The 72,089-nt window shown below is 45.2% G+C and overlaps 1 long non-coding RNA gene across 1 annotated transcript; it reads right to left on the bottom strand.

The window, feature by feature from the left end:
* Positions 1-50,864: 50,864 nt before the first annotated feature.
* Positions 50,865-71,771, bottom strand: LOC311593422. Its single transcript, XR_014777707.1, has 4 exons — positions 71,531-71,771; positions 61,552-61,690; positions 57,460-57,713; positions 50,865-51,601 (listed from the first exon to the last, which is right to left on the bottom strand). It is a non-coding gene; the product is annotated as an uncharacterized lncRNA (long non-coding RNA).
* Between the last annotated feature and the right edge of the window lie 318 nt (positions 71,772-72,089).

Here is a 72,089-nt window from a genome sequence, read left to right as displayed (position 1 = left end):
TAGGACTCCCTTTGCTGGGTGATTTAATGTATAAAGTTTAAGCTGCCTGAGGACAGGGTTTTGTGGTGGTCAGAGCTGCAGCTACAGTGACTCCCAAAGCCCCTGGAGCCCAGGAAACCAGACAATATCAGGATGGATGGATGGATGGATGGATGGATGGATGAACAAATGAATAAGTTGGCAACCTTCCTTGCATGCCCAAAGGGGTTCGTTGCAATAACAACTATAGTTCTAAATCACAGATCCATAAGCTATAGCCATTTGCCCACATATAAGCTGCTGCCTATTAGTAGATGTGAAAAATCATACGAAATTCAAATTCCAGAGTCTATACCTGAAGTTATAGGGACACAAAACCAGCACGGGGTTGTGTGTCTTCTGTGGCCACTTTACACCACAGTATCAGGGCTCTTGACAGACAATGTCCAGCCCGGGATATTAATAATATTTCCCTCTGGTCCTTTCCAGCAAACGTTTGTCAAGCCATGCTCTAAATAATGCTAACAGGGAGGCAGAGACGGAATTCACGTAGATACAAGTTTGGATGAGGATGAGGAAAAGAGAAGCAAGTGGACGAGAAGGGAGATGTTCTCACGTGCCTCTACCGGATCCAACCTAAAGTAGATGGCAGAATTGTTACTCCGGAACGTTCCATCCTAAACTCTGCTTCTTCTGGGCAGCTGCTGCCTGTGGAACAATCTCGCTCTCCTTCAGGACTCTTCCCACTGCGGCATAGCCTCATCCCTGCACGTCTGTGTACAGGGAACAACATTTATTGTTTATCTTACTCCTTTAAGATCCTGATACGTGACAGCAGGAATGAACAGACTTTTTCTCTGTGTTTTTCTTACCCCCCACCCACCCACCCACACTACCCAGCATAGAGCCCGGCACTTAAGAGGACCTCAGTAAATATTTGTTATGACTGACTTAGACAATCAGCCCACAAGACAAGCAGCCGAACTCAGTTAAAGGCCCCAGTGGTGGTGAAAAGGTTGACGGGTGAAGAAAAGATGGAGCCGAGGAGGAAATGAGAGGAAAGGATTAACCAAAACTAAGAATATATGGGCAAGCCATAAGGATACCTGATACATGAGAAGGTGATTTTAAACAATTTAGAGAGGGGCTCCGCGGTGAGCACTTGCTGCTCTTATAGAGGGGCCTCAGTTTGGTTCCTCGCACTCACATCAAGCGTCTCAGAACTACTGGCAATTCCAGTTCCATGGAAGCCAACACTCCACGAGGCCATGTGTGCGTGTGCGCGCAAGCACGCGCACGCGCGCGCACGCGCGCGCACACACACACACACACACACACACACATTTTTAAAGAATGCATTTGAACTGAGGTACTCTATGTAGATGAATCAAACCTCTCCCAGAAGTCATAGGTTATTTAATGAAAATCCTAGAGGCGGAAGTGAGCTAGCTACCTCTCCCACCCCCCCCCCAGCCCCCTACCCCACCCCACCCCGTGACTAATTGACTAATTGTCGTTGACAGCTTGCAGCACCTGGAGAGAGGTACCTCAGCTGAGAATTGTTTCCTGTCAGATTGGCCTCTGGGCGTGGCTGTGGGGCATGGATTGATTGGTCGCTAATTGATGTAGGAGGGTCCAGCTCACTGTGGCCTGTATCAGCCCTAGGCAGATGAGCCTGGGCTGTTTAAGAATGGTAACTGAACACCAGGCGGGGAGCAAGCCAATAGGCAATGTCCTTCCATGGCCTCTGCTTTAGGTCCTGCCTCCAGGTTCCTGCCATAACCTGCTCTGGCTTCCCTTCATGATAAATGATAGCCTATAAGCCAGGGGTTCTCAGCTGACCCTTTTAGAGGGGTCACCCAGGACCATCAGAAAACACATATATTTGCATTGCAATTCAAAACAGTAGAAAAATTATAGCTATGAAGCAGCAACAACAATATTTTTATGCTTGGGGATCACCACAACACAAAGAACTGTATTAAAAGGGCAGAGCATTAGAAATGTTGAGAACCTTTGTATAAGCGGAAATTAAACCCTTCCTCCCTGAATTGCTTTTGTTCACGATGTTTATCACAGCACCCTGTTGTTTAGAGAGGCCTCTGAGCTCCCCAGGTTGTGGTGAATGCTCTTGGTTGTCCACCAGAATTACAGAATATGGCTCTATTCACCCCATTGTTTGGTTGCAGGATATAAAAATATCAAGCTGGCATGGAACTTCTTACCTGCTGCCTAGCCCTCATAGTGTAAGAAGGTGATGTGCATGCTATGTAAAAAAAAAAAAACGTTATCAGCAAGCTAGCTTATCTATGGTCACTGTGTGCTACCCTACTGACTCAAGAGGCAAGGTGTGCCTACTCTGCAATTGTGGCAAGTCTGTTAAGTACTTTGTCATTGGATTTGAAGCCATAGGAGATGCCTGTGGCTGGTTACTGTAAACCCAGTCAAAACTCTGTGGCCGGAGAGGCCATAGGCCTCAGTGTTGCTTTGCTACATGACTGAGCCTCCCAATACTCTGCCATGGAGTGGGGACGGGCTCACAAAACCAGAGGACTTACAGATTAATGGTAGTTTGGGGGTGGGGGGGGGCTCACAGCCCTTCCCCAGGTATCTACAGGCAGGCTATGATTGCTCATGAAGAGAGACACCTTTTCTTCACTGGTGTAACCACTCGTAAAATGTTCATATATAATTCCTCAACCATACTGTTGTAAGCAACTCTAATGGGACACACACACACACACACACACACACACACACACACGTACATTTAGGGGACTAACTGATATGAAGAAGGGCATTAGAAGGAATGAGAAGGATACAAGAGATGGTAATGGAGGATGAATATGTGCAAAAGTGCATTACATACATACATGGAATTGCCATAATGAAACCCATTGTGTATAATTCATATATGCCAATCAAAAAATTTTAAGACCCAATAGTGTGAGTGGGTTTGCTGTGGGGTAAATGATTGGCCACAGACTGGCTCTTAGCACAGAACTCTATCTTCTTGCCCAATGCCTCTCCTGGGAAGCAGAACTCCCTCTTGCTCCCAGAAGCCCTCTGTTGCTGCAGTCCTAGGACACTCACTGTTCTAGATTCTTCTGTCTCTACCACTGGCTTTTCCACCACTGTTCTATACTCAAGGCAAAACCAGTCATGGAATATTGGTGGGAAAGAGTGGACAAGAGGCAACCGAAAGGAGAATTGCATCTGAAAAGTGCACTGCCCCTGAGATCTAATAAGCAAAAACCAACTTCTTTCAACAGCTGTGGCTCTCCCTCGCTGCGGCCAACCTGGGATTGAAGGGTGTGCTCTCAGTGGTGGACAACATTTACCATAAGAGGCACTGCCTTCCATTCCCAGCAAAGGGGGCAGTGAAGGAGAGAGAGAGAGAGAGAGAGAGAGAGAGAGAGAGAGAGAGAGAGAGAGAAACTGAGATGGCCAGCATCTCACTTTCAGGGCTGCTTGGATAAAAAAGGCCAGGTGATTTTGTAAAAGGGAAGAAAAGCACCAACACAAGATAAGAAAATTGAGCAAGAAGATGGGTGTTGGTGGGAAGTGATTCATTTCAAAAGTGTGCCCAACGCTTCAGTGATGGCAGCCTGGGGGCTCTGCCCGGCTCCTCAATCTCTCATTTGTCTTTGATGAAGGCATCATCAACTTGCTTTGCATCTCTCTGTACCTTCCCCACATTTGTGTTTCCAATGGCAGATGCCAGTACCTCCTGAGAGAGCTCAAGGCTGGAGGTTAGACAGAGATTCGGGTCCCAGAGGAACCTGGGAAAGACTGGCTGATGGCAGCTACACAGAAGAAGCAGGCAGGGGAGAGGTGGTTCCATGGTAAGAGTACTTGCTGTTCTTTCAGACCTGGGTTTGATTCTTAGCACCCACATGGTGGTTCACAACCATCTATAACTCCAGTTCTGGGTGTCCAATGCCTTATGCTAGCCTCTGCAAGTACCAGGCATGCATGCAGGCAAAACATCCATACGCATAAAGTTAAAAAAAAAAAAAGCAAGCAGATCAGTCTCCCTAATCTACAACAGAAGACAATTCAATTAGATGAATGACTCTGACCTCTAGGTGTGATTGGCCTAAAACAGGGATAAAACAGGGCTTGCCTAAAAACTTCCCACCTGCACTTCTGGCTTACTAAGTACCCTGTACCTTTCTGGGCTGAGCAGCCATTTTGGGGATGACCAAAGCATAAAGAAGAAATGCTAAGCAACTTACTCTATTTTTTCCCCTCAAATGAAAATTGGTTAATTGAGGAAAGCTCCATGTGGAAAGAAAAAGATATTTTTACAATGTAAATGCATTGCTTCTAAAATGCATTTTTTCCCCCTGAGACAGGGTTTTTATGTGTAGCCTTGGCTGTCCTGGAGTCCCTTTATAGACCAGGCTGGACTCAAACTCACAGCGATCCACCTGCCTCTGCCTCCTGAGTGCTGGGATTAAAGGTGTGTGCCGCCACACCTGGTGGGTCAAAAATGCACTTTTAAAGATAGTTTAATAATGTGCATCATAAGCCAGGCATGATGGTGCACACCGGCAATCCCAACACTCAGGATGAATAAACAAAGGGAAGTTCAAGGTCATGTCTACCCAAGTATCATGTTTAAAGCTAGCCTGAGATAGATGAGACCCTATCTCAGAAGAGGAGAAGGAGGAAGAAGAGGAGGAGGAGGAGGAGGGGTCATCATACAACTTTAAAAGAATAGTTAATCTTCCTGATAACCAGAGTAGCACAAACTAATACGAGAGGCTGCCTGTGTGTCCTTCCAACTGACAAAATTATAAAATCTGATGATAATGAACATCAGTCAGAAATTGTTGAAGAAGACACTCTAACTCTCTGATGGTTCCAACGAGTAGGTTCCTATAACGACTTAGAAAGTGATGTGTTACTACCTAGCAACAAGAAAGATGAGTACGCCCATGACCCAGAGGATCTGCCACCCTGGGAAACTGCATCACAGGCTCATGGTGTGACAGTACAGAGGTAGTTGTCACCTCACAGCTCAGAAAGTGAACAACTAGAAACCATTTAAACAAGAGAACGGACACGGTGGCTCTATTTTCACTCATTCCTTATTTAATAAGTTTCCATGAGACTGTATTTATGAGAAAACAGGAAATAGGATTCCTAGTCCAGCCTTGAAAGAGTTTGAATCTTAAGTCTGAAAAGGTGCCCAGGGAACACAGCCCTCTCATGAGCACTCAGTGCCAGATGCCAGAGCCTGTGGTCTTTGAGTCACACACTATGTAATCACCCATCCTGCCCTCAGATTGCCGCCTGGATTATGAAACTCAGCAAGTCTCAGATGCTCCCTGGTTACTCACCACTTACTAGGTAAAGAGCCTGAGCTGCAAGCTCAGGCATCAGGCCCAGAGGGAGAGAGCAGAAGCCCATTAGCCATGCTGATGTAGGAAGTGATAGCCAAGAATAACTTGTGATGATGTCCTTGGGATGCTCACCATGGAGAGAATGGGTAGGAAGTAGGTCTAAGACCAAAGAAGTCCAAATCACACATGCTCGATCTTCCTGGACGCATGCCTGCTCCTAGACCTTTGATAATGGGGTTTGGCTTAAACCTAAGGATGGTATCAGTTGTTTTTCCTGTTAGTATGATAAAAACTCTATCGAAAGCAACACAGTTCAAAGGGAAGTCTATGGGCTAGATTGCAGAGGTCTTGGTCACTATCTCCACGATGACCAAGATTCCTGAGAAAAATGATAGCAAATCAAGGTTTTATCTTAACCTTCAGTCTATACTATTTTTCTGTGTCTGCAGAGGAAAAGGAGTATTTGTATGGAAAATTACCCAAGTTTTGCATGAGCCTTACCTGGGCAAATATAGCAGCTAAATAATTAATAATATTCTGGGGTTTGTAGCTAAGATTGCTACCATGAATGTATTGACTTAACTCATGACATTAGAACCCCATTATCTCTCGTCAGTTGGGAAATGGTATAATAATAGCACACACGTCACCAGAGGAACTGAAGGAGCTAGTAGTGCTAGTCAGTGGAAAACTCTAGATAAAGCAGTGCTAGAGGCTTCTGTATAGGGAGATACTATAGGGGCCTTTTTTAAATCATTAACTGCTCATTTGCTAGGCAGGATACCCTTGCAGCAAAGTGAGAAATGGAAAGAAAAATGAAGCCAGCCTCGGTTTGATCATCACGCTTTCTGTGAGGATACGGTGTCCTGTAGAAGTGACATGCTGTATGGAGGTACCAGCTGGAGGAAGCAAGAAGGCAGGGATGTCTTCACTTTCTCTACCCTGAGCATGCCTCAGCAGCCATTACTTCCCTCCCGTAGTAGCTCTAGGTCCCTCCATAACTGCCCATCAGGAACTCATGTAACATTTCCTACTATCTTTTTCTTACCAGCCTGCAAACTTGGTTGACTCTACTGTTGTTAACCTTTGAGATATCTCATCTCCAATTTGGCTTTTGGAGCTTCCTTCAGTGTCGGTGTGACTCCTTTCTGCATTAAGTTCCTATGCTGAAAACACTTGAATTCTCTCTTTTCTGCTTTCTTGGCTGGGTTCCAAATGATACAAGGAGGTGCCTGGCCCTTTCGTTCTAGTCCATTCAATAACTATCCATCTCTGTAGGCCTTCCTTATCATCAAGAAGTGTATCCTTTTTGCAGACTGATTATTTTTTGAAAGTATGGTAGCCTTGAGACATAGACAAAGCAAGGCACTTTACAGGAAGAAGAAGGAGGAAGAGGAGGAGGAGGAAGAGGAGGAGGAGGAGGAGGAGGAGGAGGAGAAGAAGAAGAAGAAGAAGAAGAAGAAGAAGAAGAAGAAGAAGAAGAAGAAGAAGAAGAAGGGATCTAAAGATTCAAAATAACATTCCACAGTTGCATGGCTATGGACCAGAAGCCAATGCCAGGTGTCTTGTGGCTGGCGTGAATTTCCCTATGGCACCCTGGCTTTTCTCTCTCCCCCCAGGCCTTACCACCAGAAGATATTCTTTCTGGGTCACAGTAAAAGTTCATTTGGGTCTCATTTGCCCTTGATGAAAAGGTGCTATAACTATGCAAATTGTACATCCAAAGGAGGTTGAGGGAGTATGAGTTTCTATTTTGGTCTTTATAAGAACATTTTTTGCATTTGAGTCAACCAGACACTGTGAGCATTCTACAAATCCTAGAACAGAGTTCTCTAAGTTGGAACTACCTGAGGGGGCAGGAGAGGGGTGCATCATGCACCTTTATCCATTTGGGCTTCTGTAAGGAGACACTATAGATGGAGCTTATGAAAAATAGAAATTTATTTCTTATGAATCTGGAAGCCATGAACTGAGATACAGTGCTAGCAATTTCATGTCTGGAGATATCTGTCCCATGTTTTTATTCATAGATGGCCACCAGCTTTTCACTGCATCTCTACACAGTGGAAGGGGTGAGGGAGCTCCGAGGGGGGGTTCTTATATGAGGACACTAGTTACACTCATAAAGATGTCACCATCATGACTTAATTGCCTCTGAAAGGTCCCATCTTTTAACACCATCATCAAATTGAGAGCTGGGACTACAATATATAAATTTGTGAACTGAAAACACAAATGTTCAGCCTACAGCAAGGATATTCTTGGGGGGAAACCCCCACAAATATCTGAGCTCTACCACCATCTTCTGAATTTGAAAATCTTGGAAATAAGACTTGGAAAATGCATTTTTAATTTACAGCCTGGGTAGCTCTTCTAAGAACAGATTTTGAAGTCTCTTTTTCCATATGAAAAGAGTTATCCACGTTCACAGAATAGAAGAACAAAGAAAGGGAGTATCGATGGTTTGGTGCCTATTATGTAGAGTATGGCTTCTTAAACATTTTCCCATCATGGCTCAATTTTATAATTGGTATATAGGTATATAATATAATATATATCACAAGAGTTACTGATAAGAAATCACAAAGATGAATGCATCTATATACTAATAAAATAGCCATGCTTATTTTTATAAAAATTAAACTGCAGCTGAATATTTGATACTGCAGGATGTCAAGTATCTTTAACATTTTTCTGAGTTGATCAATATTTATATTTTATAATCATTAGTGTCAAGACTGCTGCTTCACATAAATACATACTACAAAATGACAGAAGCATCTTCCGGGCCATACCAGAAACTTGTGGAAATTCTACCTTAATCCTGTGCCAAAATTCACTCACTGGCTCTTTTCAATGAAATGAAAGAAAGCCCCTCAAACAGAAATGTTTAAGATCAATATGCTCATACAATACGATCCAAAGAGAGGTTAATTTGCTATGTACACAAGGAGGAATGACTAGGAAGAAATTTAAAGTCTTTCTTTTACATAACTAAAATTATTATACTTCTATAAAAAATCTTCTATGTACACTAAGAACACTAAAATTCATAGCAGATAATGACCTCAAGTCTGAACTAAGGTGTGTCAGGCAGCATTAGTTGGTGTGGCACGCACAAGAGGGGGAGGGGGACCTGGGGGAATGAGAAATGAGTATAAAGTGGTGCATTGTATAAAATTCCCATTTAATTCATAAAAATATGCTGGGCGAAATGCTCAACTTGTGTTTGCAACCGAAGCTGAAGTCACCAGATGTCACGGGGTGAGCGTTGCAAGGAACACCTCACATTTTAGGAACACCTCACGACACATTGAATGCTGAATTAAATTTTGGTCACTGTGTATTCAACGAACCTTCTACTGTTGCCAAGTTTTCATGAACTTCATATTCAATTACACAACTTTATATGGTGCCATGACCCACAGATTAAGGATCTGTGGTAAAAAGCCACAGACCATCTGGTGTCCACACCCAGTAAGAAGTAATACTGACTGGCTAGCATCCTGTGATGTGCCTGCCTTTGCCCTGCCAGCCCGTGGCTGCACGTGCTCTTCAGGGCCACACGGAGGAGTGCTTAGTAATTACAAGTAGACAAAGGACAAGTCTCGGACTAATAAAATGACTATCACTGAATTATTCCGCTGCGATCCAGCTTCTCCAATGTCCCACATTCTACTTTGCCCCAAAGTTGGTGTCTTCATCACCAAGTGATCACAGGGACATGAGCTGGCTCTGTGGAGTCCCAGTCAGGCTCCCCAGAGGGTCTCCATTTTCTTCCTGCTTGTTCTTAAATAAGCATCCTTAAAACTTCAGAGGTGGTCAGGAAATAGTACCCCAGTCCCCTCCCCCAAACCGCAGGTGACAGAATGATATTCTGGCACACACTTAATTATCATGGTCTTTCCTGGGTGCTCTCAGAAGCTCTTCAGCCCCTGCACTTGGTCCAGAACCTTCTGCTATTGCCCCTGAGAAACAGAAGAGAGTAAAAAAAACAAAAAACAAAAACAAAACAACCTAAGGCAGCAGATGCCTGCAATTACTTCTTTAGAGAGGCCACGAGGGAAACAATCCATCTGCTGGGCTTATCAGAAATGTTTAAAAACTGAATAACACGGATGGGCGGGTGTACAAGCACACGGTGCTTGACATCTGTGTGGTCTTGCGTCACTCGAGAGCTGCCTTCTCTGTTTGTATTATGCATTGCTTCACACATCTGGTCACCATTCTGCTGACGCTGCTGTTCGGATCCACCAAACTAACAAAACACCAGAAGCAGGCTGGCTGAGACTGGAGCCAGGTGGGGACTCTGAAGCGCAGCTGACAGGACACAGGGGTTAGAGGAGGGCTGCGGATCAGAGGAAAGTGCCTACGTTCACAGTTTCACGGGTCTCTTTTCTTCCCCAAAGTTGTTGCCCACCCTAACCTGCCTCTCCTAATTTTATATATACATTCCAATAGGCATTTGCCACATAGACAGGGGCAGCCTGGGTAGCTGGCGGGGCATGAAAGCTGAGGTCAAAACACACCTCCATCCCTTTATGTGTTGCCTTCTGAAAGTTAAAATACCTCTCTGAGCCTGGGTTCTCTCACCAGCAACAGGAAGACAGCAACAGTCTAGTCTGAAAGAAAAGATAATTTCATGTTGGGGTACGCTGTGTGAAGGTGTGGCTCTGTAGATTCAACTGTTGACTGCTAAGCCAGCAGAGAGCTAAGTACTACCCGGATCTTTGTGTTATTATTCCTATGGCCCCATCACCGTCCTTATATTTTGTAAATAGTTGTCCTTCCTCACTTGCCTATTGGTTGTAATAAAGAGCTGATGACCAATAGCTGGACAGGAAGTAGGGGGTGGGACTTCTAGGTGGGCAGAATCGGGGGATTCACCAGTGGACATGGAAGGACAGAGCAAAGCAGAGAGGTAGAACTAGCCACCACGTGGCTGGACATAACACCAGGGCTCGTCAGATTAAAATAAAAAGCTAGCTGGAGACTTTGCAGCAAAAGTCCTGAGCTCTGAACTATAGTAAAAAGACTGCGTTGTTATTTCACCGCTGGCGGGCCTGAGAGAGTCCCACTATAATTTTATATAAAGCAACTATCGCGCGATCTTGCATGACTGTTGCGTTCTAGGAACTGATGAAAGCACAGGAGACTTTCTGGTGAAAAGAATTCAGGACAGCTGCCCTCTGAGAGGAGGTTATAAGCTAGCTGTAAAGACAGACCATAGCCAAGTAGAAGCAGCTGACAATATACTGCCATTTAGGGTCAAGTGCTACAAAGTAAGATAAAGCAGGAGGTGGCAGAGAGGAAAGGGACCACTGTTGTTATACAACAGTCAGAGAATTGAGGAAGAGATGGGAGATGAAAGCAGCTTGGCAACTGTGTTGGGAAGGATGCTCTGGACAAAGGGACAGGGAGTGCACAGGCCCAGACGCTAGCCATGTTCTATTTTAGGGAACAGTGTGGCGGTCTGGAGGCGTTGGACTCAGGAAGCAAAAGGTGAGACCAGGTGTGGTGATGCACGCCTTTAATCCCAGCAGAGGCAGACTGATCTCTGTGACCCTTGGAAGCCATCCTGGTCTACTTGGTGAGTTCAAGGCCAACCAGAGCTACATAGTGAACCACTGTCCAAGAAAGAAGGAGGAGGAGGAGGAAAAGAAGGAGAGAAAGAAAGAAAGATAGACAGAAACAAAGAAAGAAGGAAGGAAGGAAGATAGAACTAAAATTCACCATTTGTATTTTCAAATGCCATGTAGAACTTTGGCAAATACAGAGATGGGCCAGACAGAGAATTTATCTTTTTGGTGAACCTTGAACTGCAGGTCTAACAAAGAAAAAAAAAGTATCTAAATAAGAAAATAACAAACATCATAAAAGAAATGTCAGTAAGTATTATAAAAGTCATACTGCCCATATAGCCGTTTATGAGACAGAGTATTACAAAGTTCAAGAAGGTGGTGAGTCTGAGAGAAAACAGCTGTAAATTAAATGGGGACAGACAGAAGTTCCCAAACCAGATGGCGGGTACAGCTCCTGGCAGAGCACGAACCCAGGGTACAGGAGGCCCAGGGACAAAACTGCAGTAATAAAAACTCTAGATTCCTAACGTTTAAAGTCCCAACAGCCAAAATGAAATATTCAAATTCAGGTTTAATAACAAATTCAAAACAGGTAGAAAAGCATTAGGGAATAGAAACTACCTTGGTGAAGCAACAGTCAAACAGAAAGATGGGAAATGCAAAAATGAGAAGGGCACATGGGTAGGCTCAATATTTCTAAAAGTGTTCCAGAAGAATTTAGAAAAATAATAGCAAAAAAAAAAAAAAAAGAAGAAAAGAAAAGAAAGAAAGAAAGAAAGAAAGAAAGAAAGAAAGAAAGAAAAGTTCATACAGCACTGTCCTCCAAGGCAAGCTGCCCCCCCCCCACCTTCAGGAACTCAGCGTGTCTGCTTGCCGATGCTCCATGCTCGCTGACTGTTGACACTCCCTCAAGGGAGTGTGGGGGTGGGGAGGGTCACAGGGCCCTCACCCAGGTTTCCAGCCACTCCTCTCAACCAGCTGGACACAGTTCTGCCCTAATTGCCCCTGACCTCAGGGAGGGGCTAGAATCAGGTAGCTGGGGACGAATTTGTTGAGGGATGGCACCCCAACTACCCAGCCGCGGGGGAGCCATCCTCCATTCCGGAGGCCGACCTTCCAGTCACCACAGTGTTCCTGCTTGTACCTGCTCGCCCATTCTCCGCAAGGAAGCCTAATCTAAACTCCTTGGTTCCCCCAGGATGAACGGTGGTAGAATTGTACCCCATTCCGTAGCAGGGGCATTCAGGGGAGGGGTGATGCTGTCTAGGTCTTCCCCAGGGAAAGAATGTTAGCAACAAGCTGAAAGAAAAAGATAATGGACGACATTTTTTTTTTTAATCAAAATTTGGCTCTTTAAAGGAGCCACTGGGATGGCTCAGTGAGTCAAAATGGTTGTTGCCAGCTCCCGGTGCCTCAGTTCGGTGCCCTGGGCCCATTTGGCAAGATGGAACCAAATCCCACAAGTTGTGCTCTGACATCCATATGTGTGCCTGGTGTGCCCCTCATAAATTAATAAATAAATATAATAAAAGCATAATAACTAGTGAGGGCGATAAGCCTGTTGAGACAGAGCAGGACAGAAAGAGGGAAGGACCCGGCTATTACTCTCAGCAGTGAAAGAGTGACAACGTTCCATTGGTTGAGGATATTTGCAAAGACTGCCTGCCAATAAACATCAAAAATGCAGATGAAAACAAACCCTTAAGGAAGTGTTACTTACCAAGATTAGTAAAGGGAAAAAAAACTGGAAAATCTGAAATTTAATTTACAATAAAGTGTCACAAAATGCTAAGCTCAAGCAGACTTTATTAAATGTTTAAAGGTTTAATGTCGATCTTGTACAAAATCTTCCGGAAAAATAGAAAAAAAAAAAACCAAAAAACTAGAGTAAATATCAATGTTACAATTCAGTAGAGAATAGGATGAGGGAAAAAAAAAATCACAGGCCAACTTTACATGTGAGCATAGGTGTAAACAGCTAAGCAAAGTATTTACAAACCATCTCTAGCAATGTGTAAGGAGAATTGCACAATGTACAAATTTGACTTGTTCCAGGAAGCTAGGATGCACGATGCTGTACATGTCCTATTTGGAAATCAGTGTCAGTTTCCACTTAACAAAACATACATCACTAGACTCAAGATTTTTCAACTTTTTGAAGCTATAAAAGTGATACATACTTAGCATAAACAGTACTTCTAATTCTAAATTTTGGCCTTTCCTTGGGTTAGTGTTGGGCAGTAAAACACTGAAGGCTCTGGCCAGTGGTCATGAGCATCAGTTCCCAGTCACCCCAGGATCACCGGGCGACAGCTGACACCCCCAGGACACTATGTTGCTGTGCCCCAACAACACTCAGCAGGTTTCACATATCAAACACATTTTGGACTTGTGTTATTTTCTATTTACAAGGGATTTTATTTTTTCCAGGGAATGGGCCATTGTGAGTCTAGGAGCATAAGTAATCAGCTCAATATATGTAGAGAAAGATAATACTTGCTAAATCCCAACATCTGTTTACTATGAAAAAAAAACTCTTGCCAACTAGGGAAAAGAAGGCATATCATAATCTGCTGTCTGTAGCCATAGTAAAATCTTTAATGATGATGTATTCAAAGGGGAAAGTTTAAAGGTGCTTCCTCTGAGATTGCAACCTGAACAAGGAGGCTGTTTCTCACGAGGTTCATTCCGCAGCATCTACAGGGTTACAAGACATAAGGGGGGGGGGGATGACTTGGTGGGAAAGAGAGCTTGCTGTACAAACATAAGGACCCTAGTATGAATCCCTGCCCCCCATGTTAAAAAAAAAAAAGCTGGACACGGACGGCCACAAGCACCTGCAACTCCAGCAATATGAGAAATGAAGACAGAAAGACTGAGGGGCTGGCCAGCCGCCAGCCGAGCCAGCCACCAGCCGAGCTCAGGTTCAAGAGAGACCACGTCTCAGGGAACTAAGGTGGAGAATAATCGAGCCGGACACCTGATGTGTTCCTCTGGTCTCCATAGGCACACGAATGTTCACTCCTGCACACATATGTTTGTACACACCACACCCATACCACCACATACACACACATACACACTAAAAGAAAGAAAAATATATATATAAGAATTGTTTTTACTTATGGATTGTATTGTATTTTCTCAATAATTAAAAAAAATTTAAATATAATCACCTCGTTTCCCTTTTCTTTTTTTCTCCCTCCAACTGCTCCCGTGTCCTGTCCCTCCAACCCCTCCCTTTTCTCCCCCTTATACCCTCTCAAACATATGACCTCTTTATTGTGATTATGCTATGACATATATATATATATATGTCATATATATATACATAAATGCATAAATAAAACCTGCTAAGTCCATTTAGTCTTCCTTGCATCCATATGACTTCAGAACTGACCATTTAGTATTGAACAACCATAATTGGGGGTTCATCTCCAGGGAAGAGTAATTCTCCCTCTCTTGGCAGTTGCTCATAGTTTTTCTGTTTAGAGGTGTGGCCCCATGAGATTTCTCCCTTCCACGCCAGCGTGCCTGTTTATGTTGTCATTGTCTGGGTCTTAATACAGGCAGCCATATTGCTGAGGTATCACAGGAGATGCTCTCTTGTCGTTGTTAAGAGACACGATCTCACAGCAGGCTTCCTGGTGCTCTGGCTCTTACAATCTTTCTGCCGCATCATTTGTGTTGTAGATGAATCCACTGGGACTGGACATCCCACGGTCATTTGTTTTCTGTATTTTGACTTCTTCCTGGCGAAAAAGGACGTTTCTTTGATGAGCGGTGAGAGCTACATTCATTAGGCAAAGAGGGCTCTCTAGCAGAGCCGGGTCTCAGGCCACAGGTCTAGGGCTAGGCCTGTAGGTGTTAAGAATCAGTGGATGGAGTGGGGCCTACTATTACCCACATCAAAATCTGTGGAAAGCCATAGACAGTTTTTATAATTTAAAGGTTGCGCAAGAGCAGGCAGGATGGCTCCGCAGGGATTTGCTGCCTAGCCGGATGAGCAGATTAAATCATCAGACCCTGTATGGTGTAAAGAAAGAACCAGTTCTCACAATTTGCTCTCTGACCTGTAGATGTGAGTTATGGCCTACAAGCTGTGTGCACACACATGCACACATACAGAGATGGGGGGGGGGAGAGAGGGAGGGAGAAAGAGAGAGAGGAGAGGGAGGGAGAGAGGGAGGGAGGAAGAGAGAGAGGAGAGGGAGGAAGAGAGAGAGGAGAGGGAGGGAGAGAGGGAGGGACAGAGTGTGTAAAATAGTTCCACAATGTTTCTGGATACAAAGGCAGTAAGGAAAAATTAACTGAATATCTATATACAACCAAACATGAAGTAGTAAAACATGTAAGAATAGTATTTGCTGTAACTTTTTTAATATAAAAAAAAAAGGAAGGAAGGAAGGAAGGAAGGAAGTTTTTAACAAGAAGTGTACAAGGGCCCTGTACAAAACATTGAGCATTCTTGAGAAGTAAAAAAAGTCAGGATCAAAAGATGAAAACTAATGCTGGTGGATTAGAACACTCCCTATTTTAAATGCTAATTCTCTCTCAGTGGAGCCAGGTATCCAATAAAACCTCTAACAAGATATGTGAGTCTCCACAATGTGCGTGCGCGAGTGTGGAGGCCACAGTCAATGCTGGGTGTCTTCCTTGGTCACTTTCCACCTTATTATAGTTCTTTATATTTTATACATATAAATATCTTTTAATGTACTCTCTCACACAATACATCCCAACCACACTTTCCTCTCCCTCTGCTCCTCCTAGTACCCCCTCCACTCTCCCCCAGATCCACTCCATCTCCAGTTCAGGCCTCCCGCGGCGTAACAAGTTGCAATAAGACTGGGCACATTATGATCATTTCTAGCTCAATCCATTTGTCCACAAATTTTGGGAATTCCTTGTTTTTAATAGCTGAGTAGTATTCCATAGTGTAAATGTACCACAGTTTCTTTATCCATTCTTCTACTGAGGGACACTTAGGCTGTTTCCATATTCTGGCTATTCTGAATAAGGCTGCTATGAACATGGTTGAGCAAATTTTCTTATTGTGTGCTGGAGCATCCTATGGGTATATTCCAAGGAGTGGAATAGCTGGGTCTTGAGGAAGCCCTATTCCTAGTTTTCTGAGATAGCACCAGATAGATTTCCAAAGTGGCTGTACTAGTTTGCATTCTCACCAGCAATGAAGGAGTGTTCCTCTCTCCCCACATCCTCGCCAGCATGTGGTGCCACTTGAATCTATGAGTGAGTTAACCCAGAAGCAGAAAGACTCAAATGGTATATACTCACTTATCTCTGCATACTAGCCCAAGGGGCATGCCCCGTGAAAGCCTTCACTTACCAGGAAATTGGGTCAGAGGGGAGGACATCCTATTGGGACTCTAAATGAGAGAAACATGGGAGAATAGCAAAGTAGAAGGATCCAGAGGGTCCTAGAAACCTACAAGAAGAAAATTATGATAGGCAGATTTGGGCCTAGGGGTCCCACTCAAACTAAGGCACCAGCCAAGGACAATACAGGCGGTGAACTTTAAACCCCTACCCAGATCTAGCCAATGGACAGAACATTCTCCACAGTTGAGTGGAGAGTGGGGTATGACTTTCACACGAACTCTGGTGCCTCATATTTGACCATGTCCCCTGGAGGGGGAGACCTGGTGGCACTCAGAGGAAGGATAGCAGGCTACCAAGAAGAGACTTGATACCCTATGAGCATATACAGGGGGAAGAAATCCCCCTCAGGAACAGTCATAGGGGAGGAGAATAAGGGGAAAATGGGAGGGAGGGAAGAATGGGAGGATACAAGGGATGGGATAACATTTGAGATGTAACAAGAATAAATTAATAAAAAATTAAAATAAAAAAAAAGACTGGGCACAAACCCTCATATCAAGGCTGGACAAGGCAACCCAGTAGGAGGAAAAGGGTCACAAGAGCAGGCAAAGGAATCAGAGACACTCCCCCACCCCCGCAGTTAGGAGTCCCACAAGAACACCAACCTACACAGCTGTACCATGCAGAGGACCTACCTGGACTCGTGCCTGGACTGTCATTTCGCTGCCTGTGAGCCCTTATGAGCCCTGCCTAGTTGATTCTGTGGGTTGTGTTCCCGTGGTGTCCTCAGCCCCTCTGGCTCTTAGACTCCTTCCTCCCCCTCTTCCATGGAGCTACCCGAACCCCACCTAATGTTTGGCTGTGGGTTTCGGCATCTGCTCCAATTCCTTATTTTTTTTTAAACTTCTTTTATTCTTTGGAGATTATGGTACAATATCATTTCCACCTTCCTGTTCCTCCCTCCAAACTCCCCCTTGCTCTTTTTCAGATTCATGGCCTCTTTTTCCATTTTGTTACATGCACGTGTTCCTAAGCATAGAAACACAACCGTTGATTCTGCATAAAGTCACTCATTTGTATGTACTCTTTTGAGACATTCTCTCTCTGAACCTGGAAAACTCACCAACTGACTACACCTGCTGGCCAGCAAACCCCAGGGGTCTCCCTGCCTCTGCCTCCCAGCACTGAGAGGGCCACCGTGACCAGATCTTTCCATGTGTGTGGGAGAACTGAACCCAGACCCTGAATGCTTGTGTGGCCAACAACTCACCGAGATAATAAGACATCGAGAGAGTGTAACCACTTTCTTACATTCATATAGAACTACCAAGATTCAAGACAAGCCACGACCTTCCAGAAAGAGACGCAAAGCCGGAGGACTTGCTCTACCGGCTACGGAGTCGTGCTATTAAACTGTTATGATTAAGACTGTCATTTTCATTCAAGGATAGATAAATGGAGGCACTCGTCACTCGTGTTTTCCAATAGATGGGCCTCCTCCCCTTCCAGGCACATGGCAGACAGCACATCACTGCCCTTTGCAGATGGGTGGAGCTCCCTGACTGGTTGTGACAAATGACCTGTAAGAGGAAGAGAATGATGGATAATGTTTTCACAATGAGTCAATGAAGCCCATGGACCATTTCCAGTCTGTAGTCTGGATGGAGAACGCTCCCAACAGTGCCGACGCCACCTTGGAAAAGGCATGTGACATGATACATCTCCTGGGACCTGGCAAGGGGACAAGTAATGAGTTTATCTTTGAAAAGTTGAGGTTCTTTGTTACCCCCTGAGAAAAGTGTAGCCTCTTTCCTTCCTTTACATACAGTGTGCAGACAGATTCCTGGATCATGGCAACAAGCAGTGAGGGATCCGCCCACATGTGGGCAGCTGAGTTTTCAAGAAAAGGTCAAACCGAGGAAAGGTAGAGAGAACATGGCGTGAGTGCTGCTCAATATTCATTTGAGAGAGATTCGGGAGAGGACCTGTCCCTTCTATCTGCCACACACAGAAATCAACACTGAGGTGGATTCTTAGTGTTTTAAAAGAGAATCTGGGTAAATTCTTCATGACTCCAGAAAAGATTCCCTAGGTAAGAAACAAAAATCATTACCCATAAAGAAAAAGGAGTGTTACACATATTAGATCCCACAAGAGAAAAACATTTCAATAAAAGGAAACGGCAAAGGGAAGACCAACATTTTAATGCCAATTATATGTAGATGACTGGGTTTCAGGTTGAAATTCTTCCTAATTATCCTAATCTAACGTGATAGTGGGTTTTTTGTTTTGGTTTTTGGGTTTTGGCTTTGTTTTGGTTTTGTTGTTGTTTTGGGTTTCTTGGTAAAACAAGAGAAGAAAATGAGCTGTCAGATTTTGTTTGTGTTTATTATCAAGAACAGGCAGTCCAAAGTTAAATATGAAGAATTAAAATATTCCAGACCCTTCTCTTAACCTGAAGGAAAGAATCCCTCATGGTGAAACCTCAGACTGTGTGGCTGGTGCTTGGAGGTAGGACTGAGAGCACGGAGGTGGACTAAGGAGGCACTGTGACTTTTTGTGGCTTTTTTCTATCCAGGTACTAGCATATCATCAAAGAAGCCGTACTTGTCTTTTCTTTCTTTTTCTTTTTTTTTCTTTTTTCTTTCTTTTTTTTTTTGTCTTTTCAAATCAAAAACTATAAAGCCATAGTTTTTCTTCTTGAAAAGAGGTTCCTTAGGGAGTTTCTTTCTTTCTTTCTTTCTTTCTTTTTAAGTTTTTCTACTTATTTATTTTTTAATTTTTTATTAATTTATTCTTGTTACATCTCAATGGTTATCCCATTCCTTGTATCCTCCCATTCTTCCCTCCCTCCCATTTTCCCCTTATTCCCCTCCCCTATGACTGTTCCTGAGGGGGATTTCCTCTCCCTGTATATGCTCATAAGGTATCAAGTCTCTTCTTGGTAACCTGCTATCCTTCCTCTGAGTGCCACCAGGCCTCCCCATCCATGGGACGTGGTTAAATATGAGGCACCAGAGTACGTGTGAAAGTCTTACCCCACTCTTCACTCAACTGTGGAGAATGAAAGCCTTCACTTACCAGGAAACTGGGACAGAGGGGAGGACATCCTATTGGGACTCTAGATGAGAGAAGCATGGGAGAATGGCAAAGTAGAAGGATCCAGAGGGTCCTAGAAACATTATGATAGGCAGATTTGGACCCAGGGGTCCCGCTCAAACTAAGGCACCAGCCAAGGACAATGCAGGTGGTAAACTTTAAACCCCTACCCAAATCTAGCCAATGAGTTTCTTTCTTTTATTCTCTTATATTTCTGGTCCTTTTTAAAAACTATGTTTATTTTTGTTTGTTTTGTTTTGTTGTTGGTTTGTGGGTTTTTTTGTTTTTGTTTTGGGTGGGTTTTTGTTTGTTTTTTTCAAGACAGGGTTTCTCTGTGTACCCTTGGCTGTCCTGGACTTGCTTTGTGGACCAGGCTGGCCTCAAATTCACGGATATCCACCTGCCTCTGCTTCCCGAGTGCTGGGATTAAAGGTGTGTGACACCCACTCCCAGCCTCTATATTTATTTTTTATTAGCATACATTTGTATGCCTGTGCACAGATACGGTAAGAGTATTTGTGCCAATGACACAAGTATGTAGGTCAGAGAACACTCGTGTGGGCATCTTTCTACCTTGACATGGGTCCTTCGGATTTAACTCAGGTTGCAAGGCTTCAAGGGTGGGCCTGTATTGCAGCCATCCCCATCAGCCCCATCCCTGCTTATTAAACCCTGTACACCAGAAAAGAGTGCTGACCAGGTGCCTTGTTTACATCATCTATTTAATACTGTCAGCCACCTTGGGGAAGATATCGTATTTTCCCTTTTTTAAATATGAGGAAATTGAGACTCCGTGGAGACTAGATAGTTTGCCCAAGGGTCATATGTTAAAAGAGGGCGGTGTGGATCTGGGAATCCAGTCTGCCAGACTGGAAATCTTTGTTCTGCTTCTGTACCAGTAAACCAGGCACTGGGAACGGATGACTATTCATCTGTATCTTAAGATACTTCCATTTCAATTTCATAGTCTTGTGTGGCAAAACAGGAACCTGGATGTTTGAAGCCTGTTCTTAACATGGCTTCTGTGTTCCTTATTTCTGGTTTTGTCTTCAGTGCCACAGGACCTCAGACCTTCACACATGCTAAGCAAGAGCTTCTCCACTAAGTTATGTCCACAGCCCGCAGCCCCCAGCCCGCAGCCCCCACCCCGCAACCCGCAGCCCACAGCCCGCAGCCCGCAGCCCACAGCATCCATTTCTGTATTTGAGACACTATCTCCCGAAAGATGAAGACACACAAGACATCACACTCAGAGCCCAGCACAGAGAGACCCTTTGCACACTGGCTGTCTGTATCTTTGTGTTACTGGTCCCCAGAGATATCTTGCCTTTCCATGCTTGGCCCCAAGCAGACCCAGACCCAGCAGTGCCTTGCATGCTGGCGCTGGCCTCTATCTGCAAGAACTCCTCTCCCCCTGAGCGTCCCAGTAGGTGTGGCATGGATGCCCTGAGCCTGCTGCTTGCCACTCCTGGGCCACCATGTCACAACCGGAGAATGATAGGACGCTGAGTAGTGCTCTGAGTGGTCCGAAACTCTGACAAGTTCTGCCGTCAGAGCCTACAAATGGGAGAAAGTGTCATAAGAGCCTTCACGGTAGGTTAGAATGCTAAAAGATCTGAAGTTAGGCAGAACCAGGGTGTGATGTTGGCCCAGTGCCTTCCAGCTGTGTGGCTGTAGGCGTGTTATCTACCTTCCCTGACTTACCCTACTGTATCTGTGATGTAGATACAATAATAATAGATGTGTCAGCACATAGGCCAGCCTGGGTTATATAGACAGTTCCTATCTAAAAAGAAAGAAAGAAAGAAAGAAAAAAAGAAAGGAAGAAAGAAAGAAAGAAAGTAGTAATGCTTATTTTCATGATGTTGTTGGAATTCCATGACATAATGATATTAACTGATTAAAACAGAGCCTAGTCCATGAGAAGCCCTAAATTAGTGCTCATTACCATCGTTATTAACTGCAAAACACCTACTGTGAGATTTCTTTGGCAGGTTAATAAGCAATTACCTTAAATGACTTTCTGCATCAATTGGCTGTTGGGTGGCTTTGAACAAATTCATTTGCTATTGGAGTTCCACCCAGCACAACATGCCCTGGTATGCACAGGCCACTCAGAGCCAGGAGGCTTAGGAAGGTGTGCTAGTTCATTACATAGCATGAAACACAGGAAAAGGCCATTTGAAACATTTACATGCACAGGAACTTTGTAAGAAGTCAGGAGAGCTGCTGTGCTCTGACCTCAGTTTTCCCATCTACAAGTGAACACTGCCCCCCCCCCCCGTCACTTTCTCTGCATCTTTTGCCTGCAAGGGAGGTACTTGATTTTGCCAGAACAATCTTAACAGCCAGCCCTGGGCATGTGTTTGCAAGGCCTGCAGATTCAGGAGGCATTTGGCACGGGATAGAGTTTAGCAGGGGTCACACAAGCCTTCCATCTACCACGTCTCCGTCTCCACTACTTCTGCAGCTTGCTAATACCCAGTGGTTTCCATAGTTCCCTGTTAACACTGAGGACCTCATCCTAAGTGGAGGCACCAGTCCTCACAGAGAGACCTCCTTCAAACAGGTACCCCGTCTGTCTGTCTGCATCACTGACTCCCTCAGCATGTTCAGGAAGAACAGCCTTTGCTTCCCCACCACTTTGAACATTCTTTTGTATATGGCGGGCGGGGAGAGGATGGAGAGAGGGAGGGGGAGAGAGAGAGAGAGAGAGAGAGAGAGAGAGAGAGAGAGAGAGAGAGAGAGAGAGAGAGAACTTGGCATTTTTCCAAAGCACACCCTTGCTTCAGGGTTAAGGAGACATTGCCACCTAGTGGCTGTATGTAGAAATAACCAGACTGCAGCCGGAGCAAAAAGAGTCCCTGTTGAATCCAATTCACTGACTTTACCAGTAGCAGAGATGATTTTGGACTATCGAGACTGGGACCCACAGACCCACAGAACCTGTCTTGTTTCATCTGGTCTCTCTGCAGCTCTCCCCAGCCGCAGCAGGGGCAGCCCATCCTCTAGCCTAAAATGCTCCTTTGGCTGAAGCTGGCAGGACCAGGATTACTTTCATCTTCTTGGGTTTTTTTTTTTTTTTTAAATCAGCTTTATGGGAGGCAGAAGAGAAAGATTGGCGGTCTCTCCTGGCAGCTGGGCTAAAGGCTTCCCCGAGATAAGGAGGACGCAGATAAGGAACCCCGGGGGAGAGAGCAGTCACTGGATCGGAGAAGTGAAATGTCTTTCGTGTGTTCCCAGTCCAGAGATGATGGCTCCTACTTTAATTCTCAAACAAATAATGGAAGACATTTTCTGTTTGTAAGAGGGTTTTTTTTTTCTAAAATACTGTTTTTGGGTTTTTTTTGGTTTTTTGTTTTTTGTTTTTTGTTTTTGTTTTTGTTTGTTTTTTTTTTTTTTTTTTTTTGTCATTTTCCCCTTAGCCTAATTCATTGCACACAATAATGGGTCCCATTAAGATGTTGGCATACATGTATGTAATGTGCTTTGACCATATGCCTCCCCTGTTGTCCTTTCTCCCACTCCTAACCCTAGTTTTTCTCCCAATATTTAGGATTAGAGATCTCAAAGAAGTGTGTTCAGAAAAGAGTGACTAGGTGTGACAATCCATTCTTGTGTAAATGGAGCCAGGAATGACAGGTGCCCATCGGCTCCACCCCTCGCATTTGCATATCGCTTTGCAGTTCACTACACGTTTTAATGTATTTAAAATTCTTTAATATTTACAAATACCCCCCATGGTCGGAATTATTAGTCATTAGTGATGAGGAAACAGAGGCTGAGAGAAGTTGAGCAATTTTCCTGAAGTCACACAGCTATCTGTGGCTGCACGGAGTTCTCTTGTCGGGACAAAGATGTGCCAAATGCTTCTGAGGAAACTACATGACTTCTTCCCTGGGGGAGCAGCTAGTAAGTCACTCACCCCAAGTTATTCCTGCCTGACACCCACAGCATTCCCAGTCTCCCTGACTGCAGCCTCCCCATCCTGTTGCCTGACTGCAGCTTCCCCATCCTGTTGCCTGACTGCAGCCTCCTCATCCTATTACCTGACCGCGTCAGAAAGACTCTGGTCTTGAATCCTACCATTTCTTTTTTGAGACAGTGACACAGCAGGACTCCTTGGCACGTGGAGGCCACCAGCCTGGCTCCACTGCACTGTTGAGAGGGCTCTTTGTGGGCTTGTTCTTTCAACCCTTTCCAGGTAGTGCTTTGGTAAATGTCCTAATAATAAGAATGCTTGTGTTCTCTTGCTTGTTTAAGCTGGCTTCTGAATCGTCTTCCTTCTGGACACATGACCTGAAACCTAGGCTCACCAGGACTCTTCAGCCTTGCACCTCCATAGCCAAAAAACTTTGTGTTTCATCCCTGGGTTCTTCCATCTTACCACCCAAGGCCAGCCTAGCTGAGAAGCTCTCCTGGCCCCCGTAGCAGCTTTAGAATGTGCATCTTTCCTAGCTACCCTTCTCTGGACCATTACAATAGCCTGTGACCTGGTGCCCCAGTATGGCAGCCAGAGTCATCCTCTGGAGATGTGAGTCAGAGCAAAGCTCAAACCCTACAGGAGGCTTCCATCCTGCTCTGTGATCTGGGCCCCTGCTATGTTACCCTACCATCCATAGTGCCCTTTCCCTCACTAGAAATGTCAAAGACTAAGAACACTGATCCTGTTCGTTCCAAGCAATGACCTAGTATTTAAGCAAGGGCTGGAGTGCAGGAGGCATAGAACCTTTTACCTCAGCCTGGCTCGTTCATCTACAACACCTGTTCAGGGGCTAACCTGACTGCCTTCTTCTGCCTTTTCGATCAGATCTTCTTACACTGTGTTCCATGGCCAAGACTTCCCATGAGCCCAGGGGCTTCTCGCTGTATTTCTCTACTCCCCCCACCCCCCAGCTCCAGAACAGGCCTATCTATAGGTGTACCCTCCAGCCTCGCCTTCTCTCCAACATGCAATTTCCCAATGACCAGGACATCGTCACGTTGGCTGTGCTGCCCTTCCCCACCCTCCGTGGTGCCAGGTAGCAGAGCCAACCAGGAACCTGGAACATCTGACCAGCACGGGGTGTGCTCAGGTACCAGCCAAGTCTACTGGAGTCAGGAGCTGACAGTTCTAGATGGGTACAAATGGCCAACAAGGTCTTAACCTCTCTCTGCCTTGTGCCCCGGTCCTACCTCAGCCACCATCAGGCTCTAAGTGAACAGGAAGAAGAAACTAAAAACGAGAGGGAAGGGGGGAGCTTTTCAAGAGAAACGAAGAACATCAATTACAAGGGTGGTCTGGGGTTTGCCTTGAAGAAGAAAACCTCAGTGGGAGAGAATAAGAATTCTAAACACAGCCCTACCCCTCACACCTGCTATGTTATAGGGTATTCAGTCCAACCCCTTTAAGTGGTTGAGAATTTTTTATGGAAAAACAAGCAGGCTGAGGCTAGCAGATCTTATCCAATTAACGGGCTGGACACTATGTTTGGGTTTGCCCCTGTGTGAGCTCTGTTTGTCCTTCCTTCTCAGTTCTGCCATAGTTAACACAGTAGAAGCCCTAGCTCATGTGCAAAGCAAATGGCCATGACCCTGGTATCTTCACTTGCAAAAACAGGTGTTGGTTTTCAGGGAGTCAGGCCTGGCTCCCAGAGTACAGTTTACTGATCTTTAGTCTAGATTTTTTTTTAAGTGATAGAGAAATGTAAATACTGCTGGCTAAATTCTAAAATGTATAGGTAGCTAATCCACCAGAGATGGGGGAAATATTCCCCCAGTCTTTGAAAGATTACCTTAAGTAGGCAAAGAAGTTACTCTAAACATTGACAATGCAGAGCCTTACTGTCACCGTGTTTCCTCCTCACCTACAGAAAGGAAGATTTGGAACAGATCCACACTCCTACCAAAAAAGTGTACCCATTCACAATCTATGCTACCGCACTGGCTACTGGCAGATAGAAACATCCCAATGGGGCAAAAGTCAACAAAAGCACTGGTGCACACCTGTAATCCCAGCACTCAGGGAAGCAGAGGCAGGTGGATCTCCTTGAGTTGGACGCCAGCCTGGTTTACAAAGCAAGTCAAGGACAGCCAGGGCTACACAGGAAAATACTGTCTCAAAAACAACAACAACAACAAAATAAACAAAATAAAAAACAAAGCAACAAACCAAAAGGAATAACTTCTATTCTGTAGCAACACTCGCTCCTTCAATGCCTGTCCTGTACACTTAGCAGTTTGGGAGAGGCCCCAAATGTGCACAGTTGGATTCCCCCTCCCCCCCAGGGCATCCTCAAGGGCTTCTGGGTCATGAAGGAGATCTTTGGCTCCTGTATTCTCTTCTCAAACCCAAAAGGTAGAGACTCACCTCAAGTCCTTACCCACTGCTTCTGCAAGACAAGTCCTTTTGCAAATAATGTTCTGACAAATGTGGCATAGGAAATCCAAGCAACATGGCCCTGTGCTGACTTCATAAAAGTTTTTAGACATTGACAAATAAATCCTCAAAGTTAAATTATTTGGCCAAACATCTGAACTTAAAAAAAATAATAAATCCAGTTGCAAACATCAAAACAAGTTTCACTTGTTCCTGAGGAATACAATTTCTGGTGGGAACAATCAGGCCAATCTAAAAGTGCCTTTGTCTCCTTAGAAAACACATCCTGGTTTGGGGACCATCGAACGTCTCGCTGCCTTTAGTATTTGCCAATCAATCAAGAACAGTCCTACAACTATGACTGTGAGGCTTGTGTACAATTCTAGAACTTCCTCATGCTTAATTTTGGTTTGAGACCCTGTTTACACTGGTGCTGGATTTGTCAGGCTGTGTGCTATTAGAGGCAGCGACTGTGTTTGGGTTTTACTCAGTGAGTGACACACTGCATGACATAATATGGGGACTCCCACATTGCACAGAAAAGGGACACATTCCTGGTGGCTTTTTTGGGTAAAACTTGGCATCTCCAAGCAATACACAGGGATGGAAAACTGCAAGTGTCTTGTGCACTCTTGGTCAGAGACCAAGAAACATGAAAGGTACCGCCACGCCATTTCATGTTTTGAATGCAGGTCCTCAGCAGGTGGCTCTGCTCACGGATGTTTCTGAAAGTTTAGGAGGTGGTCCTTAGTAGGAAGTAGGTCACTGGGTACAAGCACAAACACGCACGCACGCATGCACGCACGCAGTCCCTGATCCCTTTCTGATTCACCATCTTCTTCCCATCTGCCATGAAGAAGATCCTCTCTCTCCTTCCACCTCCACCCCCACCCCCACCCCCACCCCCCGCTGCCCCCACCACCATTTCCTCTGCTACAGTGCTCTGCCCAAGCACATGGGGCCAAGTGGCCATGGACTGACAATAACTGAACCCTTCACCGCATTAAGTTGTTCTCTCGAGTATTTTGGTCACAATGATGAAAGTTATTAACATAAAGTAGGAAGAGCAGTGCCCCTGTAGGCACAAGAGGTGCGCTCAGATCCAGGCTCCTAGCTGCATGACCTTGAGCGCACTGCTTGCTTAGTGCCTCCTGATTCCCTCCTCCTCCCTGCTCTCCATTTGCATTGATGTGTTGCAGTTATTACTCCTGATGGTGATTTCAGGAGCCATCTTCTCTGGGCTCTTCCGATGGCATCCCCTCCAGCAGGGTCTGAACAACAATGGATCCTGGTTTTTTTGTTTGTTTGTTTGTTTTTTGTTTTTTTTAATTTATATGTTCCCTTTACATCCTGATAGTAGCCCCTTCCCTCCTCTCTTCCAGGTGCCCCCCTCCCACCCTCTTTCTCTTATCCCCCTCTTCTTGTACGCACACACACACACACACACACACACACACACACACACACGGAAACACACCAGCACATCAAGTCTCATCAGGACTAAGCTCCTCCTGGTCCACTGAGGCCAGACAAGGCAGGACACACACACACACACACACACACACACACACACACACACACACACAGCTCCCCAACTAAGGCAGCCTGCAGGTCGATTTAGAGAGCACACAAAACCTCACAAGCTGCTCCCTGGCTGGCCTCAGCAGCTCCTTGGGTCTTCTTTTTGTTAGGGCCACACGGGCCTTTCAGCTCCTCCCTTATGCAAATGCCCTCCCTGCCTCTGAGCCTTTGCTTCTGTTTGGCTTCTTCTCTCAGTCCCTTCTACTTCATTTCATCTGGCGAAGGGTCCCTTATTTGATAGACACAATGCATGACCTCTAGAGACCTGCCTCTGACTCTGCAGACCAGGGCGAGTGGCCCCCTTCAGACTTCCTCTCCGTGACAATAATCTCAAATACATTGAACGCATCACTTGTGGAATTGTGTGTTCAATATTTGTCATCATGAGGGAAACTGGAGGATCCAAGGGGCCAGGGACACACGCCTGTGCACGTTGCATTGCTGTTGTCACCTAGCAGCTGCTACATATGCATATGTGTGTTGAATGAATGCAGCAGAAGCTTTGTCTTTCTGACAGCTTCCTCCCTCACAAAGGTCAAGAACTCCCACTTCACAAGACTGCCATGAGGACTGAAGCGGCCAGCCTGCGTGAAAGCCCTTGAATTGTGTCTTGCCTACAGTAGACAATAAATGTTTGTTGAATGACTATATGCACAGTAGCTTCTAAGATGCCACCTTTTGAAATGGGTCTAGCACGACGGCTGGGTCAGTAATTAGCACTTGTGAAGATTTCTTTATTAGGTGATTAATGCAACTTAAACCTTGGGGTGTTGAGGCTAAGGTATTATTAAGGTGAGTGTTGATTGGCATCTGCTGGGTATAGGCAGGTGCCTCATGCCAGACCAGGACACACAGAAATGTTGTCCTGGGGGATGGGTTCACCGTGCTTTTGAAGGGCAGATAAAATGGAATTATCTGGAAAATGCAAGGGGAGCCTGATGTGTCGCCAAGGTCCAGTGGTGTTTCTAGGCTGCTGAACTCCAGATTTGCTCCAGGATTCAACAGCTTTACCTTCTGTTAGTCTGTTTCACTTTTTCTTAAAAATGTCAAAGTAAATAAACCCAAGTTGGGGAGCTGGCTCAGTAGGTCAGAGGGTTTGCTAGGAAAGTGTGAGAATTGAACCTGAGTTCAAATCCCTAGCATCTATGTAAAAGGTTTGGCATGGCAACACAGCTGCCTGGTAACTCTACTGTCATGTGGGAAGTAAAGACAGAAGGACCACTGGGATTTGGTAGCTAACAGCCTAGCTTCAAGCTCAGTGAGGGAATAGGCAGAGTGACACTGACATCCTCCTCTGGCCTCCAGGGGCACATGGTATTGTACCCACATACTTCATCTATGTAGCATATGATGTGTCACACACACACACATGAAATAAATAGTATGCTCAGTCAAAACTAAGGAAGGAAGCAAAAGATAAGAAGACACAGCTGATCCAATACAGAAAATGTAAGGCTAGAAGTCCTAGGATGATAAAGATGGAGAAACTTCGGTGGACAATTGAGCACACCAGAGTAGCCACCAGCCAGGTTGGAGGACTCGGGAAAATATAGGAACAAGAGAGAAACAGAGAGGAAAAGTTGGAGAAATATTGGTGATGGGTATGTAGAAAATCAAGCAAAGCAGAAGTGAGGTCACTGTGAATTCCATGACAAGGTTGGGGCAGTGTAATCCCCAATGTACATTCCATAAACAGTGCTCACGTAGTTATCAACACTGAATTCAGACATCACTCAGGGGGTAACATCACTGCGTGGAGGAGGGGCAGGGTGGGCCTGAGTGAGGAAGATCATGTGAGCGGGCACACTCTTATTTTTTAAGGTAATAGATGCAAAACGTACCAGATAAGAAATAAAAGATGTCCCAGAAGTCATGTGCGCATGTTACTGAGCCGCATAGAGCCGACTAGAGGAGCAGCTAGAGGAACACGAGCTAAGGCCTGGAAGAAGTTTCTCACAGACTACATTACCCTTTGAAGGGTTAAACCACACGTATGTATTTATTTGATTACAATATAATGAGGTAGGGGTTGGGGAGTTAGCTCACTCAGTAAACGCTTGCCTTTAAAGAGGGAGGAGTTCATTCCAACGCCCAGAACTGATGTTAAAAATCCACCTATTGGGGCAGGCTCTGTTTGTAATCCTAGGTCCAGCTCTAGAGCAGTGGAGACATGTGGATCCCAGAGGGTCACTGGCCAGTCAGCCTATGTACCGGGTGAGTTCCAGGCCAGTGAAAGATCCTGCGAGGGGAGAAAGGAGAGGAAGGGGGGGGGCACTTGAGGAATGCACTTGAAGTTGCTTTCTGGCTTCTGCATGCACAGGCATGTACACCTGCACACATAAGCATACATGCATGCATACAGATGCACAAAAACAGAAGTCATAAAATAAATTTAAAAGAAACCAAGGCTAAGTATGGCTTATTGTTTTCCTCAATTTCACAATTAAAAAAACAAAAAACAACAACAAAAAAAAAACCTCATCTTTACTTTTTCACATGAGAAAAAAATAAAACTACCATAGTTTTTGGACTATAAGGCACACCTGATCATAAGATGCACTCAGTTTTTAGAGTTGTAAAACAAGAAAAACAGTAAAAACAGCAATCGGACCACAAGGTGCTCCATAATTTCCCCCCTACTTTTGAGGGGGGAAAGTGCGTCTTATGGTCTGAAGAATACGGTAGCTTTTCATAACCCCAAAAGGAACAGCAGCCCTGAGCAGGAACACAGTTGGGAAGTATGTCCCAGAAGGAATATACAGATGGCCCTCTTTGGTGATGGACTGGGCACAGATGATGAACCATCTTCTGGAAGGTCACACAGTAGTAGCCTGGGGAAAGGTCCAGCTTCCCCCACACCCTTGTTACCAGCGCCACACTGTGCCAAGTCATTTGAACCTTTATTACAACAGGGACCCCAGTGTTACCATCCTTCATATCCCAGCTCAGAGTAGGTGGCTTTACATATGTTGTATACACACACACACACACACACACACACACACACACACACACACACACACACACACAAAACCTATATTATAACTATATATACTATATTACCTATAATAACAGTTTTGGGTGTTATTAAATAAGATCATGTTGTTGTGACTTATAGCCAGGATCCATGCCCTGAGCCACTGAATCTGTTGGCCAGTAGCTCCCTGGTGTCCCACAGCCCCAGGGACCACTGCTTCACCATCTCTATGCTTTCAGCCCTCTACGTGCTTCACGGAAGTATTTTGCCTTTGTACTTTGTACTTGTTGTTTATTTATTTGTTTATTTATTTATTTATTTTTGTAGACCACAGCTGGCTTCAAGTGTAGCACGTGTCAGAGCCCCTCCCTTCTTTGCGATGACAGCCCTCTTATTATCCTATATAGATCATCTGTATACGTGGTCCGTCTGTAGGCACTCAGTTTTAGCTATTGAGAGGAAGGTTGGGAACACAGGTGCATAAGCATCTCTGCGAGATTTCCATGTGGCATGGCGTGATGAGGATACATACTGGGGAGCAGGATGGCTGGACTGTACAGTAAGCCTATTTCTAACACGCTGAAGGGCCTCTGCTCTGCTTCTCCCAGTAGCCACATTGTTTTCCCTCCCTACTCTTAACACTGCACTAGTGCTCTGACCTCCTCATGTTCACACCAGCACCTTTTTTTGTTTTCTGGGGTAGGCTGTCTTGAGGTGGTATCTCATTGTACTTTTGATTTGCGTTCCCCTGCCGATTGGTGGCACTCAGCCTTGTTTTCTATGCTCACATACTTTGTATTTTGACATAGTAGTTTCACGTTGCACCTGTGTTAATCCTCCTTTATGGCACCCAGCTCAGGTATGAACAATTAGATGCCAAAAATGCTTAGGGAGGGGCAGAGTGGGGTATTTAGACTTCACGGGGATGCATGTGGGTTTCGGGGTCTCTCGGAGCTGGTTTGACACATGTTCAACACCTCCAGGCTACTCTCTGGGACTCTGGGCTCATTACACCTTCTGTCTTTAAAAGGAGAATGGAGCGTCTGTTGCAAGGTTGTTTTAAGGGTCAACTGAGACTGAGTTGTGGAAGAGTGGCACATCTTAAGTGGCCAGTAAATGCCAGCTGTTTTAATTATTTGAGCTCATCCAGGCTCTGAATACACTGAAACCACCTCTGCCAATCAGTCTTAGGATGTGGATTATTGATTAGCACACTTGGCTGATTTTTTCATTTTTAACTAATATTTACTTTTCTGTTGAGACCATAGTCAATGGTACTGAAAGATTTGCCAAAAACACCCCCCCCCCAAATGGCAACTCCCTATTACCCCTACCTGTTACCTTACCATCACATCCCAGATCTGTTCCTAGAGGTTAACCCTTACACCTCTTCTAGCTTTCCTTCTGATATTTGCATCCACATTTTTAAATCGTGGATCTTTGCTTTTAGCATTTGACATTGTGAATCTTAATCATCAGCAGAAATAAAGACCAGCTCTCTTCACTCCCCGCTGCTCCACCCCTCCCTCCAACTGTCACAGCTTTGGCTTAATGTGCTAACCAGCTCTTGCATTTCCAGGACTTTATATGCTCTTCCCCTTTTCAACCAGCAAACCATTTATCCAGCACAACTGTCCTTCCTGCCTTGGAGGCACCTGCTGTATTTCTGAGACTTAGCTATTGCCTTTCCTCGTTTATCTCTGTGACTTTTATGGTTTTATTTTTGTTTTTAGAAATGTAACAACTTATGTGATACACACACACACACACACACACACACACACACACACACACACACATATGTATATAATTACTTTCCACACATGTCAGATGAACAGCTTTTCTTTCATTTCTTTTCCGGGTGCTGTTCTTCTGGGACTGTCTATCGCTTGTCTCCCTGGTTGCATCTCTTGGAGTCCTGCTGGCTGTGTTCCTATATTGTATGTTGTCCATTTCCAAATCCCCATTTCTTCCACTTTCTTGCTTTATGTCCTGGTTCTGTGGAAATGTGTTTTCCAATAACTCCTGGAGTTGGGTGCACCAGAAGTAAAAATTTTAGTTTATGTGCCTAGCAACATTTTAATTCTCAGTTCACTGCAGGGTTTCAAACGAGCTGGTTATAGAATTTCAGTTAACTATTTTTCCCTAGAAAAGTTAAGACATTAACTTTTTATTTTTGTTATTCTTTATCATCCAATGTTACTATAGAGAAGCCCAACGCTGTTCTGAGATCACCACATTCATATGTAACATTGTTTTTTGAAAGCTTTAGGACACCCTAGTTCTAAAAGTTCACATAGATAGTTCTGTGTCTCTGTGTGTGTGTGTGTCTGCCTGTCTGTCTGTCTCCCTGTGTGTGTGCATGCATATACTGTCTGTCTGTCTGTCTGTCTGTCTGTCTGTCTGTCTGTCTGTCTGTCTCTCTCTCTCTCTCTCTCTCTCTCTCTCTCTCTCTCTCTCTCTCTCGTTCTTTCTGTGTGTGTGTGCATGCATGTGTATCTCTGTCTCTGTATGTGTGTCTGTCTCCCTGTCTCTCTGTCTCCCTCTCCCTTTCCCCCTCTGTGTCTATATATGCTTGCTTGCCCACCCCCACTATCTTTTCAATTCTAGTAGTCATATCTGGAAACCAGTCAGTGGATTTTTATTCCAGAAGTTCCTCTTAGAATTTGTCTTCCTGTTGATAATTTGGAGATTCTTCAGACATCCCTACCTCCTGGGTTGATTCTCTGTCGTCTGTGAAGCCTAAAGTTTTATTGTTTCTGTAGTTCGTCTAACTTTCTGTTCCATTTTGATTTGGTGCTTTGAATCTCTAGTCCTCTCCTCTTAACTGATGAATCAATTTCTGTGGCAACTTACATTTTTCACGCATGGAATATCTTTAATCTCCCAAAACAGTTATAATTGCATGAGGGTTTCTACATTTTAACTAAACTTTCATTTCCCTTCTTTCTTCTTTCTCTTTACTTGATTCATGGCAAAGGTTTCATCTAAAGAGATCCTTTTTTTTTTTTTTATCACTAAGACTGAGACATCAATCAATGGGCGGAAACTGTGAGTTGTGGTGAAACCATCGTAGGAAGCCTGTGGGTGGTAAATTTTTCCCCCACGGCATTCCAAAAATAAGGTGCTGGCTACTTTCTCTAGGACAAATCATTTTCTCCAGAAAGAACTCTTTCAGGCCACTGCCTGAGGCAAGATATAGGGGCTGATGCAAGCTCCAGGAAGAGAGCTGGCGTCTCACCAGTAGCCCTGCCCATCTTCACTTTCAGGATGGCATCACACCCTACACCTGGATGCTTCTGTATCTCCTTTACCCAGAGGATAAGTAAGTGTCCTGGCTGTTGGGGATGAGAAAGGATGCTCAAAATCCAAATTTATATATGCTCAATTTGAACACATCCCCATATTGCTGCCTGACAGATGCCCTCACCATCTCCTCACATTGACCTTCCTGTGTTTCTTCAGTAAATTCACTTGAGTCTCACTGGAACCAACTCTATGTTGACCTCCACCCCAGTCTCACAATTACTGCTTCCTATACTCCAGACATTTCCCATCTCCCAAAATTTATTGAAATTTATTATTCAGTGATATCCCCTCTATACTCTTCACCTTGGTCTTTGTTTCTACTCTCTTGGTTTGGTTTGGTTTTTTTTTTTAACTGAAATAAAATTCACATAAAACACACCATAGTAATTATTTTATAATGTAAATTCTGTAACAATTAGTCCATTCCCAACGCCTTGCAACTTTCACCTCCATTTAGTTCCAAGAACCCAAAAGGAAACCTTGTACTTATTAAGAAACACACACACACACACACACACACACACACACACACACACACACACAGTCATCCCTTCAATATGTGGAAAGAACAAGTCTGTCTCTGGGTATTTGCTTTTTGTGATTTTTCTACAAAACAATTTAGGGACATTTTGCATATGTTGTTTCAGTTAACGTCTATGTTAAGTATTTATTAATATCTCTGATAGTGAAGTTGAAACACAATTCATTAAATTACATAGTTTACTTTGGTCATACATTCATCAAGAGGCAGATACATCTCTGGTCCCTTACTTGATCCTATTATGAGGGTTAAAGTTGGGAGGGAGACGTAATCGATAATGTAAACAACCAGTCTGATGTGTTCAGCCAAAATAGTGCAGCCAAGTACTGATATAATCTCCATGCTGCCAACTAGACAGAAACCCAAGTTTTGTTTTTACTTCTGCTTTGTATCAATTGTTCGTGAAAAGGACAGAGTCCTTCCTTGGAGAGGAACGCTTAGCCAGTTCAAAAAACTTTTTTTTAAAAAAAAGTGTCTGCAAGGCAATGTGTTTGGAATAACATGAGTATTTTCATGCTAGATAAATAGGTTTTAATTCCAGGAATATTTATAATTAAGTATGAGCTTCTAAAGTTTTTCAAGTTCATACACTATGTTTTGTATTAAAGAATAAGTCATCAACAGTGTTCTAAGACCATAAAACTCATTGCACAAAATCTCGTCCTTCATACTCTAAAACTGGAACCCAGCAAGTTTTATTTTCTTTAGACAGGGTATCCCTTGGTATGTAGATCCGGGTAGCCCAGAACTCGGTGTGTAGTTCAGGCCATTTTCAAACTCAAAAGTGCTCCATGTGCCTCTGCCTCCTGAGCATTGAGATGAAAAGTGTGCTCTGCCCAGCAATGTAGAGGCACGACCGAGGTCCTAGGTGAAGAAGTGTGAAAAGATAAGTGCATGTTCGTATGTTGGTGCTTATTCTCATCATAGCCGTGTAGATAGAACATGGCCCATACAGAAACACGTAAAAGATCGTGAGGTGCTATTGTGTTAGAATCACTAAAGAGATTAAATCCCACATTGATGCTGCCTAAAATATCAAGGTGTCTAACTCAGGCTACAGAATTCATTCAAAATGCCAAATCTGAACTACACCTGGAGAGGTCCGGCCAACACGGTGATTGGAAAGTTAACGGAAGACACAGGCCCTAGAACCAGCTTTAGGCACATTTGCATTCTAATTCGACCACGCCTTTCAGCACCTTGGGCATTCTGCTAACTCCTATTATCCTGATCTTGGAAAAGAGAAAGTCTTTCTTGCACTGCTTTCTTAAGATTCCAGGCCTGTAGAATGTCTAGACTTCCTCATAGGCATATGTGCGGGCCAGGGAGCCTAGTCCTGTGCACCAGGGTGGACAACCAGGGGAGTGTGTTGCCCTCTCTCAAGACAATGAAGACCAGAGCCACTGGTGAATAAAGTCACAAAGGGCCGCACTCTGGGTTTCTAGAATCCTGCCTGTGCTCTTCTGGCCTGAGAGAATAGCTCGTTGGCTTATGTTGCCAAGAGCTACTGGCAGATAAATGGTTCCCCTCACTGAACAGGGATCTCAGTCCACCTCACGGACCTATTTACAGGCAAGCATAGCACCAGGCTACACAGAAAGGCCACCAATGCCACCACCACCACCAACAACAACAACAAAACAAAACAAAAATAGAAGAGATCAACCGACAGAGGCCGAGGAAGGAGGTGAGACAAGTTAGTGAGCTGAGGAAAGGGTTCTTAGGATAGACAAGTATTGGCAATGTGGCTCGGACAGGAACTGTAAAAGCCTTCCATGTCTCATCATAGTCATCAACCCCAGTGTGATCATCCCTGTAACCATCGTCATCACCACCATCATCAATTAAAATAAGCTGAGTGACACGCTATTCGTCACACCCAGCATGACTATTCCTGTAACTATCGCACACCCTCACTATCATTATGATCATGAGTTCAGGCAATACCTAAGGAAATGCCAGCATGTGCATCTCACCGTGGTCCTCTGACAAGGGCAAGAAAAACTCAGACCACTGCCAGCTTCCTGGGGATGCTTGTCATCATCCTTATTATTAGCTAGGCCACATGCTCACTGGGTACCAGTCCCTGCTTACAGATTGAAGCTAACCATATTGGTAGGTTATTAACATCCACATACTACAAATGAAAACGAAAGATTTGAAGAAGAGGGTAAGGTCGGTGCCTGAGAGCACACAGCTAAGGGGTGGCAGGCCTGAGTCATCCAGCTTCGTGAGCCACACCAGTGTGTTGTGTTCTTGTAGCCTGGCCTCCGCAGCTTCCCCCCACCCACCCCCCGAGTTCTACATTGGGGCATATTCATTGGGATCTATGTAGAACAAAAAGATGCTATACTAAAACTGCTATGTGCTTCTTATCTCAACATTTTCCATTTCTAGTTCAAGTGGGGTGGGTTTTTAAAAACATATTTACCTCTGTGACAGAGCACTATATAGTTTATTAGTATGTTATTCAGTGGTGCATCTCACTCATTCTCCAATAGAAGAGCATAGTCAAAAAAAAAAAAAAAGCTAGGCAAACACACTGCTCTTAACAAAAAAATGACTGACTAATGTCATAGCTAAACAAATGGAAAGTTAGACAAACTGGACCTGAAGAATATGGGCACCATCCCGAGTCCTGATATTATGTGCCAAATAAGTCTCAACTGTGGCAAATGACCAGAAATTATGTATCTTTTGTAAAGACACCCCTTTAAGTTGATCTAGTAAAATGAGCTCACCAGCCTATGTATGATAGGGTTATTCTTTTGCTCTTTATAACAAGATGGCCCTTATCAGAAATGATAAGGACATGTTAGGTTGTCTATTATATCTTTAACTAAGGTGGTAATAATTTTACTCTTTCCTTTGATCTCTATGAAAATGTCCTTAATTATTCCTTTAAAAAGCAGATGAAAGCTGAGGAAATGGTGCAGTTGGTAAGGTGCTTACTGCACAAGCATTGTCCCTGATTTTGGATCCTCAACACACAGTAAAAAGTCAGGTATTAAGGTAATATGCCTATAATCCCAGACCTAGGAGGTGGGGGCAGAATAGTCTCTAAGACTCACTGGCCAGGCAGTCTAGCCTGTCAGTAAGCTCCAGGTTCAATGAGAGACCCTTTAACAAAATAAGAAGGTGATGACGGGCGATTGACAAAGATACTCAATGTCAACCTCTGGCCTCCACGCATTCTACTACAGACATATGAACACATATACAAACATATACCAGCATCGACACAGATACACAAATTTCATGTCAACTTGACACAAGCCAGAGGCATTGGAGAGGAGGGAACCTCAACTGGGAAAATGCTTCAATAAAACCAAGATATAGGCACTCCTGTAGGCCGTTTTCTTAATTAGTGATTGATGTGGGAGGGCCTAGCCCATTGTGGGTGGGGCCATCCCTGGGCGGGTGGTCCTGGGTTCTATAAGGAAGCAGGCTGAGCAAGCCAGTAAATTAACATGGCCTCTGCATGGGCTCCGGCCTCTAGTTTCTGTCCTGTTTGAGTTCCTGTCCTGACTTCCTTCAAAGATAGACTACAATGTCGAAGTGTAGGCCAAATAAGCTCTTTCCCTTCCAAGCTGCTCTTGGTCATGGCGTTTCATCACAGCAAGAGAAACCCTGACTAAGACACATATAGTGTAGAATGGTTTTCTGTTGTTGTTGTGGTGGTGGTTGTTGTTGTTGTTGTTGTTTTTGAAGAGTGCTTACACACAATGCAATACTGCAATGACTTGATGTCGAGGGGAGTGGGAAAGAACATGAGAAGCAGAACCAGCCCAAAGCGAAGCTTGAAGATGAATATTTATGGTACCGTGTTGTTATTCCCACCAACCTCTGTCTACGTGTTAAGTATTGTAACTGTTCAAAGTGAAAATATACTCTTTTTTTTTTTTGGAGATAATAATATAATTACATTTCTCCTTTCCATTTCCTCCCTCCAGACCTTCTCATTGCTCTCTTTCAAATTCAGGGTCTCTTTTTTCCATCAATCTTTATCGAATGCATAGATGTATATACATGTATATTCCTGAATACGACCTGCTTGGTCCATCTAACGTTACCTGTATGTGTGTTTTCAGGGCTGAGCTCTCAATATTAGGTAACTGACTGCTGTGTTCTTGCCCCTCAGCCTTCGTTGGTTGTGATGAGTTCTTCGTGTAGGATTTCTTGGCCCACATTAGCATGTTTATTGCTGTTGCCCTTGTCCAGCTCCTGTTTAGGCAGTTGTGTTGGTGAGACTCTCTGGATGGATCCTCTGTTATTTTAAGGAGACATAATCTCACAGCAAACTCCGTGATCTTCTGGCTCTTACGATCTTTCCCGCCCCCTCTTCCACGATGTTCCCTGAAACTTCGATGCTGTAGTGCTTTGTAGACAAAGCAAAACCAAAAGAAACAATGTAACAACTTGAAGTTTTTTCCTGAGGAGCACTTCAGAACTTTTATCTCCTTGAGAAAGAAGGAACTAGTGTGGGTTCACAGAAGCTCTTGTGTATCTTTTCACATCTGCAGGAACTGCATGTCTAAGCAAACATGTTTTATGCTGTTTGCTCTCATGATAGAATTGACCTTAATCTACAACTACAATTGAGCAAGGGAAAATGAACATCTGTTTTTGTTTTTGTTTTTAAAGCATTGCAGTACAGAAAAAATGGGGAAAGGAACAAATCTGTGTGTGTTGGAATGACAGGACTTTCAAAGTTGGTTCTTTATAAGCTATCCCCTCTACTGTGGTGGAGACTGGTGACTCCAAATCTATTTGTCATCACTCAGGAAGTCACGAATCCCACTGGGGGATCTGGAGCACATCTCAAGGACAGCAGTGAAAGGAGACCAGAGTTCTCACCGAGTTAAGAAATACCACCCATGGTGACAGCTCTACCTTCATTATTAGACTCATTTGTAGGCTGTGGAATAATGCAGAGATGGCAGGTATGAGCAGTTAGTTACAATGGCCCACAGCTACTGAAAAGGCAGGAACTCGCTCCCCAAAGGAACACCCACCTGTTTGGCCATCGCACCGCTCCAAGAAACAAGAGCCACCTAGCCAAGAGGCCTCAGGGAAGAGTCCTTCCTGGGTGCAGCCTCTGAGCTCCCTCCAACCTTTTGTGCTCTGAGTAAGAATTTCCACACCCACAACCCAGTTCCAGTTACACCCCAAGATAGCATCAAAATGATAGGTAAATATAGGCCCAGCTTTCTGGCCAGGCAGCCAAAGCACACAGTGCCATGGGGGAGAAAATGGGCTGATTCAGATCTGCACTGACCATGACGTACGTCTTCTCTTGAGGATAGCTGAAGGCGTCTGGGAGCCGTGCTCAGCACCCATCAGATTGTGCTACCAAGAAAGAGCTGGGAGGAGCCCAGGACTGTTCATTACAACACAGCCTTTCCCTGGAAGGAAGAGAATGGTCCACCTCTCCGTGACGTCTGAGATGAGCCGAGCCGATGGGAGAACCCCAGATCCCTAGGTCTCCACAATGGAAGATCAGTCCTAGAGTTGCAAAAAGTCAGAGACGGGCAGGGATTAACCCCTCCCAGATAAAGGCACCAAGAGAAGTTTGGGGTAAGGGACAGGACTCTGTGGTCTTCGTGAGCAAATTTCCAAGTTGGTCCCAAATAAATATGTAATCTCAAGGAAAAGATGGGGTTTGAGCCCCGTGCATTTGAATTGAACCTAATGAAGGTTGAGTTCAGCATCCTGGTTTCTTTTCTTCATTTCGTTTCACTTTTGGGTATCAGAAGCATCTTTTTGTCTGCATTCTCTCTATGATGGCCTGTGACTGTAACCCTGGCTCTGAGGAAATGGAGACAGGTGGCTCTCTGTGCCTCACTGGCCAGCCAGCTTAATCTACTTGATGAGTTTCAGGTCCCAGTGAGGGACATTGTCTCAGATAAAAAGTGAATGGCACCTGAGGAATAGTGACTGAGGTTTCCCTCTGGCCTCCACAAGAACATCATGCCTAACTTTCGTATGTGTATTCAGGGAATGGAATTTAGGCCTTTTGATGGAAACTTCAGGCCAATTTTGCTGCACTTGGCCAGTGCAGACCACCAATGCCACACATTCATTTTCCCCTCAGAATTAGTTTTCTCCAAGACATAACATGCTTATCCATTAGCTGTAATTCCAACTAGCCTCTGCCTTCCCTTTATATTTTTGGCATTCGTAAGAAAGGAAAAAACTGGGGGGAAAAACTTTAAAAAAAAAAAGAAAGAAAGAAAGAAAGAAAAAATTGGTTTTATTTTAAATTAAATGTTTCAAAACATTTTTTAGGACTAAGGAGAAGGCTCAGTTTGGATCCTAAGCACATACCCTAACAGATCCCTGGAGCTGGATGGTCATCCAGGCTAGCCACTTGGTGAGCTCAGCATTCAGTAAAAAGGCATTGTCTCAAAAAATAAGGTGGGGAGGACAAAGGAAGACCCCTAAGGTCAACCTCTGGAGTCCATATGCACCCACACATACATGCACCACACACACATGCACCCACACCCACACATATGCGTGCACCCACACAAACGGGTTCATGTATATATACATAAATACAAAATTCCCAAAGACCCTACAGCCAGCCAGGAACTTCCTCTGCTTTCTACCTGCTAATATTAGGACCCTAGGACTTTGAAACATCAAGATGGGAGATCTTGAGGTAGGAAAACTAGAATCTTCTATTGTGTAAATTGTTAAGCATTTTTTAACGATCTGATATTCTGTTTATTTCCACCATTTACAATACTAAACTGCCTAAAGCACCCATTTACCACCCCCCAACACACACACACACACACTGGTTGTTTTTCACTTTGAATGAGGCAGTAGAGTAAGCGGAGGACTCTGTGGGATTCCCAGGGACAGTCCCACTCTGAAGGGTACAACGAAGAACTCCAGTCTGTGTTATTATATGTATCCTTCCACGGACTTCCTCCATCCTCAGCCCAGCACACGTGGACTTGCCTTTATTATCAGCTTAGTGACCTTTGCGCTCCCCTCAAATGGAAGAACCCTGCAGAGAATGTCATCCTCAAGAAATCTCCCTAAGCCCTTTGCTAAGCCCACTGAAACAAAGGAAAACCCTTCTGGTATTCAGTACCTCATAATTAAGGAACAACGCCTCATTAGTAATAAAGAAGATGTGCAGCACGGTTAGGGCTCGGCTGAGCTCTGGCTGAGACCAGAGAACCAGCTTGGTCAGTGGAGGAGACAAATAGATACCATGAGTCAGTCCTGTCCAGCTCTCAGATGCAGAGGGCTTTCTGAGAACCCACACACAGCTGCCATCCAGGCTTGCTCTGTGGACGTCTCACCACACTAGAAAGCTATAGAAAGAAGCAACTTCAGGGCCAGCAAGGTAACTCAGTTGGTAAAACGCTTTCCATACCAGCATGAGAACCTGAGCTCAGCCCGTAGAACCCACGTAAAGAGGCATAGTGGCATGCGCTTGTAACTCTAGAGCTCAGGGGCCTTACCTGGTGAGATCCAGGCCAGAGAGAGACACTAGCCCAGAAACTAAGGTCGATAGCATTCCTGAGGAAAAACGCTGGAATTAACCTCTAGCTCGCTCTCTCTCTCTCTCTCTCTCTCTCTCTCTCTCTCTCTCTCTCTCTCTCTCTCTCTCTCACACACACACACACACACACACACACACACACACACACCCCACAGAGGGGAAGAGGGGAGAGGGAGGGAGGGGGGAGGAAGGAAGGAAGGAAGGAAAAAGTAAATGCAGAAACTCCAAACAAAAAGGCCTTAAATTGGTAGAGGGAAAGAGTTTTTCACAAGTGTCACCTCTGCCTGATGGAGCTCAGGGGACACTGAATTGCAAAAGATCAGCATTCACAGCCACAGTGAAAAGAGAAAGTGGCTTCTAGCTTCTTTAGGTACAGGACAGTAGGTATCAGCATCTTGGCCAAGCATTTATTTGTCACACCTAGTCCAAATTGCCGTGTAGTAGGGTTTTGTTGGTTTGATTTGGTTTGGTTTTCCAAAAATGTCAGTCTAGGGCAAAATGAACAGGAAGAATTGCTCTGAGCAAACCAACTTTCCCCCCATAGCCCCATCCCTGCCCCGCCCCCCCAGTACCTCCCTTCCGGCCCTATCACTAACTTGCTCTCTCCAGGGAGCTATGGCAAACAACAATCAAAAGGATGCACATTTTAACAGGAGGAAAGGTGTCCATAAAGGAACTGGGCCTGGTTGTTGGGAGGAAGAGGGAGAGAAAGGATTCTCCCCACCCCCAAGCCCACAGGTGGTACTGAACTCTCACTCCAAGGAAAGGCACTGCCAATCCCAGCAGCTCAGACTCTGGTTTCCTTCTGGAAGAACTGCATCTGGAAGAACTAAGGTGTGAGCCGTACAGCCCACACAAGCCTAACTAGAAGCATCGTATATGGACCAACGAGAAGCCATCTTCCTCCAAATACCTACAGTAACAGTCCTTTGTCCGCACACCTTTGTCCTCAGCCTTGCTGCCTCAAAAGGCTCCAAAATGAAAGGACAGGCAAGGAGAGACCGAAACAATGGAAGATAGATACTGTGACACTGTCTTCCAACGGCTCGATTTGGTTCTGTCCTGTATATGGAGAAAGCCCTCAGAATGTGAAAAAGCAAATTTTGGGTCACTGGAGGCCTTTTTCCAGGGCCCAAACATCTAGAGCTTATGCAGATACAACTGAGACGGAAGAAGGGAGACACAGCAGAGACAGAATAAGGACAGCCAGGGCCACCTTTCTTCCTCATCAAGGAAGAACTTTGAACACAAAGCCGACTTCAAGGGCTACAAGACGTCTTGGCTGGTAGGGTAACCACATGCAAAAATGAGGACACGCGTTCAGATCTCCAAGATCTTCCTTAAAAGCTGGGCATGGTACTGCAGTCTATAAACTCTAGTTCTGACATAGGCAGAGAAAAGCAGGCCCTCTTAGCTCATTGCCCAGTCAGCCTAGTCAATCAGCAATGTTGGGTTCTATGGGAAGCCCTGCTTCAAATACTAAGATGGTGGTTGACAGAACTCCTGACATGGACTTTTAGACTCTATGCACATGCGCACATACACATGTACACAAACACACAAACACATACATGCACGCACATGCACGCCATGCATACAAATGTTCGCATAAGTGCGCATAAGACAACCAAGTACATACATACTTCCTCCTTCTATCCACCAAGAAGTAGAATGTCGTGTTTGTGCACACACACACACACACACACACACACACACACACACACACACCACACAGAGCAAAATTCTGACCAAGTTCTCCCCATTTCATGTCTGGGCTCATGCTGTGACTGACCCAAAATGGAAACTCAAGTTCAACCCTAGCAGGGCCAGGTCCTGACCCCCACTCTAGAACAGTGTCTGTTTTTGTTGTGTGCGTTCACATTATTCTGAGAACATGACATAAAGCCATCTGTCAATTGTCTCTGTTCTGTCCTGAACCGAATGTGTTCAGCAACTGTGAATGCAACCCTCCAATTCCCTTCCCTGTGTCTCTGCCCCAAACGTAGTGAAGATGTCTACCAAATGATAAGCAAATGGATGGAACAGGGGCTGGCTCTGATGCCTCAAGCCATGAGGCCCACCTAGACATCACCTTGAATACGCCCAAGCACAGTTGGCAAAGGCGAGTCTTCCCAAGCTCTCAATGAAAGCAGCCACTTCCATCAAGCTCATCAGTGCTCAAAGGACTCCTGTTACATCACACATGGACATATTCATCCAGTAAAGATGTAGTGCCTCAGCCACCCCAGCTCCTCCCATGCCAGCCTAATCATTGCCTCCTCCCTCTATCCACTAAGAACAGAATGGCATGTCCATAGTACACCTGACCACAGAGAGGGTTGTAGCACAGCAGTCAGTCACTTTTGCCTGAAAACTTTCATGAATTACCTAGCCTTCCCATGGACCCATTACCCAGACTGTAATGAGGGATATTATTTAATATCCTACTACCTGCCCCAGAATGTGAGTGCCACAAAGAGAGCTGCCGGGCAGTTTGATAGGAAGGCACTGTATTCATGTGGCCTAGTTTTACAGAAGTCTAGGTATAAGGTGCCCCCAAGAGTTGTTGGATGGTAATTACATGGAGCAACCCTCCCATAAGAATGGTTAGGGTTTTTTGTTGTTGTTGTTTATTTGTTTTGGTTTTTTGTTTTTAATGTATAGGGTTATTTTGCCTGTATGTATGTCTGTCTACCCTGTGTCCCTGGGACCAGTATCAGGTTCACTAGAACTGCAGTTAAAGATGGTTGTGAGCCACTCACTATGTGGATTCTTGGGGAAGAACCCTAGTCCTCTAGAAGGGCAGGAAGTTTTCTTAACTGCTGAGCCATCTCTCCGCTCCCAAGAGCAGGGTCTTTGTGTGGCGTGTCCCTTGAGCTACCCAAGCACTTAGAACAGTGCGTGACCATAGTAGAGATTCAATAAGCATGATTGGGGGGATACAGAAGGCTCTTAAAAAGAATTGACTAATAAACATAGCCGTGGTTATCACTGATGTCCCAGCAATAATGGGGAAAAACCTTTGCCTCTGCCTGACATTGTAAGTAGTCTATGAACTGGGGACTTGACTAAGGCTATAGCATCAGATCAATGTGGCTTTTGTCATACTCCACAGCCTGACCTGACCTGGCCTGGCCTCTTATTACCCCTGGTCCAGGATGACCCCAGCCTGACCACAGAAGTTCTTCAGAACACTAAGGCCATCATCTGGCTGCGACTAGGATGACTTGCCGCTTCACATCAGGGTCAGAACTTTCCTGTTCCCGCCTTCTGCTGGCTCTGTCATTTGGCACAGAGTTTCCTATTCAGTAGCCTACTTCTTCACAAAGGGACCTGGCCCTTCTTGGAAATGACACCAACCTGAAGACAAGGGGCTCCAACGTCTTTGCCAACAGGGACATTGCATAATGACAGCACCGTGTCCCAGGCAGAGGAACTTAGCTTCGGAGAGGAAAGAAGTAATTCGTCCCCTGCACTCAGAGAGGCCGAGACAACTGTTAAGCTGTTTCTCTTTTGAAAGGACAGATTAGGTTTTGAAAATCAGACAGCCCTGACCTCAGCCAGGAGGTGCCTCCCCACCACCACCACACCTACAAGTACAATCTCCTTTGGGGGACAATAGGTGGCTGCCACTTTTGTGTAATATGAACAGTGTCAGGAAGGAACCCACCCTGGAAATATGGCCCTCCTGAAATGCCTAGGATTCCACCATCACTGATTCACTCCTTTGGGCTCAGCACCACCCACTCTGGTTGCCTCAAAAAACAGAGACTCTCCCGGGAGGGGCACAGGGTGAGTTGCTACCATCCGCAGTGAAGTAACTCGGCAGCAGTTCCATTGCATCCTGATAGGAGGACTGTCTGGGTGCTGGGAACTGGCTTTGAAGTCAAGCTTTGTTAGCGTCACCCGGTTTGTTACAGCCGTCCTTGCCTACACCCTCCGAAGACAGCTGTCTCTGGAACTGTTTGTTTCTACGCGTTAATCGCCAGAGGATTAAAAGAGGCAGCATAAACACGGAGCCTGCCTCGTGTCCAATGTGCAATAGACACTCAAAACTCAGCTCTCCTTTCCACAGATGGAAATACAGGCACAACTGTCAGGAGAAGGTCTGGACCCTCACCCTTAGGGGAAAGGAAAATCAAAGGACTAGAGTTCCTTCTCCTCCCCAGTAGAGCGTGTGTATTCCTCCTCTAAACCAACATTTTTGGTCCCTGTTTCCTTCACTGATGACCAACAATAGATTAAGAGAGGGTCAAGTACGCAGCTTAAGTAACTGTTCACTGGGGGCTCTTCACCTGGGTTCCTCAGGCTCTGAGGTGATGCTAAGAGTCTGAAGAGACTCTTGCTCATCATCGGCTCCTCTTTGCTCTCCATCTCTGCCAGTTCCCTCCAGAAGACCAGTCCTGCTTTATGTTCCATGCATCAAGAGGCTGGCCCCTCGGGCTGTATTGCTAGCCTCTTTGGTCCTCTGGCTTCCAGTTAGAGCCAGGCAGTGGAAGGTCCCAGCAGAAAGTTGGGAGGCCAGAGACGCATTAAAAAGATGGGGAAACACCACAACTCTGTCTTCCCTTCACTCCTTCCCTCTTGAGCCAGGTTTGGCAGTTGAGACTTCGGCTGACCCCTGCCTGTGTTCGTGTACCTCCAACCAATGACCCTCCTGATGCCTGCCCCCAACAAGATCTCTATAAGGACCAAATAAGATCACAGTAGTTTGTTCTCTCATTGAAACACTCACGGCAAAATGCTTCCCCGAAGAAGCTGTTTCGTCAGCACCAAAATGGGCCGGAGGCACCATCACCTGTCCACAGCCACACATCCGGGCCCCTGAGCATATCTGGGTATTCAGATCTGCTCTCTGCATCTATCCATGGCTCTGTATCTGCCACCTGTGTGGGGGAGGGTTTAAGGACAATTTCTTTTCCACTTAGTCTCTCGGGGTAACTTTCGGTACTCTCTATGGACAGTGAGATCTACTTCTGGGATAGACTCCCAAAGACAGGTGAAAAATAAACAAGCTTGTCTCCCTTTCTGGTTTGAATGTAAAATGATCCAATTCATACTTTAAACCAAAGCATCCTGTGTCCTTCTATGGGGCTCTTCACAACACACACACACACACACACACACACACACACACACACAAACCAAACAAACAAACAAACAAACAAAAATCCAGAGTTAAAGTATCCCATAGGATACAAAATGAAACTTTCTGTTTTAATGAAGAAATAGAGGCCCAGGAGTTGGCAGTGACCTGCTTAATGTGACAGAGCCTAGACACAAACTTAGGTCCCCCCCCCCCCCCCCCCCGGCATTGGATTTAGCAACCTTCACATCACTCCCATCACTCCGAGGAACTGGACTGTCCAACTTCCTCTTACCTGATCAGGGCCCTTCTCCTCAGGAATCCTCTGACCTGTTTTCCCCCTTTAGACTGTCATCTCTACAAGGATGGAAACCAAGCTACCGATCCTGTGCTAGAAACACAGGTTCTGTGTACACCTCTCTGCGTCCTCAGACGTCAAGTATTCACAGTGTGCTTGGTTGCACCAGCCCTCCCCATCTTTAAGCATCAATTAAGAGACATTCAAAATCACAAACACCTAGAGAGAGGAAAAAAAAAATCCTGAAGGCTGTTCTTGCGCCAGTCCTGAGGTGACAACAGGTAGGGTAGCATTTGGTAGAAAATACATCTGAGATTGTGTACAGAAGAAATCTGCCCAAATGAATGGGAGAAAAGGCTCCTAGACAAAGCAATGGCCAAAGATGGCTCGCAGAGCACCTGGCTTGGACTGATTTCCCGGAAGGCTAACTCCTCTTCAGAGAAAGCTGGTTATTTGTGGCTGTCTCCATGGTAATTGCACACTTCCCGCCTACATCATTTCAGTCGATCTGTGTGACCCTTGTACAAGAAACGAACTGACAGGTGGGAGGAGGAGGCATGGGAAAAGCCTAAGCCGCTTACTCATGCTCACACCTCGTCCACGTCTCAGCAGGAAGACCCTTCCAAGAGGACTACGGACCGTCTTCAAATAACCCATTTGTGATGTTTGTGATGTTTCTATTCCCAGACGTCCACAATTACAGCTCGGAGACAGAATGTGGGAAGAGGAAAGGGTGGCAAATGTTGGGTTCAGGTCCGGTTTGCCCTGAGAAGTGACTTGGAGATGGAAGGAGAGCTGGAGTTGGGGGAATGGGCTGAGCCCAGGCCTCGGGGGGACCCCCCCCCACCTTTGCCAGTTTCTATCCTCTTGACGGTAAAACACTATCCGGACTCACAGTAGGAGAACACACAGAAGGCCTTAAAGTCATTATAGCATTTAAGCGGCTCAATAACCTCAAGGTAAAGGAAGATTAGGATCACCATTTTTAGGTGATGAAGCAACTGCCTGGGAGCTTAAGATGCTTGTCTAGGGTCACACAGTAGGAAAGGAAAGGAGGGTTCATACCCAAGCCTTCTTGGATCCGTTCTTATTCACCTCCACTAGGCCTTGGGGAGAGACTTGTGAGGGGTGTGGACTGGGTGAAGCCAGACAGCCTTGGCATTGACCCAGACTGCTCTGAACCACAACCTCAGCTTCCACCATGGGAGTTTTACGGGATGACTTAATTACTCTTTCTTAACACCAGGCAAGATGGCTGTGAGGCTCAGGACACACCTGGTAGTTCTGCACCTCTGGCTGCCCAAGGGCATTCTGGGAACTGCAGGCAGCCCTCATCATCCTCTGGGAGGTGAGGGGGGGGGGGTGAGTGCAAGCCTCTTCTGGCAATAGAAAGTTCTAAGGCGTGTGGAAAGATCACGGGGCAGAGTTGAGGCAAACCTAAGCTAACTCAGAGAGACAGAGGACAAGTGTGCACCCAGGACCCTATAGCACTGGGGACAACAGTGAAAAGTCCTATTGGTGGTAGTGTGTGGAGTACACAGAGAGGGGAAATAGAGAAAAGGCAAAGTCTACAACTGCGGCAGTCAGCCCGGGTAACAGAAAGGGTTGGTGTTTGTGCTTAGATCCCAGCAACATCGTTTCCTAGGCCTGCCCTGTCTGAGCCTGCTCATCGTCAATAGGGGTGCTGGGCAGATCCAAAACTGTACGCAAACATAGCTTCGAGTCCTTACTATATTCCAAATACTCAGTGCTGCGTGTTGCTCAGCTCCTTTCATCTTGAGAAGTCTGCGAGGTAGAAGCTCTTTTATCTCTACTTTATGATGAGGAAACAGTCTCAGAGAAGGTGAGTAACTTGCCCAAGGCACACACAGCCAAGAAGCAGGAGGGCTGGTGCTGGGATAAGGACCAGGAGCTAGCAGGAACAATCCTCGCTTTACGTGCGAGCACGCTCAGGGAAGATGGAAGGGTTTGTAGCTTGTCTCAAACACACAAAGTAGTTCATGGCAGTGGTGCTCAGCCTCGGGAATAGCGTACGCTTGAAGTCTGTGGTCTCCCCTACCTCCCCAGAGAGAGCCCATCACACATTTGCCCAGCTGCTTCTGGGATGAAGCACTCCCACCACACACCCATACACAAGGGGTGGTTCCCAGACTATGTCCAAGTGTTTTCCTGGATTGGAACCTGCCTTTCCCGTATCCGCTTTACACTTTTACACTACAGTCAGTTGCTTACTGGCAACGCTGGCTGCTTGTTGCCTCGTTTGAAATTTTACATAAATGACAAATAACTTATGAAGACTCTAGGCAGCATGTTTTCGTCCTCTTTGTTAGAGAAAGTTATTATTGTCGTCTTCGACATAGTAAGAGCCGTGGATGCACAGAATTGAGTCATAAGCAGGATTCATCCTGAGAAAAGACAGGCAAGAGCTTCTCACTTGGCCTGAAGGAGCTCATCGTGAGCTTCCCAGACATTGGGGAGTTATTGGAGAGGACCGTGGAGTAAGACATTGTCGCCTGTCCCAGCTGAAGATCAGGCTAAGACCATCACCACAACAAATTATAGTGATGATGACATAGCTTTGTATTCACATAAGGCACTGACATTTTAAGGTATTTTTCTAAACATAACCATTTCTTGGCATCATAATGTTACTGGGACGATATTCTCAGGACCACTCAATCCATAGGATTTCTGAGTATATTTTAGAAGCAAAACATATCTTTTCCAGACGAAATCTTATCCAGAACGGCCCTGCCTATAAACTAGAGGACCATTTCCAGGTACTTTTTCCAGTGTAATCCCCTGCTCTCCTCCTGCGACCTTTGAGAACCCATGAAATCGCAGGACTTCAGAGGCATATCGTGTCCTCACATGTTATTTAAGAGAATGTGGGCAGGGAACAGGAAGGAGTAACAGAGCTCAGGCTGAGTCCCCTGAATGCGTGCATTTTTCTCCTTCGATGCTATCAACAGAGGTGCAAAACTATTACGCAACTTGTTCAAGCTATATTTTACAAGTCCATAGGGGTCCAGCAAGTAGGTAGTAGACTCAGGACTTAAGATTCACGGTCCAAGTCCAGAGCAGCTGGCCTCTAGCCTGGGAATAATAGCCTGACACGGCCTATTTAGGCTCACTTCTCTTCACTGTCCATGAGATATATCTTTCTGCATGTGTCTTCTAAAAGCTGGTTAAATCCAAGGAGATCTTGTGACATTGCTGCATGTAGTTGCAGGAGGCTATAGTTCTCTGGAGGCCCCAGCAGTTTGGAGCCCTGGCAAGGGTGTGGTTTGGAGAAGCTGCCTGGAGCCTTCAAATCCTCTTCCTTAGGGTGCCCTGTCTGCACCCTCCCAGCCTCCCGACCTACATACTCAGGCTCCTATTCCCATCCAAAGGAGCCATGATACATTTTCTCCTTTCTCCACCACCAAACACACATTTTCAGCTAACTGACCACTCTTGCTAGTCCATGCACAGGCTCTATTATAATCCAGCAGAGTTTAGTGTTTAATGGACAGAAGTTCCTTAAAATAACTTTTGAGGAGCAATTAGTATTAATGATGGAAACTTCAGGTGCCAGAATGTGCCAGGAGAGAGTGATTTATAGAGAAGGAAATCTATGCTGATTCCTCAACGATACCACACCGATATTTCTGTTAAGGCTAAGCAGCTCATAATAGACAATGTGTTTGTAGTAGCCTTCAAGAAGCCCTGGAATCCATGTTCTCTGGGGCTTTTGGACACAAGAAAGGAGGGTGAGTAGCAACATGACCTGATGTGGGACCAAAGCACCACCTCTTTTGACCAGGAATGACAGAAATAACAAATATCTATCAAGCAGTTTATTTGCACTTCCCACCACTTCCATGTCATTTCCCAGCCTCCCTTTCGGGTAGGTTAGGAAATGATGTGCCTCTTTCATCTTCTTCTTGCTCTGTCTTAATGTCTTGTTCAGTTGTTCTAGATGACCTACACCTACAGCAAGGGGGAAGGCCACCCAGCCTGCATTAGCTATTTAGTGACTAATAAACCAACCTTGGCTATATTAAGCTACTGAAATTTTAGGACTGCTTATTACTGCATCATAGCAGAGTGCATCCTGACTAATACACCATGGAAGGTAACATCTACGTAGTGTCTATACTACATGGGACTGTTGGCTATAATTTCTTATTTCTGTGAATCAGGAGCCAGAAAAAAAAAACCTGACATTTTCTAGACATCCTAACAGGTGTGGTTCTAGAAGAAAAATTAGGTTTTCCCAGTGATGCTCTTGAGTGAAGCCTCAATAGCTTAGAGATGTGGATGTCAGGGGCATTTTAGCAACCAGACTCCCCCAGCCAGCCAGTCGCCAGCATCACAGCTACCAAAGGAACTTGTGGTAACAAAATCAAGTCAGCAACTTCATGGGGTCCAAATCTTAGCTACAGTGGGGTGACTTGAAAATAGCACGATGCCACCTTCTGGGTCTTCATTTCTGTAATCTCTCCAACAGTTCATGAGCTCCCACTGTCCTGAGTGGATCCCTGTCTGCTAGGAACAATTACATAGGTGCCTGATTTCTTCTAAAGTTTGCCCCTGTTAAAGAGGTAAAATAGGAACAATGTTAAGATGGCATAGAGCCTTCCAAACACTCAAAGCTGGCACAAGGCATCTCTGAGACTTCCTGTGTATGTGTGTGTGTGTGTGTGTGTGTGTGTGTGTGTGTGTGTGTATGTGTGTGTGTGAATGTGTGTGTGTGTCTGTGTGTGTGTGTCTGTGCATGTGTCTGTGTGTCTGTGTCTGTGTGTGTGTGATTCTGTGTGTGTGTGTGTGTGTCTGTGTATCTGTGTGTGTGTGTGTGTGTGTGTGATTCTGTACATGTGCGTGTCTGTGTATCTGTGTGTGTGTGTATCTGTGTGTGTATGATTCTGTATGTGTGCGTGTCTGTGTGTGGGTGTGTGTCTGTGTATCTGTGTGTGTGTATGTGTGTGTGTGATTCTGTATGTGTGTGTGTGTCTGTGTATCTGTGTGTGTGTATGTGTGCGTGTCTTTGTGTGTGTGTGCGTTTCTGTGTAACTGTGTATGTGTGTCTGTGTGTATATGATTCTGTATGTGTGCGTGTCTTTGTGTGTGTGTGTGTGTGTGTGTGTGTGTGTGTGTGTGTGTGTGTGTGTCTGGTCCCTGTGTGTTAAGTGAATTTATGCAAAATCATAACTTGACTTTAAAACTCTAGTGGTGAGCTCATGCCAATTGCTCTCATTATAACTGAAGGTGTAGAGGAGATGAAATAAAGTTTCTTCTCCAAGGTGGTCCTGCCAGGAAAGATGGTGACTAATAAATCAACACATAGAGGCTCCCAAAGACTCTCACCAGAGCCCAAGCATCTTACCCCAGCGTAGAGGCTCGGTGTAGGATAGAGTCTCTCCCTGAAGCACTGAGGACCTATCCGAATACTGCGGAGAACTATGCGCGCACCCGGCTAATCAGAACCAGGGAGTGTCTGCCACATTCTCTCAGCACTCAAGACTGGGAAAGATGTGTTCAAAATGAAATCTAATAGCCAGTATTCACTTTTATGACACAGTTTATAAAGATATCCGTCCTCATAAAGAGCAGCCATAGCCAACCAACAGCCTGTTAAGTGCCTAGAGCTTTTATTTCAGAGCTCACAATCGAGTTCCTCACACGGCCCCCATTAATGATGCCCCACATGACCTTGAACCCCTAGCTTAAACTTCTTGTGCCTCGTTTCCTCCTAAAAGGGAGGTCCCAACACCACCCACTGGGCCGCGTTGGCAGCAAGCTTGGAGATCTGCAGATCAAAGGTGTTCTTCCCAGACCACGCTTACCATCATTAGTGTTGTTATTGTTGTTGTTGTTTAGAGAGGCGATGTCTCACCCCAGGAAGTAGACATGACTCCTGGGGCTGACTCAGTACCAGGGATGAATGAGGAGGCACATTTTGTACTGCAGAAGCTGCTAATGTTGACGCCGCCCCCTTTCATCAACATCACAAGGTAGCACATTCCTAGACTCCCCACAAGTCATGAGGCATCCTTCTCCATGGAGACTAGACACTCCTCAAGCACAGCCAATATGTAAATACCTGTCTTTGGGTGAAGGATGCCAATGAGGAAGAACCATCATTGTGTTGGTGATGTGGTCCCCATGGTCACACAGCCCATCAAGCCCGTGGACCAAAGCCAGGAAACTTTAGACTCAAGTCCTGGATCTCCATCTTGTGACCTTAAGCATCAGCAATCATTTTTCAGGTTCATCATATCCTGACTATAAACTAAGGATATTATTTTAGTGACTATAAAACAGTGATCTCTGAGGCCAGCCCAGGGCCTCCTACTCGATATTTATAATTACCCTTTAAAAAAAAATCACAGCAGAGGTCAGACATAGTGGCACAAACGTCAGTAAAAACAGCATGCAGGAGCCAGAAGCAGGAGGATCACAAAATTTAGGACAACTTGAGCTACATAGTTTGATCTTGTCTTAAAACAAACAAACAAACAAACAAAACAACACAAAAACAGATGCACTAGGCTTGATGGGTAAAATGTTAGCCATGCAATCATGAGGACAGGAGCGCAGTTCCTCAGACTTCACAGAAGTGCTAGACCGGCACATCAGCCCTCCTGTAATTCCAGAGCTCCAGAGATGACACAGGGAATCTCAGAGCAAGCTGGCCAGCCAGCCTAATTGGAGACTGCCTCAATGAACATGGAGGGGCATGACCCAGCGAGACTCTCAGTATTCATGTTGGTCCTGTTACGTGTACTCGCGCACTCATGCATACACGGCCATACACACTTGTACACCCACACACATCAACATACACATTTCTGAACAAAAGGCAGCGTGGGGATTTTGCCTAAGCCAGGTCTTGCTTGACACATTTCTCCACAGTTTAACGACAGTATCAGTCGCTGCTCTCCCAACAGGCTGTTGGCCCCTTGCCACACTCAAGCAGTAATGTTCTAAGTCTGGGACAAGGAAACATACTGAACTTGTTTTGGAATTTACCAGCAAACTGAGGACTCGAAATAGAAACCCAGATTCTATGTACAGGTAAACACCTATTTTGGTTTTCCAAGTGTAGTCCTTTGGGACCTTTGATTGACTTTGTGTGGTCTATATATAGGAAAGGTCATTTATTTGGGTGGATGAATTTGAAAAAAGAAACAAAAATATTCTCCATTGTGGGCTTGCTGCTTCAAGGGCTCGTGGCTTATAAACAGATTGTGTTTTGCAAGTGGAGCAGCAATCTGCTGGAGCCACAGGTTTAACGAGAGGATCATGGGCCGGATTTCAGCCTCGAAGGGGAACAGAGCACAAATCTATAGACTCCTAGGGTTCCCCGGAGCCCTCCCCATGTATATTCCCATGCCTCCATCAACTGGTTTTTGCTTGTTTTATATGATGTTGGCTCTCCTTGAAACTTTCTGTTTAAACAAAACAGGACATTAAAATGCTTGAGGATCATTTTGTGTCTGTAACATCAGAGAATCAAATGGAAGGAGCCCTCGCCTGGAGAGATGTGAAAACTCACTTGGCCCTGAGTTTGAAAGTTGCACATTGTCATGAGTGGAGAGAGGCCCGAAGGCTGGGAAGATGTGGGAGATGGAGGGTGTGGCAGCGTGCTTACAGGTCACGTTCTATCCAGCCGCAGGCTGACGCTGGGGAGAGAGAGAAGCAGAGGGGACACGGGAGGGAGGAATCGCTAGTGCTCTGCTAGTCAAGTCGTTCTGAAGTCAGAAAAGCGTCACACAATGGAACTAAGATTAAATTCAGAGTAGACTATGAAAAGATATGTATCAAAAAGCCTTCACCTCCCCATCAAAAATGCGTGTCCCCTACAGCCCAGCAATTCCATTTCTTTGGGGTTATCTTGAGATAATCAGACAAGTAAACAGAATATCTACAAAGAAGTTTTTGCAGAATGGTTTAAGGTAAAAATAACTGGAAATAATCTCCATATCCTGCCACTGGGAACAGATATGAAAAAACTATGTTCTCACAATGGAATATTATGTAACCATTAAATATTGCTCTAAGAACCATTTTGAGATCTCTGTTTAAATAAAAAAGCAAGTTACTAACCAACAAAAGGATATAGTATAATCTTGTATTGTTATATACATGTGGAATTTAAGTATATTATTATATACTTATATATAAGTACTTATATTCTATATAGGCATATACAATATTCTATGTATATGTATGTACCTATATAGAATATAAGTACTTACATATGTATTTATATATATAGAATATTGTATGTATATATGTATATAAAATATATGTACTTATATTCTTTTTGTTTACATATAGTCATACCACAATATCTGTGGGACATTGGTCCTAAGACTCCCTCACATACCAACATTCATGCTTGCTCAAGTCACTTGTATAAAGTAGTAATACATATGTACTATGTATTACTGATAATACATAATATAATATAAATGTTAAATGAGTAATTGTTATATTGTGTTGTTTAAGGACTGACTAATGGCAAGAAAGATTTGCATGTATCTAATATAGACTTTGTCTTCTAATATTTTCTATTTATGGTCAGTTAAATTCACCGAACCTTCAAGTACAGAGTGTTCAAGGCATAAAATTTAAACACATACATGATATAAATTAATTGATGTGACTCCACTATTACAATGCAGTTGTTTTCTGTATGTATTACATTCCCTACAAAATAACATGTAGAGACTGCAAACATGCTTCAGTAGTTAAGAGCATTTGCTAATCCTGAGGTCTGGATTTGGGGTCTCAGCACCCACATCAGAAGCCAAGCATCCCAGGCATCTATAACCCTAGTTCCAGAAAATCCCTGGTGTTTGTAAGCTTCCTGCCTGACCAACAAAACAAGGCCCGGGTTCAAGGAGAGACCCTGTCTCAGAGGAATAAATGGAGACTGATAAAGAATGCCTGACACTCCTCTGTGTACACACACACACACACACACACACACACACACACACAAATACACACACATACATATACACATACATACACACACATGCACATACACACATACACATACACACAAACACATATATACACACATAGGCACATGCACACGTTAATCAATTAAACAGCAAGCCTTTTAAAAATTATTACTTTGTGATTTTTAAAAAAGAGTAATAATAAAGGTTTTGGGGAAATAGAAGAAAAACATGTTTTAGAGAGAACTCAAGAACCCTGCCTTGGGGGACAATTCTTGTCAGGCCCTGCCCTTCCCAAAGTGACTGGGCATGAGTCAACCTTCTATATAGCAAACAGCCCTTTCAGCAGAAGGAATGTGTTTAAGGATTCAGGGCTTTTTTTTCTGGAAAGATGCAGATGCACGTCTTGCCCTCTGACCCACAAAGAACATCTAGAAGCCACAGGCACTGGGCAAAAAGCAGTCCCCAGAAGACTGTGCTGGACAGCAATGTAGAGAGGCTAGGGCCTGGGCCCCAGCAGGGCTGGTACAGAGCTGAGTTTTCTCATTCATTTCATGTACTCTAGACTTAGATGGAGCTGAGCAATGCAAAAGAGCACATGCAAAGAGAATTGGCTCTCTTTGGCCCAGGACCAGGAAAGAGACTTGGAAGAAAGAGAAAAACTTAGACCATCACTGATCAACTCCAGCCAAACATTACAGGAAGAAAAAAAAAAAAAACCTGTCCCTTCCCCTGACCAGTAAATACAAAACTGGAACAAGCTAGAATCCTACTTTGCTAGGCTATAGGAGGCTTCCAACACCCTCGCCGGTTTGGAGTCAGAGAGGGCCAAGCAGTGATCAGGCCCTTCAGTTCCCACCCTCCACACATACACCCTCCCCGCTCCCAGCAGGATCAGGGTGCTGGTCACTCTCCATCCCAGGAATCAGGAGAGGTCCAGGGAGAAGCAAAGGTGTGTCAGTGAAGGACATATGACCAGGAATAGGAGGTACATCAGCCCCCCAAACTAGGCCTATAGTAGAAAAATCCAAATGGAGAGCCAAGTGGGGAACCATTGCTTTCCCCACAGGCCACACGTCCACCAGGTGTCAGGAGGTAACAGTCAGAAACTGGGACTCATACTACAAGCCCAGAAATGACAAGGCAGTGCTCACACCTTTCCCTTGTGAGGTCAGAGTCCAAATAAGCTGGCTGATGCAGAAGGCTTACAGAAGATCCAGGGCAGCCTAGCCAAGATGGTCAGTGCTTCGGTGCAAAATAACTTACCATACTGACAATCAAGAGAAGACTAATTTCAATGCTGCAAATGTTACAATTACCTGCAGATTTCCAAAGCATGCATGCTAAAACACATTAGTATATATTTATGGGTATATTTAACAAGTGAAAAAAAAGTTTGAAAGTAAAACAATGTGTTAGCAAATAAGTAGGAAGTACAAAGGAGAATCAAACGGAATTTTAGAAATGAAAAAACATTACCATTTTTTAAACTTAATAAATGAGTGCGGAGAATAGAACCACTCATGAGAATCTCTTAGCAGTGGGGAGAGAACGGCCGAGCGTCCTGAGAGAGCCAGTGATGGCGTCAGTGCTCCCTCCAGCCTCCGATGAGAAGCTGCTCCGCAGTGAGCAGGGGTTACTGTAGAGACTCACTACTGGTCAGATGCTGAGACGGTTCACTGTTCAACCTGGGTCAGGACATCAATACCATCCCCTCCAAGGCTCAGAGAACACTGCAGAAGAGAAGATGGAAAGAATGTAAGGGCCAAAGGATGGAGGGGTGTTGTGAAACGATTGATGCCTTCAAGACCTGACATGACGCTCTACACATGAACTCACACCAGCGGTGGCTACCTGAGCAAGACTGGCCCCACTGCCATTCCATTATGAATGGAGAAGAACACATGCAGCCCCCACTCCCCCTGGGGGAGCAGTGAGGAATGAGAGGTCGGTAAGAAGGAGAACTCACAGTCCTGTCGTATAGCCACTGTTGTCCTTGTTCAAGTAAATAGTGTCCCCACCGTTCTCATGCTAAATGCAGGGGGACACACACAGAATAAAAAGATACGAGGGTCTGGGGAGATGGCTCAGTGGGCAGAGAGCGCCTGCTGGAAAAGGCGAGAGGTTCCGAGTTTAGGTCTCCTAGACCCATGCAAAATCCAGGCCTGTCCACCTGGGCCTGTCACCCCAGCACTGGGGGGTCAGATAGGCAATCCCCCAAACTCACTGGCCAGTCAGCTAAAAGGACAAGCTCATAGGTCAGTGAGAGACTCCAACTCGAAAAATAAGGGAGGAGTGGTAGGGGAGAGTAGCCAGTGTCCTCCTCCAGCCTGAGCATGTGCAAGCATGGACACACAAAACTCACCTACACATATTCATAACACACACACACACACACACACACACACACACACACACACACACCATGAAAGTAGGACAAAGGGCTTATTAGGAAGAAGAAGGGGTTCAGCAGGAAAGAAATAAGAGAAAATAAAGGAGGACACAGTTAAAGTAGTATAAGTGTGTGCACATCTGTGTAATTGTTAAACAATAGATCACAATTTTACATCTTAATGAATGATTTCAACAGCTGAATAGAGAAACCAGGGAAAAGGGGTGGGGGTGGGGGGGAATTCAGTGAACATAGAAGTACACAAATAACCAAGTGCAAATATCAGGGACACTGTGGACCAGATTTTAGAAACATGCTGCTCAATTTGTAAAGCACTCACGATGCAAACTCAAGGACCTCAGTTAGGTCCCCAGAACCCATCAAAAACAACGGGACATAGTGGCATGCCCTTGGGAAGCAGAAACAGGCAGATGCTGTGGCTACTGGCCAGCCAGCTTAGCCTAATCAGAGTGCCCCGGGGGCCCAGTGAGAGACTCCACCTCAAAACTAAGGTGACCTGCACCCGAACAAGAACACTTGAAGTAGACCTTTGGCCTTGCCATGCATGTGTACACACAAGCACATGCTTACATATGTGTACTTGTGTGTGCTCCTGTACAACTATTAACAAAAGACGTGCCGGCCATGTAATTGGGGTTCCAATAAGGAGAGGAGAAATAGCAAAGGAATGAAAAAAGTTTTTAAAGAAATAACAGAAAAAAAAACCAACTTCCACATTCATAAAAATCACAAACAGCCAAGTTTAAGGTTTAAGAAGCTCTCTTATTTAAGGTTTCTTTTGCTGGGATGGAACAACATGACCGTAACACAAGTTAGGAAGGAAAGGGGTTATTTGGCTTATGCTTCAACAGCATTGTTTGTCATTGAAGGAAGTCAGGACAGGAACTCTAACAGGACAGGAACCTGGAGGCAGGAGCTGATGCAGAGGCCATGGAGGGTTGCTGCTTACTGGTTTGCTCCTCATGGCTTACTCAGCCTGCTTTCTTATAGAACCCAGGACCACCAGCCCAGGGATGGCATCACCCACAATGGGCTGGGCCCATCAATCACTAATTAAGAATATGACCTACAGGCTTGCCTACAGCCTCATCTTATGGAAGCATTTTCTTAATTGAGGTTCCCTCCTCTCAGATGACTTTAGCTTGTCAAGTTGACATAAAAACTATCCAGCACAGAAGCTGAGCAAGATAAACCTGAAGAAATCAGGTCAGAGACAGAGAGTCAAACCTCTGTAAACTAAAGACAAGGATGTTAACCACACCTGTGGAGGAGTGCCTCACCTCTGAGAGAAAAGCCATTCAAATGGCAGTGGATGTTAACTACACCTGTGGAAGGGCACCTCGCCTCTGAGAGAAAAGTCCCCCTCAGTCACAGTCATAGGGGAGGGGAGTAAGAGGAAAATGGGAGGGAGGGAGGAATGGGAGGATACAAGGGATGGGATAACCATTGAGATGTAATAAGACTAAATTAATAAAATATATATATAAAAGAAAAAATATGATTCCATTATGTGCTGCTTCCATTCTAACATAATGATATAGATAGATTATAGATAAAAAGAATGAGAAATATGTGTCATATAAAGTTTAATCAAAAGAAAGCTGGAGGCCAAATGACTGCCTGATAAAGTGCATTTCAGGGCAAAGAAAAGCACCAGGTACAAGAAAACGTGCACAATGACTACAGCGTGACTCCACCAGGAAAGTACAGCAACTTTAAACAATCAGGCACCAGACAACTGAGCTGACAAATGCCAGGAGTCAAAACCAGTAGAACCTGGAAGAAAACGTAGGCAGATCCACATTTACCTTTATGGAAGGAAACTTTAATAGTCCCCCCTCAACAGCTTATAGAAAAACCAGAAAGAATATCAATTAAGAATATATAGACACCAACATAACCTAATCGGTCTGTACAGACTAGTCTACCCATCCATGGCCAAATATGTTATGGATCCAATTTCAAGACTGACTATGCCATTAAGCAAAAAACACGAATCTCCCAGAAGGTCAGAAATCTACACATAACATTTTTGTCCCTGCTGTGGTTGTCTTGTCTTTCTCCACCCTTACAGCCGCCTCTGGCTCTGTGTACAGGATGCTTGGTCCCCAGTGTCACAATATATAGAGTAGGTGGGCCTTTAAACAGTGGGGCCTAGTTTAAGGCAATCTAGCCATTAGGGCACTGCCCTCCAATGATATTAATGTACTCCTGGGACCTTGGTTATCTCTCTAGAGAGGGTCACTACATAAAAGAATAGAATAAGTGGCCTCACTCTGACTTCCTGTCTTTGCATGTGGACCCCCTCCTGAGTTCTCCTTCCGTGGCCCTATCTGCCATGACGTCATATAATCAGGATGGGGCCTGCATGATGCTAAAGGCTTTGTGCCTTCAAAACTGTGAGCCAAATAAATCTTTTTTCTTTACGAAGAACCAAGCCTTGGGTACTTCAATAAAACACACACACACACACACACACACACACCACACACACACACACACACACACACACGCCTGACAAGTACTGCCACTAAGATAGCATTTAGTCCTCATCTACTCTTTCAGAGATGTCACTGCTACCATTCCTGGGCACAGACACGACATCATGACTCTGTGCCTCCCAGATCCTCCCAGAACCTTGACTGCTGCCACTTTTGGCATTGAGTCCCTCGGAGCATGAGCTTCTTCGTGGTGACCTCTTCAAAAGCAGGATGTGTTTGGAGAGGCCTCCCCGAAAATCCTTAATCTCTCACCCCTCTGTCCTGTAGGGGGGTCTAAGAATGTAAGAGTGTGCCTTATTGGAAAATTAAGACTCAGAATGTCAACATAATTCTAAAGAGAACATCCAAAACAGATGACCTTTTGCCCACTAGAAAGCCTATTCCAGCTCTACAAACACATACACACACACACACACACACACACACACACACACACACACACACACACACACTCTGACCTCCTAAGCATCTGCAGTGAGGGCCTCAGCTACCCTTAAGAAACAGGCCTGGTTTTCCATCTTTGCCTGAGCACATCCTCACCCAGGACTCACTTCTCACACACGTGAAAACTCTTGGGGGAAGTAAGTCACCAGTTAACACAAACTCTGAGAGTCCCACATTATCATACCCTCTGATCTTGCTGGAGTGAATTCTTACCTTCAGCTCGGGCTGTTTTTCACTAGACATGTATTAAAGTCAGGCACAGGACCAACTATCTCTCAGGAGGAGAAAGTGAGGCCAGGTGGAACACACGCATACGAATGCTTGCCCTCGTGTGATAGCTGTTCCAGGTGACCTGAAATGGAAGGACAATTGAACGATCTGCCCACTGCACAGAGTTCCAACACTTGGAGCTTCAGAGTGGAAGAAAAGGGAGGGAAGATGAAGGAAAAGGGGTGACCCTTCGTGAGGACTGTTCTCTCCACATCCAGCTTGGTGAAAACCATAAGAATTGGGACAACAGAGCCAGAGTCACGAGGGTTCCCCAACCACCTACTCCAGGACCCAAACGTGCTTTCAGAGCCAAAGTCTGGGGACACAGAAACAGCCTGAGGAGCAGGGTACGGAATGAGAGGTCACAGGAGACTCGGCTCCTGCAGAGGGAGACCCGTCCTTCAATGCGGACAGGAACACTGCTCGGGATTCCCAGAGGACAGGAAGGATGTTAGAGTCCCAAAAGTCCAGCTCAGAGCTAAGCTCAACAAAGACAAAGGTCACAATCGTCTAAGGACAGAAACTCAGGCTCATTTTAAAGCCCCATACACCAAGAACAAAAATACAGTGGCAGGTGAGTTAGTCTGCGTGAGCCCTCCATGTGGAGAAGCTATCAACAGAGCACCGGGTCAAGGATGTGAGGACCACGGCACTAGCTTCCCTCAGGTTTACCAGGCAACACTGTGGTTCCGCCCGAGCTCTGCCATGACCAGCGATGTGACCTTAGGCAAGTTGCATGAATGATCTGTGTCATAGTTAGCTACCCAAGAAATGAGGAGAGTTGGAGCTTGCCTGAATAGAAGCATTGTAAGCGTTAAATGTGACAGTATCTCTGGAGTTCTGGCAACACTATTTAGACCACATGGAGCGTAGGAACACGGTATCCGCTGGGCGTTACTTACAATCACTGTTATTACAAATATTAACATTAGCGCCATTCTCCACTGGCGCTGAGGAAACCACTAAGAGACAGCCCTTTCTGATTTTCATGGGACACAGGGAATAAGGACAAAATTCATCAAGACATGAAAAAAATGAAACAAAACATAAGGGCGATTGTATTCCTCCGCATCAACAAGACCCTGACATGGTTCCCAACATCAGAAGAAACAGATACAGGCCTGAAGGCCAGTGTCTACACTGCTCAGACACAGGCCTCAAGGCCAGTGTCTACACTGCTTCTTAATGTGCATTCTCATTTCCAACACGGACGATGAATCCAGTGTTCCAGATTTTTGCTCATGCACATAAAAGATGCTCTCAACCCATAATTGGTCCCTAGCAATTACAGGGTGTGGGGGGGGGGAGGTTTCCTTATGCTACTCAATTCTAGCTTCAATATTGTGCCTCGAAAGCAATATAAATCTCCCTCTGTGCCTATAAGCACTTTCCCCTACTCCAGACTGAATCCTAAACAACAGTCAACATGCACTAAACAGCTGATACAGTATCTATTGTCCTCTCACTAGGGGAAGCCTAAACCCAGATTCTGGCTCCTGCTGTGGCATCTGTCTTCTCTTCTCTGCTTGCCGGTTCTCTCATGTATAAGAGATAACCACATACAACATCTACTTTTCCATTTTAGTCCTAGGGACTAAATTACATGAAACCCGGCCTCAATTTAGCATGCAGCACACAGTGAAGGGCCCACACGATGCAGTCGTTGCGTCTTCGAAGGCTCACAGCAAACCAACATCCTAAATCTTACTAAAGGCAGGAGAGGTTACTCCACCAACTCAAAATCTCCTGCCTATACCTGCCTGCTCCCCTTTGCCTCACGGACAGGAAGGAATCGGCCTGATGGCGAAGCTTTGGGGGGAGGGGGACTCGAGCAGCTCCCTTTCTTTGGGAGTCTGAGGAGTCCCTGGCTCTCAGGAATCCCTACACAAGACGTGGGGGCCACTTCTGCTCCAGGTGTCAGTGCCCTGGTTTGCTTTCAGGTCCTGGACTGTGCCAGTTTCACAAGCACAGTTGTTGGCAGGCCCCTCGGTCTCTGTTACTAGAGACTGAATGGCCGGTGAAAGGGACCCATTGTCTGGCCTCTGAATGAAGAATACCCTATTTAGAGAAAGAATTTGCCTGGTTTCTCCCAGAGAAAGAAGACAGCCGCAGTGGAGAGGGAACAATGCTGACCATTCAACCAGGTCTTTACTTAACATCAAAGCCCAGTGACCAACCAGGTTAAGGGCCACACAGCACAGAGCAAGCCAAGGCCACCCTGGTATGCAGAAAGAGAGAGACTCCGGAGGAAGAGTTGCGGTTCCACCTCAGCCAACTTAACATCTGGAGAAAACAAAGGGGGGACAGGCTGAAGATTCTACCGCCAGTCTCAGGTAGAACGCAGAACGTCAGGTCCTGGGGTCTTCAGTAGCTAGCTCGTTCTCAAGATGCGCCTGCGTTGTGGCTAGGTATCTGATGATGCAGACACGAGCTCTTCCTGCCAGGGTTCTGATTTCATGGGAACAGCCCATGAAGTCCAGGCACTGGGACTGTTTCAAAACTCATCAGGTGATTTCTAAGGTGCAGCCAAGACAGAGAGGCATTGAGTCCAGGGGCAAAGAACTGTGTTTTGTCCACAGCTGCATGCAGAACTGAGTGTCAAGCTTGGCTTGCATCTGACGTTGAAGTCGAGGAGTCTACGGGTGGCTCCATCTTCCCCATGGCAACTGTGTATGCTTTTATTATCTACTGGAACCAAGCAAAGGGGTTTCAGGGATTTTTTGTTTTGTTTTGTTTTGTTTTTTTCCTTTTTTTCTTAAGGGTTGTCTCCTTTAAACCCCTTTTTGAAAAAAACCACTGAACCTCGAGGCTTCTAAAATTCTTTCCAACTTAAAAGCGCCGATTCCAGGATCGTAAATCCCCTCTGGCTCTCTGAGAGCAATGGCATTTCTCTGATAAATAATCAGGACCGGCAAGTTCTGGGAAGGGCCGTCTGAAGGAGGCTCACAAGCCAAAGGTTTTGCTCATGCATTCAGCCCCCTTGCATCCTGGGCTGAGGCCTCGGCTCAGTTGTCCCTGCTCCCAGGATGCCACCCATGTGCCACTTTCCCCATAAAGCTGCCCTCCCTTCCTTAGCAAACTCAACTGTCGCTTCTCCAAGATCCTGCGGCTTTTTATACGCCAGTCGCTTCTTGTCTTGTAGTCATGTCTACTCTGCTCTGTCCCCTGCATCTCATACTCTGCCATCTACCTGCCTGCCGGGTGTCTCACCTCGGCTTCCCTTAGGCACCTCAAACTCAAACTGTCCTAGAAATGAACTCATTACCTCTCCACACCCAAACCTGCTCCTCCTCCCCTTTCCTCTCCTCCCCTCCCTATCCGGATGAGCAGCATCACAGCCACCCAAGTTGCCCAAGCTGGGAAACTCCAGAAGCATCTTTGACCTCTCCCTTGCCTTATGCCCCACCCTCCAGCAGCCCTGTGAGTAGCCTTGCCTTCATCTTTTCTTTTCCTTTCTGATTTCTCTACCAGAGGATCTTTAAAACTAGGTCAGAAGATTATCACAGAAAACGCAAGTCTGTGTCCTTTAGCAAGACAATAAGATAGTTCACTAGTGACACACTCGTATCCCTTTCCCCCCTTTCCCCTAACCTCCCTCCTGCCCTTCTTTTAGAGGGCATTGGCAATGTGGTGTGTTCTACTTTGGACCGCTCCAGACCCAATGCCAAAACATACAAGGTTGTTTGTTTGTTTGTTTGTTTACTTGTTTGTGTGTGTGTTGTTTGGGTTTTTTATTTTGCCCTTTGTTCCTTGCTCTCCCGACTAAAATACCTTTCTCCCTCTCTATGTAGCTGCTGTCTGCTCAGCCTTCAGACAGCCCAAGGTTTCAAATCTCACTCCTTGTAATACATGCTTGGTCAAGGACCCTCTCGAACAACAACAACAAAAAAAAACAGCATTTGTCACATGCTTGACACTTTCCTATGCACCTGGCATCTTACTACCCCCTAAAAAGCATGTATTTGGATACCTTGTTCTCCTAAATAAGAGCCCTGTGACCATATTTTTAACTGAAGACTCTTCAAACAAAACCTTAGCCCCAAACTGTTGTACCAAAAATAGGGGTCTGGGGGCTAGAGAGATTGCTCAGTGACTACAGCTCACCAAGAAGACCAAAATCTAGTTCCCAACACAGCAATGAGATGTCACACAACTGCCTCTCACTCTGGCTTCAGAGAACCAAGTGCCCTGTTCTGGCCTCTGTAGGCATGGCACTCATGGACACAAACATACATATACACACATAATTAACTTTAAAAAAAAAATAGGAACTGATCACAGAAGTCAAAGGCAATAGATTTTTTTTGGGGGGGGGGGGTTTCAAGACAGGGTCTCTCTGTGTAGCCTTGACTATCCTGGACTCACTTTGTAGACCACGCTGGCCTCGAACTCACAGCTACTGCCTCCTTAGTGCTGGGATTAAAGATGTGTGCCGCTACGCCTGTCAGGAAACAGATTTCTTTTTTCTTTTTTTTTTTTTTTTTTTGGTTTGGTTTGGTTTGGTTTTGGTTTTTCAAGACAGGGTTTCTCTGTGTAGCCTTGGCTGTGCTAGACTCGCTTTGTAGACCAGGATGGCCTCAAACTCACAGCAATCCACCAGCCCCTGCCTCCCAAGTGCTGGGATTAAAGGTGTGCGCCACCCCTCCCCCCCCCCAAGCAGGGAACAGATTTCTTACATCAACAATTCGCCAAGCATAACCTTCAGGAGAAGGAGAGACTACTGGATACTCCAAAGAGAAGGTGTTACAAAGCGGCATCCAAAGATATCTTGTAGTTATCATTTTGTGGTTGGTTCTGTTGCCTGGCAACATGACCTTCCCACCCAGTGCAGTTAGGAAAAGCCAGAACTGAGTCCAGCCCAGCAGATTTGGTGTCGCATCTTAATGAATGAAGAGTGCCATGTCACTTCTAAATGGCTGAAGCTTGCTCAGCAAAAAAATACAATGGGTTCAATGGCTTGTGTTCCTAAACAGTTTGCAAAGTGTAGTTTCACCTTTCAGGGACAGGACTGTTCTCTGGTAGGTCAGTATTAGTCTGCATGAGAATGTCCTGTGTTGACTAAAGTTGTTTTCCATGCTCTACCCAAAGGCACGCTTGAGCTTGTGACAGTTCTGTTGCCAGCACCGTGAGAAGGTCAGGTGATATTTCTGCTTTCACTCTCCTCATTGCCAACACTTTCTCCCCTGCCTCACCTACCTGTTCTTTCAAATTACCCATGGTTTAAAGGGATTGGGGGGGGGGGGGAACATGTTAAAATTATGCCTAAAGTTAAACAAATAAAATGGGCTGATTGTGGCGCCTATAATCCCAGCTACTTAGGATGCTGAGGCAAGAAGATCAGAACCTAGAGGCCTGCCTGGGCGATGATGCAATGTTCAACTGTCAACCTGGGCAACTTAGGGAGACCATGTTTTAAAGTTAAAAAAAAAAAAAGGAGGGAAGGAAGACATGGGAAATTGCTCATTGGCAGAGCTCTTGCTTGGCATATGGCATATACAAAGCTTTCACATTAGGGAAAGGGAGCTTTCCTCTTAATGAAATGATTGCTCTCTATGGCATGTAAATTTGGGGCTCCTCTATAGAGGTCTTAGAAAGTCTCTTCACATTTTCTTCATTCATTTGACATTTCATCATATTTAAAAGACCTGAGCTGGCTGCTAAGACCAAAAGATAGAGAAACATGGCTCCCATCCTCAAGGCACTGCATCTATAAAAATAGCTAGATAGAAATAATAGCTCTACTCTTAGCTGATGGCCCGGGATGGTGGTATCGCCAAGCACACTGCTATGGTTTAAACTCCAGATGTCTCCCTAATGCAGTGTTCCTACCTCAATGGAAGAGATGCCTGCACACACTTCTCCCTTGCCACACACACCATCCCAATGTTTGGAATGAAACAAGGTGGCGTGCTGGTTTCTCCTACACTTCTTGGGAAGGAATGGGTAGGAAGGGTTGAGTCCTGGGGCGTGGACCACTAAATCAGCAAAGCAGATGCTTACGTTGTATCACAGCAATGGAAATACGACTAACACATGAAGAACTCAACTCTGCCTTTAGGAGAAGCAATGGTCGGTGCAGGAAGTGGCACGCGAGCCAAGAGCTGAAACATCTGTTAAAGAAGGTCCCTTGACTCTGTCACCATGACAAAGAAGGTAGACTGGGGAAAGGCATGCCAGCCAGGTGCAAAGGAAGGGACACAGAACCCAGACCGTCTGGACCTGTGAAAGGTTCTGTAGGACTGTGGTATGTGCGTGTTCCTGAGAGAAAGTGGGGATGGCAGCGGCATCTGAAAAGAAAAATTCAGTGCAGAAATTACTCCGCAGTTGCTTTGCCTTAGTTTGCTTTCTATTGCTGGGATAAAACACCATGGCCGAGGGCAACTTGAGAAGGAAAGGGTTTGCTTGGATTACACATTTTGATCACCATCCATCATGAAGGGAAGTTAGGGCCGGAACTCAAGGCAGGAACCTGGAGGCAGAAACTGAGACAGAAGCCATGGAGGAATGCTGCGTATGGCTTATTTCTCCTGGTTTGCTCAACCTTATTTTGTATACACCCCAGGACCACCTGCTGAGGAATGGCACCACACAGAGTAGACTGGGTTCTACATCCATCATTAATCAAGAAAGTGCCCCTATAGGCCAGTCTAGTAGAGGTATTTTAAATTGAAGTTCCATTTTCTCAGATGACTGCTTGTTATGTCAAATTGACCCCAGCCACTGCCCCCTCCCCCCAAAAAACGAATCAGCACAATGCTAGAATATGATAATGTGAATTTCTGATTCGGTTTAATGATGTCCTTTACCACACCCATATGCAGTCAAGAAGCCAAGTCAACTTGCTACACGGGGAAAGGAAGAAATCACCAACTGTGCAATTCCCACTTGCCAGACATTGCTGAAAGTGCTTCACATGTAGCAGCTCACTTAATAGTCTCCACAGCTCATACACCTGGGGAAACTGAGGCAAAGAGAGGGTACGTACCTTTCCAAAGGACCTTCTGCGAGACACACATTTGGATTTACAACTATCAGAACACCTAGATTTCAGTCTTGTTTTTGTCTTAACAACATTGTGCACTTAGGGGTCATGCCTTCAATGCATCAGCTATTGTGGGACATTTAAGAGCCAACCCATAAAAATAAATAAATAAATAAATAAATAAATAAATAAATAAATAAATAAAAGATCCAAACCATAACACAGATGAACAAAGATAAGAAGAGATCAAAATAGGACTAGGGATGTAGTCAGTGGTAGCAATGTGGCTATGTGATGCATCTGTTACTTTCCTCGTTGTCCTGACAACATACCTAACACAAGCAACTTAAGGAAGAAAAGAAAGGATTTGGTTTCACCTCAAAGTTTGAGGTAAACTGGGTCCTTTAAGGCAGGAGCACAGGGCAGCTACTCACAAAGGCTCTACAAACAGAAAAGGACAGGTGAATGCTGCTGCCCAGCCCCCTTTCCTCCTCTTTCTTCATTCTGGGACCCCAGGCAATAGAATCCTAACACCGACATTTAGGGTGTCTTCTCTTTTCAGTGAAACACCATTACAGACACACCCAGAGGTGTTTCCATGGTGACTCTACATTTCAGGAAGTTATCAAGCAAGATTAACTACCATACCTAGCACATGTAAGACTCTGTATTTAAACCCGAGTACCAAAACTAACAAACACCAGGGATGGGCTGCTTGATGCCTAGCTCTTTGGTGTCCTTGGAATGGAAATTAGTGAGCTAGAAAGGACCTGAGCCAGGGGTGGGGGAATAGGACAAGGGAGGAAGGATTGGAAAAGCAAGAGTCAATGAAACGACAAAGCAGTCCAGAGAAGGAAGATGAGTTCCAAAAGCAGAGCCAGTGCATCGTTCCTACGGGAGACTTCCCATGCTGAGGTCCAAGGACGGAGGCCCCACATCCCAGAATAACCTTTGACTGAGACCATAAGCAGGTGGACCAAGCCCGGGACTCCATGAGTGAGATGTAAAGTCGAGGGATGAGGGGATGAGCTGACCTGATGCTGAGCAGGAACTGAAAACAAGAGCAAACATGACTCCTCCACCAGCCAGAGATGACGGAAAGGAAACAGGACCAGGAAGCCCCAGGCAGGAAGAACTCTGAAAGCAGCTGAGTTGACCTTTGATTGAGTGGCTAATGCAAAAGGAGGATGCTACATGAGTCTGTGTCAAAAAGTCGAGACGATCGTGTGCCCCGAACTTTTCTGCAATCCGCAGAATAGTCACTCTAACATTCGGAAACATGTTCGATGTTGCCTTACTGACTGTTTAGTTTTCCTTCACAGGGCTCAGCAAAGTGGCTTGGTACGTCAAGGCATCTGCTGCCATGCCCAATGATACAGGCTCAGTCCCCAGGGCCCACACAATGGGAGAGAACCCACTTCAACAAGGTGTCCTCTAGTCTCAGCACTAGCACAGGGGACTGTATATGTCTCACACATAAAAAACAAATAACATGGAATAAAATTCAAAACCCTTGACTGTTGATAAATAAATTCTATCTCTCGGCCCCTTGATGCCCATTCCTGGAGCACCCTAGACCGCCCCATAAGGCAGCAATTAAAGGTTGCTGTTCAAGCAGGAAAAGTTCCCAGATTCCCCAGGGTAAGTTCCGATTGCTCAATGTTACACAAGTAGTATTTATTGAATAGTTTGGATATCATCCCTGCTTACAAAAATAATCCTGCAGTTGAGCTTGACATCATGTGAAATTAATGATATAATTACTGTATTATCTTTCCATCCACCCAGTACAGTGAAAATATCTATGGACAGGTCAGAAATGTCAAACTGTGTCCCAAGACTGAAACTCTTACAGAACAAAATCTTTAGCGTGAGTCTCTGCTGAGTTCATTGGCTTTTAGCCTCATGGGGAAAGCCCTGTGCTCTACTCAACACTGCATAACACAAAGACCTACTAAGGAGCTGTTACATCATGGAGGGCCACTCAGCTGCAGATGGTGTAGCCTCACAGTGGACTTCTAGCAATAGGAGATGCACTTTTGGTTGTGTTTATTAGAAGCAGCTACTGTTTTTTAGTGGAAATGCAATGGACATTTTCATGAAGAGAAGAATGGTCCTACCCAAACCTATAGCATCAGTCTTCGTAAAGAAACATAAGCAACCAATCCTAACAGACAGACCATTCTGTGTGCTGAGCAACCACCTACCTGGGTTTTATACACAGATTAGAATTGAACAGTCAGTCAGAATCTACCAGGGAAATACCTAGGAATCTAAGCAAAAGAGAATTTATGGTTGGGACGTTTTGCTTATAGAATTCTACTTTGCTGTCCAAATGTAGCACAAAACCAGGGGTCCTACACCAGAGTGGAGCAAATGAGTTCTATATTCCAAATGCAATACCTACAAGAATCCCCCCCCCCTCTACCCCCAAATCCAATCATACTGCTAAGCAGTACGGTAGGCAAGTGCTGCAGATCACAGAGACTGGACAGGCACGCAAAGAGTTAAGTGTGTTGCTTGCTCCTGTTTTTGTTTTTTCAATGTGCAGTGCACCTCCTAATCCTGGTGGTTTCATTCCTTACCAGCCAGCCAGGATCACCTGAACCCATACACTCCTCTCTTAAGCTTCCTTTACAGTTCATCTGTTGCAGAAACAGCAGAGACTGAAGTATTATGTTCGCCCTCAGCATTCCCCTAAAGTGAAGCAAAGGATCGCTTGTCCCTGACCACAGGGCTGAAAGCCGACAAGGTAAATTCACAGCCTAGAATGCTAATCCACCATTCAGCCAAACTTATAAAATATTTTTTTTCCCCAGAATTAATCCAAATTCCCACAGTAGGACTGTGAGAGCTGGAGTGGCTTAAATCCTGCAGACAGACAGTAGACAGGCGCTGCGGATCTGGGATGTGGAAGAATAAGATGATGAAACAACATACGTTGCATAGAAGTGACATCTGGAGGCTGCTTCAAGTCCTGAGAGGGCAAATCCACGCGGCACCCAGAAGCTGGAACCTCACTCGGCAGTGTCTCTTCTTAAATGTTTAATTTTTTTACTGATTTATATAATAACAACCACAATCAGCCGTCCCTGTGTTTTGCTTGTGTGCCAGCACCTGAGTGGTTTTCTTTATCTTCACAGAAGTAGGGTTTGTCATTACCCTCATGGTGCAGATAAGGAAAGTGAGGTAATAATAGGAAAAGTACTACTCCAGCCCAAGACCACACTGCTGGAAAGTGATGGAACAGGTTTCCAGTCCTGACGTCTTGTCCACAGAGATTAGCCCTCTGCCCTCTGGGAAGGGAGGACGGTGAGTCCCTGCCTTCCCATTAGGGGAAGCCCAGGAGTTCACTGTGTCCCGTCCCATAGTTTTAGAGGCTATCCCAGAGACATGGGGCTCGAAAATCCACTCCTGAATCATCAAGCATCACCAAGTCCTCGGAGTTCACTGCGCCCCAAAATCATTAACTGATGGGTAGAGGAAGTGTTCCAGAATC

Source organism: Acomys minous (assembly GCF_964271855.1).
Source record: "Acomys minous genome assembly, chromosome: 3".
Classification (NCBI taxonomy): domain Eukaryota; kingdom Metazoa; phylum Chordata; class Mammalia; order Rodentia; family Muridae; genus Acomys; species Acomys minous.
This window is presented reverse-complemented; position numbering and strand designations above follow the sequence as displayed.